This window comes from Acartia tonsa, chromosome 7 (genome assembly GCF_053477335.1).
Source record: "Acartia tonsa isolate MP-2025a chromosome 7, ASM5347733v1, whole genome shotgun sequence".
In the NCBI taxonomy this organism is placed as follows: domain Eukaryota; kingdom Metazoa; phylum Arthropoda; class Copepoda; order Calanoida; family Acartiidae; genus Acartia; species Acartia tonsa.
The window spans coordinates 6,097,481-6,169,569 of record NC_137266.1 but is presented as its reverse complement, the minus strand read 5'-3'; the positions used below and the strand labels follow the sequence as shown (position 1 = coordinate 6,169,569).

At 31.4% G+C, this 72,089-nt stretch overlaps 1 protein-coding gene across 1 annotated transcript; it reads right to left on the bottom strand.

The window, feature by feature from the left end:
• Positions 1-13,832: 13,832 nt before the first annotated feature.
• LOC145324741 (protein amalgam-like) lies at positions 13,833-49,201 on the bottom strand. The gene is made up of 14 exons (XM_080167348.1): positions 49,127-49,201; positions 45,408-45,448; positions 44,841-44,943; positions 32,869-32,927; positions 31,943-32,090; positions 24,994-25,115; positions 23,333-23,468; positions 22,221-22,312; positions 19,812-19,935; positions 19,074-19,142; positions 18,598-18,734; positions 18,204-18,293; positions 17,365-17,485; positions 13,833-14,296 (listed from the first exon to the last, which is right to left on the bottom strand). Exons 1-14 carry the CDS (start codon positions 49,179-49,181, stop codon positions 14,148-14,150), a joined length of 1,446 nt encoding a protein of 481 aa, XP_080023474.1. The 5' UTR covers positions 49,182-49,201; the 3' UTR covers positions 13,833-14,147.
• Between the last annotated feature and the right edge of the window lie 22,888 nt (positions 49,202-72,089).

The window sequence follows — 72,089 nt, the reverse complement described above, 5'->3', positions numbered from 1 at the left end:
CCCTATCTCTTCAAACGCCTCATAGTCCTAACCTTGCTCTCAAATAGTTTCACAGGTTTTGGTAAATCCGATTTTGCCATAACTACAATTATTCGATTTTGGTAAAAATACCTGCCTTAGGCGGTTCGGGTACGGTAAGGAAAAAAAAGAAAAAAAATTTATGAAGTAAAATTTTTCCAAGATACAACCGGTAAGTTGCACCATTGTGTGTGCGAATGGGGCGTTTGTCCATATTTAGGTATGGAGACCGCTCTTCTATGAGTACTACTAAAACCTAATTTTTAATGCAATACACATAGACATTCTCATCGTCGGTTCGTTTGTTTAGAATGCTTAACCCTCTATTCCCACAAGTATAATACGAATTTGGTTGAGCTGGTGGAAGCTCAACAAAAGACCCACGCGAAGTATTATGTTGCTTTAACCTAAGAATAAATGGTTGGTTTTGATATTCGATCAGAATTATATAAGTATATTAAGTATTAAGGAAGGAAAATGTTTTTATAAAGTGTATTTATATCACAAGTGCATAAGTTAAGTATGAAAATATTTACAGGACAAGTGTTAAAATTATAAGTAGAGTAGGACAGAAATGTGCCCTAAGTCCCAAGCAGTGAATTGTGCTAAGTGTTAGAGTTCTAACATAAGGCCTGAGCTCAATTCATGCTAAGTACTAAGGGGCCTAAATTTAAACTACAATGCATGCCAAACAACTAAGTCATTACCTTTTAAAGCCAGAAAGAGAAGTTGATGGTAGGAGAGTTAGTAAATAACTGAATAAATTCAAGAGGTACATGCTATAACATTAGCTCTGGACCAGGATTTTAGTGTTTGTCTGTGCAATTAAATATCTGTGTGTTAATATGTGACGTAAATCAGGCATGGTTGTAGGCATACATATTTGAACTGGTTGTTTATATGATTACATTAACTATAAACATAATATCTTTAATAAACATATACTATTAGCAAATCACATACAGATTACCATGAATAGGCTAGCGTTACCCATATATGGTGTCATATAGGTAAGGATAGGCCTATGAATGCATAAATGGATACAAATAATGCCTTGGGCCTAGCTAAAGTAATTGTGTCTTGCCCCTGAGTGCTACTAGTTAATTGCAGGGCACGTGTCAATCAAAGGTTCATAATATGATCTATAAAGTGTTGACTTTATATCAAGCATAGATAGATAGTTGTGGATGCGAAGCATTTCTGTAAAAGTCTCATATGTACGTTCAAAGAATTTGAAAATTGAGGATCGCATCTCCAATGGTATTGTTCGTGAGATCAATAGGATAAGAATGGGGTATTCGTTGGCCCATAAACAGGCGCAACTCATTCCAGTGCACAGTTAGGACTTATCATAGCTTACAAGATGGTTTTAGGGTATTTTCTCTCCAATCTTACTTTTTAGATTACAGAGCTCTTTGATTCTATGGACCGCTATTTGTATTATATCAAGAAACATTTGCAAAGTAGGTCTAGAATGGCGTTCATAAACTGAGTGGATATTGTTATTCTTTTTTTCTCACTATACTTTTCCTTCTCTCTTTCTTTCTCATATTCTTTTCTATTTATTTCCAATTATTTGTTTAAAAGAAAGTTTAGCACAGTACTGGGTTGCTGATTTTTTAGACATTTTAAAAATATTAGTATAACAGTTGAATTTTTGCTTAAAAGTATTAAATTTAACTAAATCAACAGTCTGCTCCCCTAGCATCTAAGGGTCTTTATTTGAAAGGGGAGAGGGAAGGCAGAAAAATATGCTTAAATTTTCAGTAACCAAATAAACGCAAAAATAAGAAAGGTTAATTCCATACGGTTAGCTATGTGAATATATGTAAAGTAAATATTTTACTCTAGTAGCTGCGCCCCTAGGATCTAAAGGCTCTTTATTCAAAGGGGCTAGGAAACCAAAATCTGAAAATAAAATAACGTAGAACCATCACAGGATCTATGTAAGGCTTACTTAAAATAGAGAGCCCAATCAATTCAGTAGTAATTGAAATATTAAGCTTCAAGCTTATAACCCATCAGGGAAAAGGAATGTGATTCTGACAAACAATACTAAATGAAAATTTCCCCTCAACCCCCTTCCCCCTTTTCTCCCCTTGCCTACTTCACAACTGAAATACCTATGCATGTTAGTTGTTATGTAACTGAACCAATTTTTAACTTTCATGTAAATATTCCAAAAGTTAGTAATAGTTTCTGCTAGCTGTTCTACTCTTCTCAATATTTAGGTATTCTCAGGGATCTTAAGGGATAAGACAAGGAATTCTAAATTATTATTAGCAAAATTACCCCTTTTAAAATTGATTTTATTGGTTTAAGAATTTGACACTGCTGGATAACACTAATGATGATCTACTAAAGGCACTTTTTGACCACAGTAAATCCATGTAAAGGTTTACCTGGCACCAGAAGTACCTAGAGCGTCCGGCTGACTTTAGCCGGCAAAAAATCACTTTTAGGTTATGCTAACCATACTTTCAAGAAATTTTAATTTTTATATCTACTACACATCTTTTTTTTATTACTCTTTCACCATTTTGAAAAAAATTGTAATATTATACCACCGATTTCTCGCCATTGGAGGTGACCTGCAACGTTTTTTTATATTGCAACTGATAGTATGTTATAACTCACTTGAATTAAAAAAGTAAAATAGAAACTAATAGAAGTCATTATCAAAGATGCATCTATTTTATTTTTTCAAGTTTTCTACTGTAAACGTCATTCAGTGCCATGGTGGTATAATTAAATATTCCTAAATTCTATTTATGGTCCTATCTGTTAAATTAGTATTTGTTGATTTAGGAATAAGGGAATGTTCCTCAGCAAAACTGAATTGAAAGAAATTCTAAATAAAATTGCTTTTCTGAAAATTGGAACCATTGATTGACAAATTATTAACCTTGGCAATAAATGAAAAAGAACAGATTGTTATTGGCAAATAATCAAACTTAAACCTTAATCTTTGATCTTGAATTAAATTTAAATCAATGTTTATGGAAAGGAAGTACTGTAAAATGACTTTTTAATTTGAAATGATAATTATTTTAACATAAGTAAAACTATTTTGATGAGCAGTAACAATTAGATAGTATTTGATTGCTTGTATGGTTTAAAAAGTGATGAATTGATTGAAATTGATGTGTACTTCTTTTAAAACTTATCTTTATTGAATGAAAAACTAAACTATGTACTACAAAGAATTGTAAAATAACGACGAATTTTAATGTTTTATTGTCAAATATGATTTGTAAATATGTTTTTACATACTTGCAGAATAACTTTGATAATAACTATGCACTTTTAGTTTTCAAGGAATTTCTCACTTTCTATTCAAACTTTACAAACTTGAAAAAGAAAATTGGCTTTGCCTCTCTTTTGTGTTCCCTTTTATATCCCTCAACCAATATTTGTGATATTTTTTTTCTTTTTAAATATCTTAGGTACCAACGGTTACGACGCCCCTAGAGGCCTCTATGGGTACTTGAAAAAAAGGAGGGAAGGGTGGTAAGCTGTCCCCCTATTTTAAATTTAGTTTATTAAAAGGAAAGAAAAATAATTTTCAGGAGGCAATTTTATTTTCTAGAGGGATTTCTCATGGGAGGGTATAGGTAACCTTTCCCAAATAGTTATAAAACTTCAATGGACCTAAAAGAATCTTTGTGGTAGCAGCCGGAGTTTGTCAGCTGCTGCCCGAGTCCGGGTATTACGGCTGTGTGAACAGACGTGGACAAGTGTAGTTATAGAGAAGCTGTGCTACTTAAGGAGATCAACGTAGTAGTTACTGTTAGCGAGATCCTTCGTTACTTACAAACAGCAATCCTATTTGCTTCCTTAATAAGTTTTCAAATGTACTTGACAAAGAAATTTTAAGAACAACGTTTATTCTATAGCTTCAAACTATTGAAATACAAAAAGCTTTAACTTTTTTTTATAAATTAATCTATGTATATGTGTCAATTTTGTTTTAAGTATAAGACATGAGACTAACTTTTCTTACAACAGAAACTGTCCTTTTTGGGGATAATCCAAAATAGAAGATATTATACTTAAAAATTAGATATATTTAATATTTATCTCTCTTTACATTATACTTCAACTAATTGATTTTAAACTTGTTAAATTCCAGTAATGTATGTTTTTTGGCTAAGGCATTCTGTAAGTCTGATATGCTCTTAGTGTCAAGGATTTATACCTATTAGTTTTACGCGGTTTAATTGAGATTTAAACATTAACTCAACTCCAGCAAGAAGCAGATTTTAAGAGAATAACATTAATCCTTGAAATTTTCTAACTTTTAAGTAATTTATCCACGGTCCCAATACTCCCGTATTAAACTATATTATAACAATGTCAAAACTTTACTAAAGCAGCGTAGCTACTCTATAATGTCATTTATACTGAAAACAGGACAAGAGGAAAAGATACATAGGATTAACTCAGGGATCTTTAGGAATAGAAGATTGAATAATAAAAAGATTATCCTTTCTGTAGATTATTTCTTGTAAAGATTGTACACTACTAGCTTGAAACAAACAAATCACAATTATTGAAAGTACTTTATACTATATTCTTGGGTACCAGTGTAAATTACAGTCCATTGTGCCATTCCTTCCTGAGACAAATTATTTTCTGCTCAACTTTCAAACAAGATATGTTAATTCTAAGACTGACTAAGAAAACCAGACTGACATTATTTTATTTTTTTATTTTTAGCTGCGCTAATATTGGATATTATCCTACTTTTAATATCTTTAGTAAATGCTTTTTACAACCCCCCAAAACTTTTCTCAGCTTTTTAGGGGATTAACACACATGAATTCTACCTATATGTTATCTTATATTTAACCAATGATATCTTTAAGCTTGTTCTCAAATTATTAAAAATGTTCTACTAATAAAAATAATCAAGTTTTATGATGGTTTATACTTATTTATGTATGCTAGCATGCTGTGAAGGTTTTCATGAATTAATATCGGTGCTTTCACTCAAAGTGTTTGTTTAGCACTAAACCCTAAGAGTAGATACCCTCAATTAAAAAGAATAAGGTGGGGAGGAAGTTTTAGTACTTAACTAGACACTTTTAGGGAATATGACTCAACATTATACGACTTTTAAAATGTATTTTTTTTATATAAGGAAATAAAACTAAGAATACCTGGATTTAATACATGTTTTAAGAACCTTGAAATTGATCTTTTTTTCATACAAAAAATAATATCCCATCCTTCCTCTTTAACTAAATTCTTAATTTTTCTATTATAAAAATGTAAATTATTCTGTGTGGTAATCCTTTCTTTTTAAAGTTAGCAGACAACGGTTGAAAAGTTGATAAGTTTATTGGATTTTGATAGACACATCCCCTTTTTATTACAAGCGCAGCAACATTATAATAAGGTATGTGTGTGCTTGAGTATATCTGTTTGACCGTCAAAAAACTCACTTGAAGTTAAATATGTAAATGAAAAAAATCTCCCAAAAATAGCTATACTAAAAGCCAACCAATATGAGGCTTAAAATACATTTTTTTATCAGGCAGTTAGAGAGATCTTTAAATACACACGTGTAAATACTTTGACTTTATTATTATTTTAATAATAGAGATATATTTGTTATGCACAATTTTTTACTTGTTTTACCAATTAGCAATAATTGGAAGGAAATCAAACTTCTGGAGAAACTATGCTAACCCATAATTTTAACTTAGAAGTGTAGCTTTTATATAAAACACTGTAAATATGTCTGGGAGTTAAAGTTTCCCTGATTTAATTATATGATGATTGCCTGTCTGTCTATACAGAAAGATAATACTATTTTTTGTGATAATACCCTCCCAAAGGAAAAAGCTCCCAGAAAAAATACACAATAACAACAACAACAAAAAAGAGGTCGAGAAATTATTTTCAAGTTTGTTGATCTTGAGGGTCAACAAAACTGGTATTAATTTGCCCTTCATAACAGTGACCATAGAGACCCTAATAATTTAAATTTTAATAGTAATATGTTTTTTTTCATATTTCTTAAAAGTTTACTACGTTTTATTTTATTATGATAAATGATTTCAATAAAACAAGACAATACACAGTGAGGCTTTTTTAAAAAAAATAAGTAAGATTCGTACTGTTATCAAATTATCAATTACCAATTATTGAAGATCATTAAACTTTTTTGAAAATATTTGTGTCTGGAAACTTAAGATAAAATTTATGTTGATTGGCTTCAGCTTATACCAACAACGAAATCAATTCAAAAAATTATCACGAAAACTATACATTATTTTAGCAGTAAATTTACGACCTCTCCATTTGCAATATTATTTTAGACTTATTTCGCTAGTTGGTTATACCTTATTCCTGAATTGGCTTACCCAAAAAAGTATTATGTACTAAAATAATCGCAGGGATGGAATGAAACATTTAATACCTACTAAACTATACTGTTACCTTTATATCAATAATTCTCAATCATACCCCTAAAATCTTCGGGTACTCTTATAAATTTTGATTAATTTTCAATTCCAGACTTTTCAAACAACAATCATAATCTAAATAAGGGTATATTTTATTTATACACAAATTTTAAAAAAAGCTTTAAATATACCCTTAATATTTTTAAGATAGAATACAAACCACAATGATATTTTTTTATTCAACCTTTTTTAAAAAGTCTAATCAATGATTTGAATTTGTATTATTTCTCATAATATTTATTCTTAATAATTGTGAATGTTTATTTTTAGTTATTGATATTGTAAATGTAAATATATTCTTTGGCAGAAAAAATAACTAAGTGATTATGCCTTTTCAGGGTTCCCAAATTATTTTTTAGCAATAATTTTATATTTCCTTTCAATAACTTTTAAAAGCGAAGCTTTTCTATAATTAGGGCCTGTACGTCTATCCATTTATCCACCCGTACGTCAAGGTTACCTCTTTTCGTCAATTTAGGCATACTAGAAATATTGTCCTATCAATTCCAAACTTTAGATGATTCTTCCTGTTCTAAAAAGCGAAGTAACTCTGAAATCGTTACAAAAAAGTTACAGTCCGTACGTTCATTTAAAAAAATAAAATTAATGTAAATTTTAAAACTTTTTACAGCCCCTTTTTTGGAGCTCTATTGGCCGATAAAATTCTATAGTTCACTCTAATTCTTTCTATCCCAGAGATCCAGAAACAAGGTAAAACCAACAAGCGAAATAAATCTAAAATAATAAATGGGGGCAGATTTTTCTATATGTTGCCCCCCAATGACAGCTGAAAATCACGTTTAGGTTTCGTGTTTTTTTCTCCAAATTTATTTCGTTGTTGGTAATAGCTGTCAGAGATCTTAATGGACAGACAAATTACATAAAATTGGGCAAATTCGAAAAATGCAACATTGATAATTAGAAAGTGTACATTTTTTCGCATTTAATTAGTATGAAAAATCAGCTATAAATGATAAAAATTGAAGATTAAGCTTTGCTTGGGGAAATAAAGGACGTATTATTGAGTCTGCTTCGCCATCTAGTGTAGTAAATCTATTATACTTGGATTATTACTTTATATGTTGGCCACCGTGTTTTCAACACATACATACATCACTTAATCCTTCATCCATCAAACATGAAGAGAAAAAAAACTTAGACAAGGGAATATTTCTCTATCTATCTATCAATTAGTTTCTTTAGTTTTCATATTCCTTCTTTTATTTTTCTTATATTAGTAGCGTAGATACACTACGATTAAAGAACTGATGGTATTTCCATAACACTTCGCACAATGGTATTATAGCACGTTTAATGAATTCTCTATCTATATATCAATTATTTTCTTTATTTTTCTAATTTTCTGATTTTATCAGCGCATGTGCTCTATAATAAAAGCATTGATGTACGCACATTATATTTAATAGATTAACAAAACTTTTTTTAATTGAAAGATTTAAAAACATAAATCAATCTAAATTATTTTAGCTATTTAACTATATTAGCTTTAGTCTCCTTTATATTGAAACTATAATGTTAGTAGTTTTTTATAAATTACTATTTTATGAATTCCACTGATTCTATTTATTGGTAATTTTTTTAGTATTTATGTTAAAGCTGCTACAAAAACTTCATTATATTCAGTGTAAATGTTTAAGAATACATGTTCGTCATATATTAAAAATAAGATTTTCATTTAATAACATCTTATAAGAAGAAACTAATTTGGAATACACCAGAACAAAGGCTATTTATATAGCTACATCTAAATTTATCTTTGCTCGTTCTAACCGTTTACGGTATAGTTTATACTAAAGTATAACTCCCATTACATATTGCCAGTTCCTTATATTTAGTCTGAATAACATACATCATATAAAGTTATGCTGCATTATTTTCAACTATAGCTTATTATTCTTTTAGATCTATTACATGTTTGTACTACTAGTGTAGCAACTCTATATAATGATCAAAATAGTTAGTATGTAAAATACTAGCGGCTTCGGAGGGCTTCGTCCTATGAGGTAAAGGGAAGTCAACCCTCCATTATACCACCCAAGGTCCAGCAGGTATATTCCCTGAAGAGTATAATTCGATCGGTTCAGTGGTTACCGAAATCTTAAGGGACAGACGGACGGACAGACAGACATCAAGCTACTTTGTATTATAGATTAACTCATTAGAGATGATTTTAAAATTTTCCAATTTGTATTCTTTTTATTCCAGTCTTTGTTACAGTTTTAGGGATTTTAAGGGGTAAGTATTTTCAAAATTATTTGTTGAATATCCAACATAATGATTAACAAAATTACCCCTTATTAATACCAAATTATTGGTTCAAAGTTTAGCCCCTACTAGTAAAAACCACCCAATCAAGATAAACACAAATACTCAAAGTTGTTAAGTCTACAATGAGAGATTTTCTTAATAAAACTTTAAGTACCAGTATAATTTACAATGCCCCCCCCCCCCCAAACCCGGTTAATAGCTTAAATAATGTATCTGTAATTGGAGATTATTTTAGCGCTTTTTCTGCTTCACTAGTTATTAACATTTACTCCCTTTATTTCTATAATACTTAATGATTTAAAGCTTTTAGCTGATTTCTTGTAATTACATGCAAAAAAATAAAACATTTGGGTTTTCAATTTAGCAATATTAAGATGAACAAATGTATATCTGGCAACTTAATAGATTTTATACATAGATACATATTATTAAGTATAAAAAGTTTTAAAAAGTTTAAAAATAAATATCACATGAAAATCTTTAGTTATATTACCATATTTAAAAGTCAGTTAGTTATATTCCACCACTATATTCTCACACAGCAAATGAAGTTGAATAACCGGAGAAAGGAGGGTCGAGACCCCCCCCCCCCCCAACTATCTCCTACTGTTAAGGGTTAATTTATATAAATATTCTATTTTTAAAAAAGTAACAGGTTATTCTGAATCGCTTTAAATATATTCGAATAAAAAATCACCCAAATGCTAGGTGCAAAGCCCCCAATATAAATTATAAACTTATTTTTTCTATCTATATATAAAGCCAAATGAAATGAAATGAAACAAGGATGACAACATCCATAAAAGCGAAGCACTGAAACGGTAGGAAAACGGACATTAACACTTGTATAGTTTCAGAACTGAATAATCATAATATAAATGTATAAGAGTCAAAGCAAAATTGTAAGTAAATTTGTTGAAAAACTGTTTGATTCAGGATAATGTTTATGGACATACTTACATTTTTAGGACTTGATTATAGAGTTGCTTCGCTTACTACATTCTACTTTGTTGTCCCAGAAATCAATATACCAAAAATCAGATCAATCAGATGATTAGATCACATAAAATTTTGTTGTTAAAAAAGTAAAAAAATCAACATGTTTAAAATGGACGTATGGACATTTTGGTGATGCTTATAGAGTTGCTACGGTTTCTAAATCGTACTTAACTATTAAAGGAATCACCATGCAAAATTTAAAATCGATGGGACAATTCTAAATTAATGAAAAAAGCTATCCGATACGGACGTACGGACGGACCAACCCTAATTATAGAAAAGCTTCGCTTTTAAAAATAGTAATTTAGAAAAATAACAGTAGCTTTAGAAGAGCCACTTACTATGAAATGAAAGAATAGTGATTTAGATAAATTTATTTACTTATAGATAGATAAATATATATAAAGATAATATTATCATTGAAAAGAACCACTAACCATGATATGATAGAATATTAATATACATTTATGTTATTGCACATTACACTATGGGTTAGCATTTAGTACTTGGTACATTTCTTTATATTAAATATCATTTAAGATAAAAAGAGAGATAGACGTTTAGATTTTGATGATCATTGAACAATTATTCTGTAACTAACTTTGTCTGTTAGTTTACTTGATATAAAAAATGTATGAAGGATGTGAGAATTTTTTAAGTTGCTTTTAAAGATAGATCCTTTTTGTTGAGGATTCCTTTAAAAATAAGCATTAATAATCTACTCTCTTTTTGCCTCTAATTCGTCATTCTGTTTGCATATATAAAAATTTATGATTTTTCTCGTATTCATTCAAACCCGTGGTTAGGAACCGGTTCTCATCCATACGAAAAAACTATGTCTAAAAATGTACAATCATAAGATTAAAACCAGTTTTTTTATCCTCGAGGTTCCGAAGGCGGAAAGCTGTTTATAATACGATGCGAGAAATAACTATTTCTCTGCTGTTTCTTAAATTTTTTGGGAAGGCTTCCAAATCCATTAAATACTTATTGTGTAATGTGCCTTTTTGCATTTTTTGTGTCTATTTAATGTTACTATTAATATCAGAGCGTCGTCTAACAAATTTGATGAATAGAAATACTACAATTTAAACTATTAAAAAATCAAACGCTTTATTTAGTTCAAAGTAACATAAATTATAGAATATTTTGTTTGCAAACGGTTATTCAAAAATACCTATCTTATTATCAAAGTTTACTTTCATTAGTAGTACTAGCGGCTTCGCAAATTTTTGCGAAAAAATGGCAAATTCGCAAAATTTGTAAAAAAAAATCTTTCTTTTTTAAATTGCGGGGGATTTTTTTGTTTTTTTGGGGGGTTGAGGGTGTCTCATCCCCTAAAACATTAGCCTAAAACCACCACAGGACCAGTAGGTATATTACCTGAAGAGTAGAATCCAATCGGTTCATTGGTTACCAAGATCTTAAGGGATGGATGGACAGACATCATTCTACTTTGTATAATAGATAGTAGTTTTATATTTGGATAAAATTGTTTTTGTACTTAATCTGCCCCATAGTGTATTGATGGCATGCATGTAATAAATAAAGCATGTCTAATCAGTTCATACACAAAAAATATAGTTGCACTAATTGTAAAGAAATTATTATCATATACGCAATTTTACTCAAGTTGAATTGATAATGGTTTTTAAAGTCTTTTGCATAGTGTCTTGATTGTTGTAAGTTTGATGTATTAGTAATTCTTATTCCAAAACATTGAATATTCGCTTTTTTTAACAACTCAAATCATGGGGTTATACACTCCCTCTTGGTACTAGGTTATCACCCATCAAAAACCTCACATAAAATCTAATAAAAGGATTTTTACACCTCACTTAAAACCGAGAGGGGTCTCAAGTTAAAAACTACACCTCCAAGTACAAATCATCCTGCAATGAAATGGTATTAGGCAAACCAATCTTGTCCTAAACACACTCTAAAGGTAGTTAATATAAAAATAAGAAAACGGTATTATTTCTAAATGTATTTTACCAGAATGTATTAAGGAATTAATAAATAAAATGAACAATAATCATATAAATTAGTAAGATTAAAAACTACATATTTGGAAAGGGCTAAATATATCTTATAAACAAAAAATTATAACAAGGTGAATTTTAAATTTGTTAACTTTTTTACAACAAAACTAAGTGTCATTTAATTTCATTGTTAAATGGTTTGAATTTTAAAGTATCATGCACGTTGACACAATAAAAATTAGGACAATCTACTTTTGGAACAGTTTTCTCTGTTATACTATTTGTTTATAGAAAACACTTTTCCCTCTCCTTTTTACATATTACAATATCACATAGAATAAACATTAAAAAATGCGCCTGTCGTCGGCTGAATAACTTTTTTGTCTGCAAACTTTAGTTCTGTAGTTTTACAAATGTGATACAACAATAGAATTGAGACATATATTTGATTATTTTTATTAATTTAAATCATATAATTTTTTTGTAGCATGTAACTTAAAATGAATATTTGAGTAAGTTAAATAGCAGAAAATAATTTTGTATTAAAATACTTCAAAACTTGCTAAAAGCTGTCTCAATTTCTAAACGTACCATATTGCAAAATATTTCTTTTAAGTTTCTTGGATTTTGCATATAGGAACAACGATGACAACATTCATAAGTGGCATCGCAACAATGAAAATGTATATTTGCTTTATGTGTTTTTTTAACAATAATTTTAATATTATTTAATCTTTTTTTTCATTAAGTATATGACAAGATTGACTGTATTTATAGAGTAGCTCTACTGCTAAAACATACATATCATATTGAGTACTAGACCTAGCTTTTAAATATTTTTACCGGGTAAATGTTTGCTAATAGTAATTTCATTTAAACTAGCCACTATGTTTACTTTTACTGAAGGTGGGGGCCGGGGGAGGGTGGGGATGCTCATGAAATGTAAATTTTAAACATTTCTGATACTTTTTATTTGTCGCACAGCAACTCTAAAACTCTGGGGTATCTATATGCGTCCCTACATAGATAAATGTAAGTTTAAAATTACTTATCTATAATACAAAGTAGAACGATGTCTGTCCGTCTGTCTTTCTATCTGTCCGTCTGAAGCTTAAGATCTCGGTAACCGCTGAACCGAATGGGCTCTACTCTTCAGTGAATATACCTACTGGTCCTGTGGTGGTTTTAAGATATTTTTTTTTTTATTGTAGAAGATTTCCTTGGTCCTTTTTTTTTTTTTTGCAGGAGATTTCCTTGGTCCTTTTACGAATTTCACCTTAATTTTTTTTTATCACCTCTTAGGGCAAAGCCCCTAGAGGCTATGGGCGAATCCACTAGTTATCATAAAATGTAATATTATTCATTAATCTATAATACCAGCTAAGATTTTACAATTATTCATCTATCTTAACATGTTAATTAGTTTGTTATTGCTAGGCTGTTTATGGATATATTTGTCCTTATTTGAATAAAATTAATTGATTATTATAATAAATAAAGGTTCTAGGACAAACGCAGGAGTCCCAAACGTCGGAGTGGACATTTAATTAAGTATTTCTATACAGATTAGGTTAGGTTAAGATATGAATGTACAAATAAGCCTCCCGCAGGGGTTAGGCATTTAAAAACCCTTAAAATGGTCTAAAATAGGTTTGGTTAGGTTAAGTATCCACTCCGACGTTTAGGACTTTTGTCCTAGGACCTTATTTAATGCAAGGGAAAAATAGGAGATTTAAAAGTTGTTTATCAACTTATATACAATTAAAAATCAAATGGAATTAAAATTTTTTAATCACATGAAGAATACAACAAAAGCAAACATAACATTAATAAATAAAAGAAAATTTAAATTTTTTAGGTAACAAATTAACAAGAAAATAAGTTCAAAAGAAGCACAGCTATGCTTTAAAAAATAACAAAATAAAATAATGTTTAACAGCCTTGTGTAGCCTTAAGACCTTTTTAAGATTAAATATTTAATAAACAATCATAATTATGTACATTTAATAAAGTAATATTTATAAGCTACAAATATGACAAAAAGGCAACATTTTAGTTTTACGTGAAAAAATTTTTGGAATGGCTTTAAATTATCAAAATCAAACAGTAAAACTATAATTTCTCTTCAGTTTTACATTTTTTCTTGATTTAATCCATATCTCAACCAATACATAGGAAATAAGAAAGAATTTATAGATAGGACAATAAACAATAAATTAATCTTCATAATAATTTAAAGTTCTCCTTAGTAAAGTCAAATCATTATGAGTATTGATGTATTTTTCGAATTTTCCAATGTTAACCAAAAAAAACTATGTTTAATATTTGGTGGGAAGATTCAATTAATGATTATTGTCCTCTACCTTCCAGGGGAAAAAAAGACAAACTAACGAATGAAAAAGCAGGTGAGAGTTTGATAGGACATTACTCCTGTTAAAACCAGAGCTGTTAGGGTGAGGGGCTGAGGGAGAGTTGCAGTAGAACTTGTTAGCTGGTGCTTGGTGAACAGAGGAAAGTCCAGGGTGTAGTGTTTTCCTGAAAATGGAGATAAATATGAAAGATATAAGGAAACAAATAACAGGATGTATGTCCTTTGTAGATTAAAATCTTGCTGTACCGACATGTTTCTACTTATTTCTTAGAGAGTAACCCTTGTAATAAATAAACCTTTCACTGCTTTTTCTTTTTAAACTAATATTTAAAGAGAAGGGTAACTCACCCCCCCCCCCCCCCCCATCCTCATATTCCTTCAAATGCCTTTTATGGCCTTTAGAGGAGGACCCGCTATAAAATAAGGAAATTAGAATAAAATTTGATACTTTAATGAGTCAAATACTATAAAAATATATAAGCTGTATAGAATAGATGTTCAGATCAATGCACAAGGAAGCATAGTTACAGATAGATAGATAGATATATAGATAGATAGGTAGCCACCTCTTACATATGTAAGACAAAATGTGACATATGTTATCAAAGTTTTTGAAAGTTAGTGACCTAGAAAAAAACTCTTATGAAAATATTCTATACATTCTAAATATATACATATATTTCAGTATAAAATAACTTCTTAAAAGGGTAATCCACAAAAGAAACATATTTTTGTTGTAGAAATTAAGGATGCGGGTCTATCTGCCTGTGGGTATATATGTGTTTATGTCACAAGTATTTCGCTGACCGATTTTCCTTGGGGCCTCAATGGGCATAACAGCTAGCGTATCCTTGTTTAAAAGTAACAGGATCTGTGTCTGTCTGTATGTCTGTGTGTACCGAAGGATCTCACTAACCACTGAACATATATGGTTCTCCTTGAAAGTGTAGCTTGTAACCACAACCCTTTCAGAGGAATTACCCCCAGAAAAAATGACCCTGGCCCCAATGTTTGTTTTACTTTTTAAAAACTAAGTATGAGTGATTGACTTCCACTCCCCTTTCCCCCTTCCAACACTTCAAGTGAAGCTGCTAGTAAAAAAAAAAAGTAAGTGGAACGTCCTTCTGAAGTTTATCATCTTCTTGAAAGTTGCCTGAAGGCAAGTCTGTCTGTGTGTTTTTACAAACAGGGTTTATATTTCATTTGAGCAATTCTTATTAAAAAAATACCTTTACAATACTGTACAGTGGTTATTTAAATTTAACGACAAATTTTGACGACTGCAGGAATTGGCCTAGTGGATGGGAGTAATTTAGGCCATGTATAGAAAACTTAATTGTTGATGTTAAACTTACCAACATTACCTACTGTGAGACTATAAATGATATTAAATGATGTTTAAGGATTAAAAAAACTTTGGTTCATTATTTAGTTTTGAATTGATTTTGCAATAAGCAACACTGAAAGAACATATCTATATAAACTATATCAACAAACGGTATTACAAATTTATTGACACCCTGTGTTTATCAAATTTTATAAATATTTATGCTAAAAACCAACCCCCAGAAGTTCTGAATTAATTTTGGTTGTAAATACCAACTAAGAGAATATGTAGAGATAAATATAGACCCTTAAAATAAAGTAAAAGGGTCGCTGTCTGAGTGTCGGTTTGTCTGTGCTTATTATAGTTCCTGGGAAGGTTTATGACTGTTTTGGGGGAGGGTATCAACACCCTTCAAAAAAAACGCCCATAGAAAAAAATTTTCTCCCTTAAAAAAATTTGTCTAAAACTTTTCTTTTTTAAAACTTCAATTAATAATCACCTCCCACCCAACATCAATGGCCCCTAGAGACCTCTAGGGGTGTGTAGCCGCTAGTCTTATAGAAGTATATATAAAAAAAATATCTAAAAAATTAATGAAAATCATATTTATAAAAAAAACACAGTTATTCCTATAATGTATATGAGTTTCCCTGACTAAAATACTACCCTTATTTTTACATGGTTTAATTCAAAGTTTAGAATTTTAAGGTAACTTGTAACTAGCTTTATCAAAAGTTTGGAGAAAGATATGTTTAGATAAACCTTGTGAATATAAAGGATCATGAATTAAAGTTCAGAAAGAAATAGAATATTCTATTCTGAATTATACATCCTTTTAAGAAAGTAACAAGATGTTTAGATGTTTGTTTGTCTGTACCGAAGGATCTCGCTAACCTCTGAATCGGGTTCTCCTTAACATTGTAGCTTCTCATAGGTCCCGGGAAAGTTTTAAATATTTTGGGAGTGGGTAACACAACCATCTCAAATGAAATCGCATCTAGAAAACAATTACCCCCCCCCCCTCCACACAAATCGAAAAAATTGTTAAAAAAATAAAATAAAACTGGGATCGTGAGGGGGGGGGGGGCGAGTTGTTCCCTTATGATCATCCCTCCCACCTCCTCAGGGGCTCCTAGAGGCGTAGCCGCAAGTGTTAGATATCAAGATAGTCCTTATAATTGGCTTTCTTAAAATAGAAAGACAATGTTGTTAATTAAAGTCTAACATAATAAACAAATTTAGATTTCTTCAGGAAGGTAATTTTGATATCACAATAAAATTTTTTTATACAGACAATATTATTTTAAAACAATATTTTTATGTTTAACTAAATTATCGTACTATAATCATTTTTTAAGAATGTACATTCCTATTTCTTGGGTTAATAAGTTTAGAAGTTAGTTAATACCTGTTTATGTATGTTTAAGATGGTTGTAAGATAGAACTAAATTACAACTTTCAAACATATCTTTTTTATGTTTAGATTCAGTAGAAGTTATGGATTAAGTTCGTTATACGAAGGCAGGAATTTTTAAGGGATCTTCCAGGGAATAACAAAGAACAAATAATGCATATAAAATTTTCAGCGCTGTTGCCTTCAAAGATTTTGGTCTATGTTCCATTAATTTGGTCGCAAGATTGTCAAAGTTAATATAAATGATAATCTTCTACTGGTAGATTGAAAATTGCTTACCTAGGCATTGAGGAGTTTTGGAATGTTGATTTTACTGGTACCCAAGGTTTTATATGCATGCTCTTGCAATTGTAAGCCGATAAACTTGATTGGTTGATATAAACTTTTAACGAACAAATAATTTACAAATGAGGTACTTTTGTCTATTATCAATGGGTATGTACACAAATTTAAAGTTCACTTTCTTATCCTTCAAGATTTCTGTAGCATACCTGACGTTTTGAAGTAGAAAGGATCTGAAAGCTGACTCCATCCCTGGTGGTTCATGGCTCGAATCCTAACCTCGTATTCTGCGTCGCCTTGCAGCCCTGTCAGGTCCATTTTGAATTCATCCTAAAGTTTTAAACTTGATGTGGGTTGTAGGTAGGTGAATTGGTAATGCTAAAAGATAAATTTGTTGTTAAATTTACTGTTCTTACATAAATTTTAAACTTGGACAAAAAAGACTTGATGTATTACAACTACTGTATAACGGTAGTTGTACGTCATTGCGTCGATTCGCCAGAGTAAGTTGGGGAAACTAATGATGTTTTCTAATTTGTTGACAAAGGGAGGAGTAGGTTGCGCTAAGAATCCGTAAAAGTGTGAGTTTTTAGGCGTAGAAATAGTAGTAGAACGATAACATTCATTAAATATGTTTATTTCTTATTGAAAAGAACTATAGAATTTTTTTTTGCGCAACCTACTACTCCCTTTATGTATATAAGAAACAACGTTATAGCTAAAATGTTGTTCACTTTAATATTACTTTACTAATTATGGACATAATCATCCGTGGATTGTTGTTAAAAAATATTATAGAAAATTTAAAACCTTTGTATCATTCGATTTATTATTGCTTAGAAGTTGCACCATATTTTCATGTATTTTTATAATAAAGTCATACTTACAGCTGGCTAAAATTATAATACCCCCCCTTCATCCACCCCCTTTACCTCAACTCCTCCCCTCTTACTGGTTGAACGAACTGACTAATGAATAAGATCCATGTTAGCAACCTAAATTGACGACTGTCAATATATCCACGTTTATTCTATACTCATTTATGTACCTTATCTTTTCCATGTAGTGAAGCAGTATCAGAAATCAGAGCCAAGTTGTGCCAGGTTCCCTCGTTCTCCAGAACAGGCATCCCGGATGCCTTATAAAAATAAATTTAGTTTTATTTTAATAATTACAAACGATATACATCATTTTTTGAGATTTATACAATATATTTTGATATTTCTTTTTATTATCAAATATTTTAAGTCATTTTTACCAAGTGTAAAGTAATTTTTTCTAAAAAAATAAAAGATTTATACACCAAAAAAATCAACAAATTTGATGAGTAAAAATATGAGTTTTGGTAAATTGTAACTGTCAAGTTATATGTGCCTTGCTTTTAGGGATGCTGTCATCCTTGTTTTATTGACTGACAGTTTTTTTTATAAATGTAAATATACCTTATTTCTAAGCCTGTACAGGATGCTCTGATTCATGATTGGTAGATTTGAGGGAGTCCAAACTGTCCAGATCAAGGTATATTCACTGCTGGAATAACTGTGTCCTGTGCTTATCACTACAGGCTTACCTGGTTGCCCTAGATACACATAAATATATATAGATAGACAGGTAAATAGATAGTTATATTTACAGGGGGTTAGATTTATAGTCATTAGATGGTTATACATCAAGTCAACCTTTCAGAGTCGTTGGAACTCGATAACCACTGAACCGAGATGGTTACGCCTCACAGTACATCTTTTTATAAGTCCAGAAAAGGTTTGTAACTGTTTTGTGTAAGATGTACTCTTAGAGAAGTGATTCCTAAAGAAATTCGATACATATGAAAGTATGAGATTGACTGACTCACCAATCCATTCCATTCTTCAAAAGCAAAAATACAGACAAATTAATAGATAGATAGATAAAAACTCACCTTTTAATTCAAGTGTTTGTGTTGATTTTCCTATAGAGTTGATTGCCTCACAAGTGTAATTACCATAATCTGTTTCACATTTACCATTTAACTTTCAACATTTAAGAAAATATTTTTGAATTATTATTTGTTTCATTTTACAATGTTTTTATGTTATGACAACCTATATTTGGTATTTAGATAACTTCAATTATATTATGTTTACATAGTAAGACTTTTTCTCTAAACCAAAAGATCTGAGAAGGCTAATAATGTTATGATTTCCATGGATAGTTTTAGGCTGTTTTTCTTACCCACTCCCTTTCACTAGAGGATAGGGGCGAACTAACGTGTATATTAGAAATATTAAAATCAAAAACAAATCTTTTCTCTGGAGTAAATTTAAGAAATGAAGGTGTTTTCTAATATATGTAATGTAATTAATACTAAAGAACGTGACCTAACTTTTTTTTAACCCAAAGTTCAAAGTTTTGATTAAAAGGGGTTGTTGCGTTTAAGTACCTTAAAACTAAAAATTTTTTTTAAAAACTCAAATTACTTAAAAAATTAGAGGTCTACAAAAAAAAACGATTGTATATCTAAATTGTATGGATCATTTTACATCTACTACTTACTAAAAACACCAATTAGCTATTTCTAAAAAAAAACACAAAAGTTAATAAACCTTCTTTTGACATTAGGCCCATTTAAAGGTATTTAGGTATCATTTTTTATCATTGAAAATTAACTGGCAAATGCCTGTTTCGTCCAGTGATGTAATTGATAGTATATGCTCTCCATCCCCCTCAAAATCAGCTCCCGCATTTTCTATTGCAGCGTAATTTTCTGTCTTTAGGTAGTTGCCATCTTTGGTCCATGATACCTGAAATAAACAGAAAAGTATAACCTCAGTAATCAACCAGATGCTACGCCCATCCAAGGCACTTCAAGGGAATACGAAAGGGGGGTTGGGACGTTGACCCTGCAGCTTTAATTTTAGGTTTTTGGGGAGGAAAACCTATTTAATGGGTTGAGGTACCCTCCTCAAACATGTTTGAACCTTTCCTGGACCTAAAAGAAGCTTCATTGTTAGGAATAACAATATCAGTTAAGTGGTTAACCATATTTTCAGCATAACAGACATCCTATAACTTTTATTTAGGGATTAAAGAAATGAAGTATTACATTCAGTTTGACTTAATAAAGGCATTTGATAAGTTGATAATATGTTTTTTTATATATTAAAATTATAGTTGTTTCCTTTAAAAACAGCGAAAAACCCAGAGTGTCCCTTGGATTAATTTTGGCTCATTAAATCAGCGATTATCTCTTTGCTCTCTGGTAATGGTTATATCTCTAATTATAATGGCATTACCCATAGTCAGAGATAGATATTCTAGTGAAAAAATGTGTATTTATTTAATGATTTCGGGAATAGTGACTTTCGTGGCAACGCCCCTTTAGGGGCGATTCGTCGTAGTTTTAAAATGGCTTTTGATAGGTTATTTTATTTTAGGTTAGGTTATGTGATTGTCCTACAGGTTTAGGCAATTGGCCCCGCAGGGTTAGAACCCCCCGCAGGGGCTTAAAATAGGAGAAAAGCTAGTGTGAAAAAAGAAACGAAGAATTGCCCCTTAAGGAGCGATACCACGAAAGAAACTATACCCATGATTTTTTTCATCTTATGTAAAAAACTTAACCTAATAAATAGCTTCTCGGCCATTGAAATATGTACTTCTTATTGGTTATGATATAATTGAAATAAATGCTATCATCTTGTCCTATAGTTATTCAATATTTAGCAGTAAACAATTCATCAAAGTATATTTTTATTTCTTTCTTTCTGTGATAATCTGCAATCAAATCAGCACTATGAACAAAGTTTATAAAATCATCTTATAACATGAGACTTTAACTTTTATCTTTTTAAATTTTTTGTTAATATTAGTTTTTTTTTATTAAAATAAATTTTATTTTAGAAAAATATGCTTATGACTTTTAAGGTACACATAAAACAAGCTTGAAACTATTTAAATAGAAAAAATAATATATCTTTTATTTATAGGAATATCTTTGTCTATACAAGGGCATTGACTAGAAAATAATTACTATGATGGCTTTTTCATTACATTATAACTTGATAAAAGTTGGACATACACACAAATTAATATGCTTATAATGTAGCAATTATTTTAATAGCAAAGTTCACATTATATAATTCTAATGTGTAGGATATGTTTTGAATTGCGAAGCTACTCTATATGTTTTATGTTAATCTGTTTATATGTCCTGTTATCTGTAATGATAAGGGGTTGCCTGGTTATAACTTCACCTTCCTTCCAAATACCCTACCCTTGCTCTTTTTTTCCACTCCCTTTATTGCAACACATAAACATTTTTTCTGAATTTTGTACAGAAATCAAAAACCAATTTCAATATTTTAAATCTTTGGCTGTAAAATTTGTCTAATTATAGACATTTTGTTTTATTTTTATACCTTGTAATACATGTATACAAGAAAATAAATTTAAAAAAAACTTTATTTGTCAATTTTCTTTTACTTTTGTATGAACATACTATCAGAAACCATTGTGATTAATAAAAAGATAATATGATGCAAGTAGCAGGGATACAGAGGGATAGGTTAATGGAAATTAAACTAGTATACACAACTATTTTGTACTCCACCTTAAAAGCTAAACATTTTTAGCAATGAAGTTACTCTACAACTAACAGAAAAAAGTTGCAAAAAAACGTCCAAATCACTATAGAGGGAAAGCTTATTGAGACAAAAAAAAGTCGTGTTTTAAGTTTTTAATATGGCAAATACAAAACAACCTTTTGTATTAGTAAATGAATATTAAATAGATAATATTATATAATAATCTGTACTTATATCTTATTGTCCATACATACAGATAAACTTATGTTAATAAACAATGTATAAAAAATACAATTATCTATATAACCAACTTTAGGGGAATAAGTGATTTTTATTCATTTGTGAAAGATTAAAATATTACTTTTTAAACATAAAATAAGACTGTCACTTGAATTCTTCTCACCGCAACCTAGTTCATTACTACTGTACTACGACGCCCCTTGAAATATTACCAACTATCTTAAATAGCGAATACTTAAATTTTTCTAGATATAAACCCGGCTCACCTGTGAAGGGGGATTAGAATCAACAGAACACGCCAATGTGAAAATATTTTTCTCGTCCGTGTATTTTCTTTCCAACTTTACTACTGGCTTATCTGAAATGATATATAATTATAGAGTAGTTGCGAACAGATGAAGAATAAATAGTAGATAATGAAAAATATTTCAGAAATCCTCTATAGAAATATAGTCCCTTTCATGACAACGCTTCTATATAGGCGTTTCGTCGTATTTTTAAAGTAGGTTAGGATAGGTGATTGTCCCACCGGGTTAGGCAATGGGCCCCAAAGGGTTAGAGCCCCCTACAATGGCTAGAAAATTGAAAAAATCTACTGTGAAAATACGACAAAACGCCCCTTAAGAGGCGTTGAAACGAAAGGGACTTTACCCAAAAAAAAATTCTCTTAAAAGATCGCTAGCTACTGTAATTGTATTTTATTCTTACAAATTTTATTGGTTTGCTATTATTTTGTAACATATGTACTTATTCAAAGTGCAAAAATCTAGTTATTTTTGGTTTATAATTCCCAATGAAATGTCAATTGCTTCTATTGAAAAACATAATTGATACTTAAATGCATAAAAATTGCATAACCAAAATTATTATTCATGTCTCTTTCAGGGTTACAACGTAATACCAATAAACACCCAACATATAACCAGCTTTTTATTCTTATCTAGATCTATCTGTCCGCAACAACATTTAACATAAAATATCCTAGGCTTTTATTAAGTTGAATAGTACTTACATAAGATATGTAAATTGATTGTATCAGAGCTATACCCGAGTTCACTACTAGCTATTCATCCGTATCGTCCGCCATTTTGTTAAAAAATGTATTAAGCTTTTATTAAATTGCATAATACTTACATAAGATATGTACATTGATTGTGTCAGAGCTGTACCCCAGGTCACTACTAGCCGTACATCTGAATGGTCCACCATTTTGTTAAAAAATATATTAGGCTTTTAGTAAATTGAATAATACTTACATAAGATATGTACATTGATTGTGCCAGAGCTGTACCCTAGTTCACTACTAGCCGTACATCTGAACCGTCCGCCATTTTGTTCAAAAATGTATTAGGCTTTTAGTAAATTGAATAATACTTACATAAGATATGTACATTGATTGTGTCAGAGCTGTACCCTAGTTCACTACTAGCCGTACATCTGTACTGTCCGCCATCTTGTTTTCTGACTTCAGGGAGAATTATAGATCCTCCTTGTATACCTTCTGTTTGAATACCCTACAAATAATGTCAATTTTATGAAATTAAATCTAGAGGGGCTATTTAATAAAACATTTTTTGTAATAATATAATAAGGTAAATTATAATTTTTCATTGGTTAAAACATCATTAATACACATACTTCAAATGTATGTTTGTCTATTTTATCATCTTTCTACCTAAATCAATTTTTATTCATTTAAATTTTCGTAGTTTCACATTTTACTTTTATCTTGGAGATTTTATAAATTACAAAAATAATTCTTTTTTCTTAATAATCAATGTATTTTCTTGAAAATAAATTAAGAAGCACTTTTATAGTTTTTAAAAAATTTTTAGAACATAGACTTATATTAAATGAACATTTTGACAATGAGATAATTAATTTACTGATTTTATTTTCGGAATACTTTTCTTTTTTCCTTAGTTAATATTATTTTCAGCTTAAAAGATTAAGGATTAGTTTAATTCTTTTTAAGTAAAATATTAAGATTTTTGTTTTTCATTAATTATTATATAAATCAAGGACTCTTAGTTGGTTAATAAAAAACATCTTGGTTTTATTATGCTTGTATAATCTTTCTCAAGTGTTTATGACTCTAATATTTATAAAAGATGCTTCAAAATTTAATATATTTTTATTTGGAGGTAAGGAGTAGCAGGTTTTGACCTTAAACTCCTCGTCCCCCTCCTACAGTGCCAGAAAGCCTTAAATTTTTCTGAGCTTCCCTTTTAAAAATAACCCTAGCTATGTATGAAATCTTATAAGACATACATACACAAAAGCAATCACCATTTGGTTAAGAATTAAGAATTTTTTAGTATTAAACATTATTTTAAAGTCAAAGTGCACAAAATGTAATATTTGTTCCAAAAGAATTGCTTCTTGTCAATTTTTGTATCATTAATATGTAATAAAAACCTTAATAAAATGATGTAGCAGCTACAGTACTAAAAATATGTAAGTTTTAATATAATGTGTAATAATATGAAAAATGTATCATTCCTTATAACTATTCATACACCTGTCATAGGGATAAGTATTCAAGTATTTAAAAAAACAATTTCAAGCTGGATTTTATATTGATTTAAAATTAATAAAACAGTAAACTGTAATACAGTCACAAGAAAAATAGAAAAAAAATAATTGATTAATTGTCAAGAACTGTCAAGAAAAAGTTTTATACAAAACATATTTGTTTCCCTTATATAAAGCAGGTGTTACTCTCTCATACACTTACAATTAGTTCATATTATCATGCTAATAACATTAACATTATACAATATCTATCTATCTTTCAATCTATCTTTATATATATATCTATTTATATATCAATCTATATATCTATTTATCTATCTATCTATCTATCTATCTATCTATCTATCTATCTATATATATATATCTATATATCTATCTATCTATCTATCTATCTATCTATATATCTATCTATCTATCCATCCATCTATCTATCTATCTATATATTTTGCTATCAATCTATCTATCTATCTCTTTTTCTATCCATCTATCTATTTGTTTATCTACCTGTTTACTCCATGATACTGTAGGTTTAGGATATCCTCTGCCCAGGCAGGACAGCTCCAGCCTGGAGTTCTCTGTAAGGTTCACAATCTTCTGCCCACCCAGAATTTCAGCTATGGGGGGAACTGAAAATTTTGATTATTAGAATTATTGCCCAACTTGTAATGTAGTTTGCAATTAGTTTTGTACCTATTATAATTTAGATTTAAATTCCTGTTCTGTACATATATTTGCTTTTTTACTACATGTTTTCTAATTAACGAAAGTAAAACAAGGATGACAATATCCAAAAGTAACAATGGCTAAAAATAACTAAAGAACTATTTCTAAATACAGATGACCTCAAAAAAACTTGAATAAGTACTAGAATTTTCATACTTCTTAGATTACAGTCAAGCCAGAAAACCAAAAAAAATACAGACAAACAAACATTTTTGACTATACAGTAGCTATGATACCGAAAGAGGAAAATACTTGTATTTTTTTGTTCATAAATCATTTGTTTAATTTACGCTATCATTAAGTTTTATTATGATGAAAACATAATCAAAGTTACAAGAATAAACAATAGTAATAGTTGTTTAGGTAGCAAGTAAAAAATAGATAAATTTCCCCCCCCCCCCCCTTCCTCCCAACCCCAAAAAATATAAGTAAGAAATCCGCTATACCCTTCTAGATTGAAAAACGCCATGGGTTGTGCCTCAATCACAAATATGACAAAAATTATTAGTGCATTTCATACAGTTTACATAAAAAAGATATATCATTATCCATCTGGATTATTAATTAGATGTAGACAAATGTAAACTGAAGGAAGAGAGGTAGCCTAATTAAATCAACCAATTAAAGGAAAGTTTTGTGACATCATTTAAAGTTGTTATCAAGAATGTTTGGACAACTTTAACCACATAGTTGCACTGGGTTCTTACACAGGCATAAGGTTCAAATATATTTATAGAAAAAAAAGAATGCCTTAAAATTTGTGCTTTTCCCCAAATCCAGATTTTTATATAATTTAGTTTTTTTTCATATCTCCGATTCTTAGATTCTGTAAAGACAACTTATATTTCCCATAAGCTTTATCAAAGACTTAAATATTATGTTAGCAAATGAATTTAGATATATTTTGCTTTATAATTTAGTTTGTTACTTATTTTTTCCATATAAAAAAGTTAGAACTTTTTTATTTCTTAATCATGTTATACTTCAATAGAGCCTTAAATTCATAAAAAATAATAATCATTAAAAATGAAGCAATGCTTGTTTGTCTTAAAACAATTAAATTCAACTGTTATTTAATTGTTACCATGTAAACTTTAAGTTACACAACTGTGGATGGGAAATGTCCTTGTTATAAGTTAGATGCATGGATTAGAACCAAAACTAACTCTCCAGGATTAGTTTTAGGTTTCCAACTAGATAGATGGATTAACAAATATATAGATAGATAGATGGATTAGTTCCAGATGGACTAAATATGGTTTGTTGTTTTTTCAAAATCCTAAAAAAAATTTGTCCCTCATTGTACTTAACATTAACATATCAAAGAAAAAAATAAAAGCAAAAAAGGGTCAGAAGCTTATCATATGGCTAAAATGTGCAGATTTGCCCCAAAATGGTTTTTACAATGATATTTGCTAACTAAAATTTTGGTAGTATTTTCAGAAATAAATTTTAGTTTACAAGTATATAGTGCTTAATGCCCTGTGTGAAAATTTTCAAGAGTTTAAGTGTTGTATTAAATATAGTTTTCTATACTTTGGATTTAATTGCATTAATGTTGTCAAACTAATTTTATAACATAAGATCTTTTATATATCTATATCAGTATAATTATTCCTATTATATAAAGTAGTAAGGTTTTTCATCAATTGGGATCTCCAATTTAGGTAAGCTTTACAGGGGTCTTGTGATGGTTTTAGGCTTCTTTATTTTCAGGTTTACGTTTTGGAATTGTGATTTCTATTTATTAGCCCATTTCTTCCCCATCGAATGGATGCTAGGGGTGTAACCTTTGCTCAAAGTATAAATAGCTATATTTACATACCTCTTATTTTTTATATGGATTATTAGATAAACAAATTTATTTTTCAAATGACTATCAGAGCAATATCTTAACGATAACAATCTCCTAATGAAATAACTAATGGTGTTATAACCAACTTTTAAAGGTGATTATTCCAGTCATTTACAAGATCCTACTGGGCCTTCATCAACACATACAGCCTTACACACTTTTATTAAATCTTCTTTGGGTTGTACAAATATTCAGAGCCCAGACTTTTCCACCAATAATTGTATAAAATCTACAGAGTGGATTTGGATCACTTTATCCCTAAATTTCTTACATCTGCTGTGCAATAACTATTAATAATAATTAGTATAGCACTGTGTTTGTTCATTACAGATATCACACAAACCAAATATACTCAATATAGTAATCTACACATAATTTATAATCAGGGAAAAAGAAAACAAATCTTAAAATAAATCAAATCACTATCCTTATAATAAAGTGACAGGATGTCTGTCTGTTTGTTTATCTGTACCGAAGGATCTCGCTAACCGCTGAACTGATCGGGTTCTCCAGGGGTATCCTGTCATAGGTCATAGGAAAGGTTTATAACTATTTTGGGGGAGGGTACCACTACCCTCCCAAGAGAAATCACAAAAATCGAATTTTTTATTTTAAGTATAGAGACTCCTACGCAACATAGCTAGGTATCGTAGAAACTTGAACGCAACAAAAAACAAAACATTTAAAGTGCCACTAGAGGCTTCTAGGGGGTGTATCCGCTAGTAAAATAATATTACAGTGCCCATAATTAGTAGTATTTTAGATACAAATAAAGTAATATAAATAATAGAACGTGTAAGTGTAAAGATCTTTTTCATCAATATTTTGAGGTTCAAGATTTTAAAACTACTAATTAAAAATACTTAATTTTCCAGGGATCTAGAGGGATAAGACAATATAAGATAAATTTATATACATCCCCAATTCCCAAATGATGATACACAAAATTACCACGTCTGTAGACTAAAACTAGTGATTGAAACCTTTAAACACTCAACTTAATGAACGAACTAATTAAAATTCACTGAAGTCCCCAAAGTTGTTAAGCTAATAAATCAGAAAATTTATTATTAACTTTGGGAACTAGTAATAAACTGCACATAGTCACTCTCTCTCTGAAATTTTCATATGGTAATTTAAACTAATTTTATTTAGTAGAATTATAAAATTATGCTTGTATTATCTATGTACTTCTGCATGACAAAATTTGCCATATTTTTTATACATACATATATGCAGAACATAATTAACCCATTAATGACAATAGGGTCTTAAACGACGCACAAATTCAAACCTATACTATCACTCTATTTTTTTATGATGTCCTTTTTAAATGTTTGTAAATAACTGAATAGAGCTTCAAGTTTTGGCCTCTACATTGCTTGGGCTCTCACTTAATTCGATTACCAGATGAAATCATATTTTCATGGCAGAGGTGGAAAAAATAGGAAAATATTTCCACACCAGGTCTAACTTTTTTCTATTAAAGAATTAAAACATACTTATTCATAATTAATTATAGCATTTATTATATATTTTTAGTTTCTGCTAAGTTTTCTTTAATTTTAGTTAGTTTACATACTTTTTTTTGATAATTTGTTGTGCGTCGTATTCGACGCATTCGGACTAATCATTTTAGCCATTGCGTCCTTTTTGACCTTATAGGACTAATCATGTTTAGATTTTACTGTATAATCTCCTTAAATCTGCTAGTTGCTTCGCCCCTAACCTCTAGGGCGGGTGGGGGATGTCAGGAAAATAGCATAAAACCATCCCAAGATATTTATAAAGCTTCCCTGATAAGTAAAACCAATTCAGACCTTCAATTTCTATAATCTTTGGCTTGAGACAAAAAACCTTACTACTTTATAGTATGGAATACAATACAAGCAGCGGCTACGCCCCTAGAGGCATCTAGGGGACCTTAGGTTGCGGGAGGAGTCAATTCCCCTCTTTCAATTACAATTTTTTAAAGAAAATTTTTTTTAAAAAGTATTTTTAATTTATTTTCTAGGGGTGATTTCTCTTGGGATAGTGATGGTACCCTCCTTCAAAATAGTTATAAACCTTACTAGGACCTAGTAGAAGCTACCATGTAACGGAGCACCATATAGGTTCAGTGGTTAGCAAGGTCCTTTGGTACACACACAAAGACATACAATAACCTGTTACTTTATTTTAAGGACATAAAAATAGTAGCGCAGATAATCTACAGCTAGGGTCTGTCTGTACGTCCACCTGTCTGTATTTCCATAATTGCATCCAAATAAATAATAGCTACCTTACAACTAGGGAATGTATGTATGTCTGTCTATATATCAAAATTACAGCCAATTAAAGACTTTAAATATGTTTATACTTTTGTAATTTTTATTGCAGCCTAGCTGTTACGGGATTCATAAAAATAGCGCAGATACTCTACAATTATGGTCTGTCTGTATATACATCCGTCTGTATATATACAATTGCATCCAAATTATTAACAACTACTCTACAACTAAGAAATGTATTTGTTAGGGATCTAAAGTAATAAGTCAATGGCCGATAAAATGATGTACTTACTCAGGGCTATTATACCATAAAATCTTTCTGTAGATTACATTAAGTGGTTGAAACATTTGGGACACTTAACTTAATAAACCAACCAATCAAAATACAAAACAATTCCCCAAAGTTGGCAAGACAACAAATAAGAAAAAGTTATTATAAAACTTTGGGGACTAACAGGGGCTGGGGGGGGGGGAGGGTTTGTCATGTATTGGGTTGTTCAATATAATTGTCGACAAAATCATATTTCTTAGCTAAAGCATTGTAATAGAGTGAAAGGATATCTCTCTGTGTATCTGCTTAACTGATATGCTTCTTTTTTTATTTTGTAGCTTCTCATAGGTCCTGGTAAGGTTTATGATTATTTTTGGGGAGGTTACCTCCACCCTCCAAAGAGAAATAGCTCCTTAAAAAAGACCCCCCAACACAAGAAAAATAATAAATAGAATAAACTAAATGAAATTAATTCTTTTTAAATCCAAAATAAAAAACATTGTTGTTGAATTCAATGACCTCTCCCCATCTCAAGTGCCCCTAAAGGCCTCTAGGGGCGTAGCCACTGGTATCAACTAATTATAATCTGAATTGTTTTATACAGACGAATGGACGTACAGACAGACACTGATTGTAGAGTATCTGTGTGATGTATCCTTATAATAAAGTAACAGGATATACATTCTACATGTGTCTGTGTGTACTAAGGGATCTCACTAACCACTGAACCGATATGGTTCTCCTTTACATGGTAGCTTCTCATAGAACCTGGTAAGGTTTATAATTATTTTGGGGAAAAGTACCACCACCCTCCAAAGAGAAATCGCCCCCTAAAAAAGACCGACCAAAGAGAAATCGCCAACACAAGAAAAAATAGAATTAACTTAATTAAATTAATTCTCTTTAAATCTAAAATAAAAATATTGTTGTTGAATTCAATGACCTCTCCCCATCTCAAGTGCCCCTAAAAGCCTCTAGGGGCGTAGCCATTAGTAGCAAATAATTATATTCTGAATTGTTTTATACAGACGAATGGACGTACAGACAGACACTGATTGTAAAGTATCTGTGTTATGTACATCCTTATAATAAAGTAACAGGATATACATTCTATATATATGTGTCTGTGTGTACTAAGGAATCTCACTAACCACAGAACCGATATGGTTCTCCTTTACATGGTAGCTTCTCATAGGACCTGGTAAGGTTTATAACTATTTTGGGGGAGAATACCACAACCACCCTAGGAGAAATCACCCCTAGAAAATAATAAACCCCTCTCAAAATTTTTCTCTAAAAACTGTATTTAAAAGAGGGGGTTTGACTCCCCCCCAACCCAAGGGTCCCTTAATGCCTCTAGGGGCGTAGCCGCTGCTAGTATAGTGTTCCATACTATAAAGTAGTAAGGTTTTTGTCTGAAGCTAAAGATTATAGAAATTTCGGGTCTAAATTAGTTTTACTTATCAGGAAAGCTTTATAAATATCTTAGGATGGTTTTATGCTATTTCTCTGACATTCCCCACCCACCCTAGAGCTTAGGAGAGAAGCAACTAATAGATTATACAGTAAAAGCCTAAGATGATTAGTCCGATATGGTACATAATAGACGCATGGGAAAAATGATTAGTCCGAATGCGTCGGAAACGACGCAAAAAAAAAAACTTCTTTGGTATGCCACAAATCAAAAAATCTAAAAATACAAATGTCTTACAATCCTTTAAGGAAGCTGTGTTTAAAATTTCAAGCGATTCTGACGACAGGGGGGAAGTTCGGCACTAATGGGTTAAGATTCATTATTTTATTATGTCAATATAATAACTTATTATAAGGTACATAATTTTATATGACAAAAAAAGTATGTTTTTATATAAATTAGGTCATTTAAGGTAATAATAATTTTAGCAAGGATGAAAACATTCAGAATAACGAAGTCAACCACAGACCAAAGGGACCAAAAATAACTATATTTCAATAATAATATTACACTGAACAAAAAATTCTGATGTATTTAATAAAAAATGCGGGTTAATATTTATATGTAAATTATACCAACTTTGTCGCAGGAATCAATATTTTAAATTTAAAATTAATACGATGATTATTTATTTTCGGTTCTTTACTTTAATGATATTTTTGGAATCTTTGTATAGTGCCTATAATGAATGACGTCATACTGACCTACCATTGGTCATTTAAAATGTATACTGGGCTGCCATTGGTAATTTAGTCTGTGTATTGGCCTTCTATTGGTCAATTGTATTGTATTCTTCTTATTGGCTAAGCTCTGCTTTCATGGCTATTTTAATCCTTATTTTCGACTCATTATCTACTCACCTAAAATTTCCAAAGTATGATTGACATGAACTGGAAAAGATTTGAGGTTTAGTTTACAGGAGACGACCCCCCTGTCATGTATGGTTATATTCTCCAGTCTGAGTATCCGTCCGCTATCCAGTATCTCAATCCTGTCTTCTGTTAATACCTGAATTAAACAAGAATGATATTTGTGAAGAAAGTCGTTCAAAAACTTAGCATGTGACGTCATAAAAATGAGGAATTATCCATCTCTTTTTTAGGACTTTTCTTGCCTACTCCTCTTCTCCTCATCCCTCATTTTTATGACGTTAGAATTTTTTTTTGAACGACTTTCTCCCCTCACAATTAATTCATATCTCCATCTATATATTAGTTCCCCATAATAACAACTATAATAGTTTCATTATTATAAGCCAACGAACGAGGGAGCATATTTTTGATGGTTTTGTTATCATAATAATGTATAGTCAAATTAAAATTTTTTGTGCATCATCATTAAACAACTTTTACCATTTCCTTATAAACATACTTTTACATTACTAATTAGTTTCTTGACCCCGATCATTTAGGGCCTTTTGGATTCGATTAGGTAGTAAAGGGGCAGTTAAATGGCCTAACACCGTGCAAAGACTTTAATTAAAACGTTAAAATCGCATAAAATCATCCTAGGAGCAATGTGATTTTTTTTCTAGAATTAACTCAATCGTATCTGTGTTTTTTAGATTTTATGAGTTATAATGTTATAAGAACTAGTTTAAATTAAGAGTGGAGAAGATTATTTGTGTTGTTAGGTTAGGTTAGGTTATATTTTGTACTGGGTAGTTCCAGAGATCATATTTTCTGTGAGAGAATTCATACACTTTAGAACAGATGTTTAGACATTGTACTTTATTTGAAGAGTAGCTGTACTATTTTTATTAAAATATATAAATATTTTGGTATACCTTTACATTACCAGCGGAAACCAGCTCCCCTGCCCAATGCCAGGTTATAACTGCATCTCCTAAAACAAAGAAATTGATTTGTTAATTGAAATTTTTTAGAAAAAAAAGAAGACATAGCTCTGTTGTCGGGTTTAATTTTGTCTAAATTCAAATAATATTCAGGGTTCGTGATGAATAAGAATGTAAACAATAAAATTATGTACTTCCCAATTTTTGAAAATTATCCTGTCTGTAGATTAAAGTATTAATTAAATAGTTTGAAAATTGATAGTTTGAACCAACCAATCAAGACTCAATAAAGTACTAAATTTTTAAAGCTAACGAATGAAAGAATTTAAAAAAAACTTTGGCACCTAGTATTATTCAAAGTTTATTGTCATTTCCCTCCCTGCGTAATACTAAAGACTATTATAAAAAGAACCTTCTGTAACTTCAATTTTGATAAATATTAAAGTACAGCGAATAATTTGATCTTTTCTCTGTAAATTTGGGATATATTGACAAAAGTTGTGAAATAAACGGTTATATGCGTTTTTTTTGTCAAATTAGTAGATCAAATTCAGATATAGCACTATGGGTCCAGTGGTTATCGATATCTTTTTAGACAGACAGACGGACAAACAAGATATCTATGTTTATTATAAACAAGTACATAATCAAAGCAGGTCACACTATTCAAATACCTTCCCTAATTTTCATAATAATCAAAATTAACAACAAACTTTTAAATATTTGGAGTCTGTCTGTAAGTTAATGGTGCATTTACACAAACTAAATGTCAAGCAATAAAACCAACCCCCTCTTTAAAAAAAAAATTATTTCAAATAATTGTATATGGAATATTTTTTCTTTTCCTGACCCCTGCGGTGCCTGACACTGCTGGGCTATCTAATACTTAATATAACCCATCCCAATATGACCTAAGGTAAAAAACGAACAAAAGAAAAACTCCCCTTAATTTTAGATTTTGTTTCAAAATAATGATGGAAAGAGTTTCAGTGCTTAACAAGGCACTTTGATGGAAAACGCTATTTTATCTTTGTCAAGATAATAAAGTGTAAATATTGAGTAGAGCTTTATATTGTTTTCACAGGTAGATTCCCGTGGTTGTGGCAAGAGGTAGGGGGGTAGTGTTAAATATAAATAAATTTAAAAATCTAGCAAAAAATATGAAAGTTACAGTTATATAAAAGGACTTAACTTTTTTTAACAATATATTCAACAATAAAAAAGTAAATACAAATGTCAGTAAATGAACAAAAAGGCACTTACATTGTATATACAAATACAAAAAGCATAGCACTATAAAGAACAAGTTTATACCACTGATGGATCAATTGATGAATAAAGTACTTATTCTACATTTAACAGTTTCCCAGATTTATTTTGTACATATTTTGTGACGATATCCATACCCCTTCATATACAGTTTCCAAAATGATTATTTAATACTTATATTTGCGGGAACTTTTGTTTAATGAAATCTTCCAATTTTTAACATTTACAAAACAGCCTACTTCATTGCATCAAGATCCATGACAGATCTATAAAGGAAATAAATGTCTATATATGACCTCAAGTTTTCCAAGCGATAAATGTTTAAAACTCATAGTGCTCCAATAATCTTTAATAAAATCTCATTGACCAGATAGATAAGACCCATTATTTTACTGTATGAAGAATAAATTCATTATTTTTATTTCATGTTGCTATTTGAATTATATTGAGGTATTAAATTTCTATCCATAAAACAGAAAATTTAAATTTATAATATTGTTTCGGTACAACGGCATTTGGCTGGCCGTTTACCAGATCTTTGCGTACAGACGTACGAAACCTGCTACTTCCCACAAGAGACAAAACCAGCATAGTTACTAATACAATTTATTGTATGAAAACGGTCATGCTGAAATAGAAAATAACAAAATTAATAATCAAATATTAAAATGTTAAATACATGATAAAATAAATCTTGTAAAAGAGAATAAATCTTTTCTTATTTGGAACAATCGTCTTTTTTAATAAAGTAAATATTCATTATGAGAGAAATCTCGTTATCCGTGGCTTCAACATCATCGGACAATTTGAAACGGGCTACAACTGTACGGCCACCGCCTCGTACGTCTTGAACTCTGCCGAGGCAATACTTCTTAACCAAGTTGGTGCACCCGTCGACAAGAACGACATCTCCAACGCTCAGCGGAACTTGATTGCGCCTCCACTTTACCGTGCGCAATAGCTCAGGCAGCAGCTGCTGCTTGTAGACTTCATGGAACTGTCTAGTCAGCTCCTCCAGATGGCTTAAACGGCGTGTAATTTGATCTCTGCAACCGGTCTCGAACGAGCAAATCCCGTCGTTAGCTCTGCCACCCAACAAATCAGCAGGAGAAATGATTCTCCATGTATTAACATCATTCCCTTGTGTAGCATAGCTCAAGGGTTTAGAGTTTAAAACTCTAGCAGTTTCAGCAGTCAGCAGCTCAACACTTCCTACATACGAATGAGCGCCAGTCGGTACAAGGTGCCACTCAAAACTCACATCAGATTTCTTCATAACTTCATCAAGTATTCTTTTCGAGCCAAGAAAGTTGGTGCCGTGATCAGTAGTCACGACTCTGGGCATGTTGTAGAATGCTTGAAGCTTTCTGAGGCCAATAATGACAGACTCAGTACTGTAATCCAGCAGAACATCAATAAACACTGCTTGTGTAAAACGACAACAAACAATTAGCAACCAAACCTTGTACTTGGCTGGATTCTTCCTGGTGCGGACTCCAGGCCTTGTAACTTCCATCGGGCCAGCAAGGTCAAGGTGAACATGGAAGAAAGGAACTGAAGATTCTAACCTGTCAGGCAGGACGTCTGCCATAGTTGGGGCTGAACGACGTGCATACTCTAGACATCAACTGGAACATGACTTGACAACTTTCATGGCTTCCTGGCGGCCATGTGATATCCAAGCATACCTGCGACTCTGTACCAAAGTCTTTCTATGACCGGCATGGCCAAGTTCATCGTGGGCCTGCTGTAGGAATAGTCTGGCCAAGTTATTGTGACGATCAATCAAAATAAGGCCAGGGGAATCCTTGAACAGCTTTCTCTTCCCCTCGGCTGCTGCCTCCAAGGCCTCATCTCCACGGGAACGCATCTTGAGGACTCTGAATTTACGAACAGGATAATAGCCATTATTACCAACGATAGGCCAGTACACTTCAGTCTCGTGATAATAAGGTTGAAGACTATCATATTTACCTTCAGCCTCCATAACCATCTCCTTCTCCTGGTTGTATGATGCCAGGAATAAATCACACACCACATCTAGGTAGGTAATTGAAAAAGTGTGATTGCTATAAAACTTGGAATCAACTAGCGGCTCTTGTCCAGCTGGAACCGAAACTCCCGTCGGCTCTTGTTCAGCTGGAACCGCAACATTCATCGGCTCTTGCATGGCCGGAACTCGTTTCTTAACAAGCAACAACTTAAAACAGTTGGCAGCTCTGATCACCGCCTGCATAGTTTTACGTGCCTGCCTGTAGGTACGTCGTGCTAAAGTTCTCCAGAAATCAGTATCAACTACCTGGACGGCCATACACTTCAATCGGACCATGCGCTGATTCATCTCAGCCTCTGGGATGGGGTGATTTACTTCACCCGCCGTCTTTACAGGCCACTGGTCCTGCTCCAGGCGCAGCCATTCAGGCCCATCCTGATACCTGGATCCTGGTGAAACATCTTGAATGGTACAGGCACCTCTGGTGGCAAGATCTGCAATGTTCTGATCTGTAGGAAGCCAGCGCCAAACCTCTGGGCTGGTCAGCTGTTGGATCTCACTCACACGATGACTGTTAAATATATTTAACATCACTGATTCAGACACTATTTGCGATATAGCGCAAGTGCTGTCGCTAAAAAACATCTTGCCTGCTACTGCAAAGGGCAGGGCTCGGACAATTGCATCCGCCAATCTTGCCATTAATAGACATGATAACAACTCAAGTCTTGGAATAGACTCAATCTTAACAGGAGCCACACGACTCTTGCCACTACATAAAATCACTTCGAAGCCTCTGGCCGTTGGCCAACGTAGGTAGATGATGTCTGCGTAGGCTGAACTTGAAGCATCAGAAAACCCAATGATGGTTGGGAGCCCCAGTGGCTTATCAGGAACTAAAGAACGTTGAAATGGCACTTCTGCAAGCTTAGCCCTGTCGGCCAAACTGTCAACAAAATCATCTCTCAGCTTGGCAGGCACATGCTCATCCCATGATACGCCACTAATGCAAACCTCCCGAAGTATAAGCTTGGACTTCAGGAGTAGTGGGCACATAAGGCCAAGGGGGTCATATAACTGCTGTACGACCCGCCAAATCTCTCTCTTCGTTACACATTCTGGCATGGCTCTCCATAAATCTAACAGATCAAGGTCCTCCAGCAATTTTCGGCCCTTTATCTTGGCGCCATGGTTCACCCGAGCAGGTAAAGTAAGAACATCTTCTCTGGGGGCCCATTGTATGCCCAGTACCTTAACAGGATCAACATCATCTCCAGAATAAATAACTGATTTAAAGCTGAAGTTGCCAGGTTCAATCATTTCCTTCAGCTCTTCGACCATTTTGACGGCTTCTGGCTTGCTATTATGACCGCCAGTATGGTCATCAATGTAGGTACACTGCTCCAGCTTGATAGCTGGAGCATCCTGATGCAGTACAAACTTGGAACCGGTAGGTTGTTGCTCACTTCTCCACAGGTCCTGCTTCGCAACTACCTCTGCTCCCTTGACATATTCAGATCCATAAACATCATGAACATCTTGGCGGCTGCGCCCTCCAAAAATCTGTGCTGTCAATCTCAGGGCTGTGACGGCGAAATCGCCTGCCAATTTCTCCCCGAAGTTAACTTTTTTGGTCAAGTAAACTTCGGGGTTGGCATGTTCATCCTCTGCAAACCACACTCTCTTCAGCTGCGAATCTTCATACGTGGCCGCCAAAGAATTGTAAAATTTACAGACATCACACACGCAGGCACACTTGTAACTTCTGAACCGGATAAGATTGTGAAACAAAGTGTAGGTAGGTGGTGGGCCGTCCATCATAATATGGTTTAAACTTGTACCATTGCAGGTCAAGCTAGAATTTGCGCAGATTCTCAAGGGGGTAGAAATACTATCCTTGAAGGCCGTCACTAATGAATTAAAGTAGATTGGCCCTTCATATAAGTCTTGTGGCGTGGCTTTGACGTACACCCCACGGGAAACCGCCTCCTTGAACACCTTCATGAACACGTCATATTCGCCGTTTTTTACCATGCGTCGGCGATCACGAAGCGCTATATTATACGCCTGCCGCGAATTGTTCGGCAGCGTATGTGTTGGCAGCCGATATGGATAAGCTGCCGTCCACTCTTTCTTCACAAGATCCAATGTTAAACCTTCTTTTATCAGATCCTGTTTTCGCTGATCAACGGCTGACTTGCCTGACGCAAGTGCCAGGCAATGCCTGCAGCCCGTGCATCCACTGCACAGCCGCGGCGGCTGCACGCCTAACGCCTCCGACGATAGGAAGTCCATAGCTGCAACTTCCAACTTAGTAACTTTACAAACAACTGGCTTGCTAACAGGCTTTCCATCGGCTGAAACAACAAGGAAACCTGTACCAAAAATGCTGCGGTATAATCTTGACTCGCCGATGAGTTTATCCGCCGCTGGGAACGTCGTGGGCGTGACATGCCCAAGGAGAATATCAAGTGGTCCATTGACCAATGAAAAATCTTGTGGCCTCATATCAAACAGAGCAGCTGCGGCAACTGGGTCCATGCTGCGCAGCCCATCTGTATGTCCAATTGTGTGCACAACAGCTGCTTCCATAACATGCTTGTTCTTGTTACGGTCAACCAGGCAGAGTTTAACTTTTGGGCATGACTGAACTTTTCCATCAGCCATTGAAATGGTAGCTACACGTCCAGTAGAGGGCAACTGCAACTTCTTGGCAATAGACTGTGTAACCATGGTGAGGTTGGCACCTGTGTCCCACATCCCAGACACAGGCACCTTCCTCTTGTAGACATCCAGGGCGTCCAACTTCTAAAGCATCAACATATAATTATTCTCACCCAAAAACGGCGCTTCATACACAGCTGAAACCTGGGCGACGGACTCATGGAGGAGGGAGTTGTGTTTCTGTCCACAATTGTTGATCCTGCAGCCTCCAAGCTTCTAAGCACGCGGACACTCTGAGGCGCGGTGCCCTTTATTAAGACATAAAAGGCACCCGCCGATTTTCATCACAATATCTTTCCGTTCTGGAACAGACATGGTTGTAAACTTCGAACATTTAAACAAAAAATGATCTCCACTGCAGCCGTCTGACGGACAGGACTGCTTCTTCTTGAACTTGCTAGGTGTACCAGGTTTACCTACGGCGGCCGCGGCTGCGGCAGGATTACCTTTCTTCTTGGACGGCGTGTCCAAGCCGTGACTGGTACGCATCAATAATGCGCCACGCTGCTGTTCTAGTATATCCAGCAGCTTAGGCACGTCGGGAACGTCCATTGACCCGAGTGCAAGGTCGAGCTTATCCTGAAACTCTTTTGGAAGTTTCTTAGATAACATCTCCAACAATAAAACTGTGAGCCATTGGCTTGTAGAAACTGCATCCTTACCATCAGCCTTGGTCATCTGCTCGAGCTGGTTGATGGCACCTGAGAACTCGGCAAGAGCGCTAACAATCTGGCCGCTCTCGGACAATTTACCTTTCTTGTCCCAGCTGTTGAATATACACAACATCTGTCTGGTTCTGGATTTGAATAACTGGTCCAAATATGTCCATTGCGCTGCGTGCGTGGCAATCTGTTGCAACTGCAGCCTCAACGGTTTATCCTTCATAACTCGTTCACAACTTAACACCATCTGCAGGTAGCTGGGCTCATATCCAGTAGTAAGCTTCTGGAAATTCTCCTTAAATTGCGCATAAGAAGATTCTTGCCCATCAAAGCTGGGAAGGAGTTTTTCGTCTAGGCGTGGCATGTACCCATGAGACGAAAACATCGGACTGGCAGCAAACGATTGGGCGCCAAATGACGGCAGCATAGGATCTACCGAGGCACCCGAGACTGGCGTAACAGGCTCTTGCTTAGCCTTTGCCAGCGTCTCCATCAGTTTAGTCATATCACTAATAATTTTAGTTGGTAAAGGTATATAATCACCTTTAATAACTTTCACTATTTGCATACAACGTTGTTGCAAACTGTTTTTGTGAGCTGCAAGATCATCACCAAGAACTAAGACCTCATTGTTTATCGCTCTTAGCTCATCTATGGCACTTAATGTAAGTTTTAACTCGCTATAGTTCTTTCGTGCCATGATAACGTCACTATAAAAATCCTTTAGGTTAATATCATCTTGGATTAACACATCCAGCTGTTGAAGACCGCTCATGGTACGTTCCAGATTTAGGTTCGCATCATGGACAAGGATGCATTCCTTGGCGAGACTAACATTGATGTCTGCGGTGTCTGAAACTACCTGCATCACTCTGTCTAACTCTTCGGTTATCACTTCAACTGCCATAGGCAATCTGCCCGACAATAATTCATACCTAGTCTTTTTAGGTGCCATTTTCACTTTTGTTAACACTGATTACAACTATAGTCACGTGTAGAATTTTATTCACATTCAACACATACGGTAACTGTCACTGGCTTTGACTGGCTGACTGGACTTCTTACCGTTTTCATTAGGCTATATTCATCGAATAAAATCAAACAAATCAAAGTAAATCTGCTGTGTTCATAAAATTACTGCTTTTTTGTTTTTAGGTAATCTTCAGAACGAAATAAAATATAATAATCTTAATATATAGTTGATATTAAATTATTTATGATGCTTGTAATATAAAAAGATATTTTAAAAATGATCAAATGTGTTTCATTTCTATTCTTATCTGTATATATCATATTTCACGAATACTCGCACTAACACAAATGACACAATTCCACAAAAATGTAGGAATAAAGGAATAGGAAATAAAACATTCTTCATTGAAAGCTTACACATTCACTACTCACTCATAACACTTATTCTCATGGCCTCACAATTTTTCGAAATAAACAAATGGTTATTTGAAATTGTTAGACCATGTAATGCAATACATAATAATAATTTCAATAAGTACCCAAACTTTAATTAGGTACCTAATCAATAATAATGATAATAATAATATTCTTAATATTAAATAAACTTAATGCTAAACATATTCTGCATTAATCATCAAATAATTCATTCAAACTTTTTAATAAAAGAAGAATAATTACTCAAAAACTTCTTTTCAAACAAATATTTTTTGCTAAAGAAAAGTGAAAATGCATACGTAAATCTTTCTTCGATCAAATCTTTATGTAAAAGATAGATAAGAAACAATCCTTAAATCTAGATAAACAGAATAATCAAATAAAGTAAAATTATCCTTAATCTAAACATATCATCAAAATAAAATATCCTTATATCTAAGAACATTTAAAAGAACTGTATTAATTTATCAATAAAACATCAAAACGAAAGTAAAATTGCATTTTTGCATATGCGAATTTTAAATTAAGCTCAAAGTAAAAGAAAAGTCTCAAAAAGTGTTTATTTGGCAATTTCTCTTTGGCTGAATAGATAATAAGCTTTTCCGTGTACTTATTCATACAGTCTTTTTAAAATTAAGAGCAATTGGGGCCTCAGTTCAACCTGAACCTCGAAAGCTTGCAGATCAAACCGACGCACTACAATTATAATAATGCCACGTGCGACGAGTCCTGTTTATGGTTATGTTTTGTTTCTTTTTTGTGTAACCGTGAACAGGATTCCTGGCGCGGGGCTCAATTCACGAACATTTCTGAAAAAGATAGAATGAAAAATGTTCCAAAGTTAAAATCTTCAAATAAAGAAGGAATCAAAGAAATTATGAAAGAATCTTTTCAAAATTATCAGATATTTCTTAAGCTTTAGTTTTGCTGTTATGCAAGGTCTTCGGCAGAGATAGAAAATAACAAAATTAATAATCAAATATTAAAATGTTAAATACATGATAAAATAAATCTTGTAAAAGAGAATAAATCTTTTCTTATTTGGAACAATCGTCTTTTTTAATAAAGTAAATATTCATTATGAGAGGTTGCGTGCATTCGAAATTATATTTTAAAATATATAAAATACTAGGGTTACTTTTTTGCTTAAAATTAATCAAAAATTAAATACGAGTTTGAAATTCATAAACAAAATCATTATAGACTACGATTAAAATATTCTGATACAAAAATAAATTAATTACTTGGTCTAATTTAAGTAAAAATGAAAGATTAATTTGCCGTCTTTTAAAATTCACTCCATTCCATTAAAAATGCTTAAAGAAAGAATTCTTACCGAAGTTTTTGTTCCTGTAAAGCCGGGAAGCAATCAAAGGTATTTTTCAGTACGGACAACACCACAATTCTGACTATACATGGTTTTTTATCACGCAGATAATCCGCACATTTTGAAAGAAAGATCAAAGATGGCTACGCTCGCTTTGTTTATGGTCCATGCGCAAGCATTGTTTTGAATGCCGCGTCCAATTATGAACATTTGAATTTCACCGCTTTCCAAAGTGACATTAATGATAAGGAAAACAAAAGGATAAAGGTTCGAGTTCACAAACGCATCACACTATTATACTTCCAATACAAATATAGTAAATAAAAGAAAACTTAGTATTAAGATAATTTGATACGTAATGTGGTCAGATATTGAACTAAAATTTAACAGTTAACTAAACATGTTAACCCTTTCAGGACGATAATTTGAAATAAAAAATATTAAGACCCTAAAATAGTTTTAAAAAAGAAATCACCAGAGAGAAGATAATGGAAGAATAGGGTTGATAGGGTTGATAATCCTAGGCAATAGCGAGATAATTATATCAAGCCCAATTCTAGTATTGTATAAAAGAGTAAGTTTTTTTTATTACAGTAAAAGATAGAGATTGAAGGGGTTGAATAACTGTATGTAACCACGTTCAATTGGGTCTTTGAACATGAGCCAATAGCGTCGCAAATATTAACACAGCCAAGACGCTACAAAAAAGCAGTAATCAATTTCCTCACAGACGAAAATAACACTGGATCCAGTTAGTTGTTTCGGTTATTCATTTATCGCTCAATATTTTTATTGTTGTATCAAATAGCAAATCTGTTTTTAGGTTGGTCCAATTGGATTAAATTGGATATTGAGAGCATTCTCTTATTTACTATAAATATTGACTTTTCTGTGACAGCTAAACATTAGGCAGTTGCCGATTTTATTTTTGTTGAACTCTTATGACCAAATTTTTTTATGGATTTTTATGGAAGGGGACATTGGGCTGTTTAATACATTAGTACCCAAAGTTTTATGATAACGTTTTCCTATTTGTTGGCTTAACAACTTTGGGGACTTTTATTGGTAAAATTGTAAAATACAAAATCATCATTGGGGATGTACATCAATTTATCTGCCATTGTCTTATTCCTTAAGATCCCTGGTTTTAATCTCATATGACAATGATTTTGAAAGGATGTAACCTCAAGAATAGAATCTTTTGAATTTTATATAAGTCTATTTTGAACATTGATTCAAATTTTGTGATTTTGTGAACTTAACATTTTTGCATATACTTTTAGATCTTAACAACAATTATACATTTTATTACTTTCTATTCTACTACCTGATAGGCATCTAGAACCTCTAGAGGCATTCAAGTTATAAAAAAAATTTAATAGTTATTTCTCGTATCGTATTATGAACGGCTTTCCGCGGATATAGAATGTACAATTATAAGATTAAAACTAGTTTTTTTAGCCCCGAGGTGCCGGAGGCACCGGCTAAAAAAACTGGTTTTAATCTTATGATTGTACATTTCTATATTCGTAGAAAACTGGATATAATACGATGCTAGACATAGTTTTTTCGTATGGATGAGAAGCGGTTCCTATCCACCGGATTCGAATGAATTGGGGGGGGGGAGATAATATTTTATAGGTAGAGGGAAGATATACTCCCCAAAAATAGTTAAAAACCTTCCCTGGAGCTATAGGAAGCTTCACTTAAAAGAAGAAACATATCGAGATCCTTCGTCACAGACAAGAAAAACTACTTTGTATATAAGAAGGGAATTTTTTGAGTATCTACAGTGAAAACTCTGCCACTTAAAATGAAAATAAATATACTTATTCGATGCATGACTAGTTAAAGTAGATTTATAGACAGGTTCGACACAATTGATTGACAATTTTACAAGGAAATACTCAAATAATGCATTTAATCACGGACAAGGGATTTAACACTTCAAGAGAAAAAAAATATTCCAAAATGTGAAATTATTTTCTTTATTTTACATAAGCATGCTATACTTAAAATAAAGCAAAATTATAAATAATATTTTATAAAATAGTTTATTACAATTATAATCCTTTGTCCATGAAATTGCTTGTTTGCATTTAAAGTAATGCTTTTCAATTTTAGGTTTTTAGTATAGAATGTACAATATTTGACCTAAAATATCGAAGTATAAATATTTTGGAAAATAATTTAGTGTTTAAATTTTATATTAATATGTTTTTAAGTAAACCACTCTTTTTTTCATGAAACGTTTATTCTGAAGTGAAAAAGATACATTTTAGAAGAAAAAAAATATCTTTTTCCTTAAATTTACAATAATAATACAAGTTTGCACTGGTCTAGTCTTTTATAATACTTATACTAACTTTATAGTATTCGTTTAGAGTAGAGTAGCTTCTCTACTAAAAAAATGAGGGGATTTCATGGGATAAAGTTTGATTACTGTATTTTTATAGTTTGTACCAGCCAAAAAGTCTAGAAAGGGAACAGATTAGGGAACAGGTTTAAAAACTTGTCGGACCAATCTAACTTCCAGTCCAATGTCCCGTCCCTCTCTAAAAAAAGGGGGCTATAAACTTACCTTCATTGACTGTTTTACAAGGAAATTCCACCGTTTCACCCTCCTTCACTCTGAACTGACTTGGCTTAGACACTATACCGCCCCGTGGGGGTATATTTGAACCCTAAATATATCACAATTTGTAAGGGTTGGATGCGTTTTTGTTTTCAGCTTATGACCGAAAGGTCTACAATATTTAGATAAGCTTGATAATTTTATACTGTATTTAAACCCAAATGTAAAAATATAAAAATCTTACAATAAAAAAAAAATATGTCCCTATACTTTTTTCAATATTCGATGTTTATGGTTAATATGAGACAGTTTGACTTCAGCAAAGTGTTTAACTTTGATATAAGATTTTCTCACCATAAATTTCTTTTCCAAACAAATTATTTTTATTACTAAATTTGCATTACTATTTTCTTTTTAGTATTTCTCTCCCTCTCGAGTCTATCTCTACTTAAGTGTATTTTTCTATCCATCCATCAAACTAAACATATATTTATCTATCAATTTATTTTTTCCCTCTTTTTTCACTCTCTCTTTATATATCTATGTAATAATCTATCCATCTACCTCACTGACCTGATATTGAAAATCTTGATGCTTTCTGCTGCTCACACCAACTGAAATTAAATTCAAGTTTAAAGTCTAAATGGTATGGGAAGGGGCAGATTTTCTAGAAATAAAAGTAGTTGAACAGAGCAACCATTTTTCAAAGCATTTAGATTCCCCAATTAATGAATAATGTCTACATAAATTCTTGAAATTTAGTTTGCTATTTTTTTAGAGTGTTGGTCATTTTCCTTGAAAAAGTTTGTTTTAGTTTGGTTAGATTTTAAATGAAATTAAAATTTAAAAATCAAACATTATTTATTAGAAACGTTATTTTATTTTATATTCTTATAATAAAGTAACAAGATCTATTTTATGTTTCTGTCTGAACCGACATGGTTCTCCTTTACAATATAGTTTCTCGTAAGCCCTGGTAAGACTAAAAACTATTTGGAGGGAGAGAAATAGCCCCTTTTTATTTCTCTTTTTAAACTAGAATTGAAAATGAGTGGGGGTACGACTTCACACCCCCCTACCTCATGTGCCCTTAGAGGCCTCTAGATCCGTAACAACTAGTTTATGATAATATCGTCAGGCTCATATACAGAGTAGCAATTGTAAAGAAAGAGAAAATACCATGTTTAATTGTTAGTAATAATTTTAAAAGATATTCTATTGATAACAATTATATAATGAAGTAAAGTTAAAAGGTAAAAAAAGATAAAAATACCAACATAAAAAGAGGAAAAGTAAAAGAATTTGTATGTTTACATCAAAGTAAAACTAAAACTTATCTAACAATCTAAAGATCATTTATATAACATTTAAAATAAATAGAACTGTTGCTGCTAAACCAAAAAGTTGGCCACAAAAATAGTTCTCGCTATCTAAAGCTTGATCAAATTTCTTTCTAGTGTTTCTTTAAAACAACGAAATGCATATGCAATAAGTGTTTTAAAATGAAGCCCAGAGTTTTTAAAACGAGGCACAAGTAAGTGTAATTTAGATATTTGCTAAGTAATTACAACTACATAAGTTAGGGTTTGATATAAAAGGTCTCTTTAGCTTATTTTTTTCTGTAATTTTGATGAAAATCTCTAATTTTAAAGCCCTAACATCAAAAGGCTCTCTAACTCTTAAGATTTATCAACAGCACAAGGACAATTATGTTCATTCCTAGCGTATATAGGGCGAATAAAAAAACTTAAATAATGAATCAAGTAGTAAAATATACACACATGTATTTCTGTTTTCTTAATACACACGTATGGGTTAATAAAAGATGTTTAAAGCTTTTTTTTATAGATCCTATAAAAATGACGATATACTGGCCTCCCTTAGGTCGATTAAAATGTACACTGGCCTACCATTGATAATTTAGTTTATGTATTGGCCTATCATTTGTCACTTGTCTTTTTTTTATAGGCGGCTCTAAGATGTTCCTCTTATGACATTTGAATTTAAAATGATATTTTTAATCCTAATTTTTGTAGATTGTAGAGTATCTATGTTCTTTTGCCTTATATATATCAAGAAAATAACCTAGCCGAGACAAAAAAATGATTCCAAGGGTTGTTTGATATAAAGATATTACAGTATAATTGCATCTGTAGCTAGACTATTAATGTGATGTTATTCTAAAAAGATGGAATACTTTTGGACAAACTCAAGAGAGAAACAATTTTAAATTTATCATTTTTAGCAAAAGACATATTCAAGGTTTAGGATTGAAGTAAACTTTAAGTAACTGTTATTCAAAATGGGCGGAACCCCTACCAAAATAGTTACACCTTTCCGGGACCTTTTAGGGGCTACACTGTGAAGGAAAACCACAGCAGTTGAATGGTTAGTGAGATCTTACAGTACAAACAAACAAACAAAAATACAACCATCCTGTTACTTTATCTTAAGGATAAGCTTCTTTGTTTTTATAAGTTTTTTAATTTACTGGTAAAACTGAACCCTTTTTAAAACCTTGTATTAAAAAAGTTGGTGTTGAGACAAGATAAAAAAAAGGGGTGATACATTATTAATGTCTCTGAGGGTGGGGTTAAGTTTCCTTGAAAAAAAAGACAGAAACTAATTTTTAACATTGAGATATGATAGATGCATACTTGAAATGTTTAACAGTTTAGTAGAATCTAAAACAAAGTAAGATGTTTAATTTTGCAAAGCTTCTCTACCCTAAAACAGATAAAACATGACTTAAAACTCTGTCAAGTTTCCCTGAAAAGTAAAACGTAATAAAGTTTATTGGTACAGACCGACACACAGTCAGACATCTTGAACATTTCTAACAAATTAAATTTAAAAAAAAATTATTTTCTGCAATTTTTTCATGAGAATATTTATCCAGACATTTAGCTGAAACTTACCAAGCGTAAAGTCCATTAAAGATTCAACTTTTACACCATTATACCCCTTTTTATACCTGAGGTGGATTCTTAAAAAAGATTTGGGTTGCTGCTCGCTGGTAAGTCAAAATTGTTTTTATAAAAAATCCTCCAAAATTACATAAAAAATCTACAAAAATGAAATGAAATCTTATATTAATAACTTTTTTATGATTTTATTCAACTTTTGTAGATTTTTTACGCGAATTTGGAGGACTTTTCACAAAAAAAATTAATTAGCTTCACTAATTTTAGTGAGGCAGTAAGCCATAAAGTTTGTTAAGAATCCACCTCTGGTTTACCTTTTTTCTTACTCTTTTTACTACTTTACTCTTGAGGCTGACTAAATTTGTTGCTTTATTCAATTACTTTTTAATTCAGTAGTAAAGCTTCTCTATAATAGACAGAGTAGTAGTAAATTATGTTTATTTCAAACCTTTCAGATGCACAACTAATATATAATTCGAGTCCGTGTGGTTGTTAGCCAAGGTCTAAAGCAAGATTCCTCAGATACTCATTGTGATAGACGGTTGATTTTTTATTAAGATTCCATCTATTAAATGAAAAAGCATCCATCAGATAGATAATCAAAGTTTTTATGTTAAAAACTGCACAAGATAAAATTTATTAAAATAAAAAGCTATTATTTTAATATATTTCATCTTTTAGATTACATATTGCTGGTTGCTATTTCATTGTATATTTTTTATCCTTGTCTTACTTTGCAAAAAATTACAAAAACAAAAAAAAACAGATTTTGCACATTTATAATTCACAAAGCTAAATTGAGAATTAAAATTTTATAATTTGATTCAAATGTTACATAAGTTTTTACTTGCGGAATGTTTTTAAATTATTTATTTCTTTAGGAAATATTTCATTTTCTGTATATGAAACTTTTTTTTATGTGTTGCTATTTTGATTAACAAATGAATTGTCGCTAAACGGATAATTCATGAAAAAGTTAAGACAACCAACCCTTAAATTGTATGTTTTGATTCTCTTTATACTATAATCCTTCTAAGCTTAAAATTATGAGTAGCGCATGGTGATTACACAATTTTAAAGTCTTCGTTTTAACATGGTTGCAGCTTCATAGCAAGTAATCGACCAGAGGATGCATTATAGAGTTTTCCTCAATTGTTTTTTGTCAATTGAATGTTTTATCTTGTAGACATACCATAGAGTTTTAGGAAAAACAATTCAGTAGCTGTGTTGCATAAAACAAATATATAAATCTGCCGTTAAGACGTTTCTTTTAATGAGTAATACAGCTAAAACTATAGTTAAAGCTATGTGTACGGACACCCCAGTTACTAAAACTATAGAGTAGCTGCACTCCCCATAAACAATTACCTGAATGAGCCGTTAAAACGGCAGTAGTAATGACTAAAGACACTAAATCTACCATTTTCACTTCGACTCACTAGAAAGATTTCTTTGTGTGTTTTTATTTATTTCTATACAAATAAGAAAAAAGTTTAAATTTCAATTGAATTTAATATCAAAATTTAAATCTATTATCATTAATTCCTAATTTCTTTATAACTATATAACTTTTTTTATTTTCATAAAAATCAAAATGGTCTCATCTTAACATGAAAAAAAACTTTCCTAGATTTTTGTATATTTTTAGAATTTCTGTTTTTCTACATTATTAGATTTTCTGAAAAAATAAAACATTTTATCATTAAACATATAACACAAGTAAAATAATTTCCAAGACGAAATAAGACACACATCCTAATATGTTAATATATCTATATTAGACATTAAATTAACAGAGATCTTAAGTAATAAGACAATTGTGAATACATTTTTGTATATCTTCAATTATGTTAACTAAAATTACACCCTAAGTAGGCTTAAAAATAGGTTAAAAAGTTTGGAAGCTGCTTAACCTGATTTACAGTAGGAAATGGCATCTGGACTAACATAGTCATGTAGAATCTATAACATTTCAATATAATTTAATTGTACATACATAGATATTTGGAATTTCTTAATTTTCATTTGAAATCGCATATTACACTAAATATGATTTCTGTAAATGAAATCAAATCAATATCACATAAGAATTTCAGAACATAATTGCCTGATATTTTATTGTCAAGGTATTGTTATTCATAGAATATGGAATTGTTAAACTTGCATTTGGCAAACGGATTAGAATTGCATTGCATTAACTTGAAGCGCAGCTATCTCTCAAGCTTAGTTTGACTGCACAAATCATACTTTTTATTCAAAACTATTGCGTTCATAGTATTCAGAAACCGCCATAAACCTTCCATAATTAAAAAAAATATATACATCACTTGCTATATGTGAACCCTCACTAAATAGTAAACCCTCAAAGGTTTGCTGGTGTTTGAAATCTTAACATTTAACTTTTAAAAAGATAATAATTCAATTTGAATATCTACAGTTTTACATAGTTTTATCGAACATAACAGCATTAATAATGAATATAATTCAAACCTTACTTATTTTAGATTAAAGTAGGACAACTGCCATACAAAACCTGGATGTGGTAATATTAGATAAAGAGCACATTAAGCTTTCCACTCCTATACATAGTAACACCATAATCAACAAACAGCTGATTTATTTGTCCAACTGTCTTTCAATACCATATTCAGACATTGTTTTGGATATTGTAATTCTTGTTTAATTGCATAAATTGATACACATATGTATTGTTTCGAGTCACAATAACTGTCTGTTTTAAAATTATAGATGGATTATATCAAATTATTCTATTGACTTCGCCCCTGGCCTCTAGGAAATTCTCTCCAAGAGGAGAGTAGAAGGGAGTTACCACAGATTGAAGGAACTCAAGACCTGCAACAAACCCTAATACCAAAAATTTACAAAATATTATGGAGGTATACAATTAAGATATAACTGTATGAAAATCAGTTTAAATTAATGAAGGCTTCGCCCCCAACCAGAACTTAAATATTAACAAAACATTACAAAACATCACGGGGCCATAATAGATCCTACCAGGGATCGGAAGCCTCACGTAAGCCGCGCATAAGCCTCAGTTTTAAACCTGCTTGTGAGCAGAAAAAAAATTTCAGAAAGAAGGATTGTCTGCTAAAGAGCCGTTTTATACATCCAGCTGAATTTTATTGTGATAAAATTACGATTTCACTGAGGCTTACACGCGGCTTACGTGAGGCTTCCGATCCCTGGATCCTACTTGAAATATGAACATACCTATGAATAGCTACTTTGGTATAAAGGATATATTTACAGTACATTTGAAAACTCTTTGTATTTCTAAAAAAAAAGATAAGTTAATTCTTACTTTAATGCACTTATTGCATGGTACAAAAAAAGAAAAAAAGTCTATAATAAACTTTTTTTATATAATTTTACACAAAAAATTGGCTGACATTGGATTGATGCACAAATCTGTTTTTATTTCAGTGCTGATGCTCTACATACCTGGTGCTTACCTGTGCATTGATAATCATAATCAACAATCATCACCAGATGACATTAATTTTAAAATGAAATGCACCCTAATAACACGTTATGTAGATTATAATTATTGGTAGAAAAGTTTGGACATTGTTAGTTTGTGCTATCAAATCAAAAATCCCTTAAGTTTTTAAGCTATATGAAAGAATGTTGTTTTTATTTTTTAAACTCTGGAAAACATAATAATTTACATATGTCTTCTCCCTTCCTGGGTAAATTCAGAGTTAAGCTGTCCTTTCCTTTAATTATATTAATAGCTAATATCAAAGTGATAATTGATTTGTTAATATTGTTGATTTTAAAATCAACTTGTCTAACTACATTACTGTTTTGTGCTTTTATCAAATTTTATAAACTTTTCTCACTATTGAAATTTAGAAAGTGATCATCCTAGTTTTGTTTGACGTGAAAAAATGCTTCTGCAGCTTGTCATTTTTTATTTAATGAAAATATTTTGAAAGAATACAAGAAAAATTAGATTTGCAAAATATTTTTAAAAAATAACTTGATTTACTCCTTTAAAAATAATATGGACAATTTTTTAACACTTATAAATTATATAATAATAAATATTATTGTAAATATTCAAATATTAAGGAATGATAAGGTACATATGACAAAAGCAAGTTCTAAAGTATATGATTATCAATGTTGAGCCTTATGTCATTTTTTTGATCATTTAACTTTTAACTGCAGCCAAAAGAAAACATTTACTACATGAATTCAAATCTAGACCACATATGTATATATGTAGTTATGAACAGATACACAAAATAGTTAGATGAAAGAATAAATCAGAGAGAAAGAGGACAATAAGTTTTTAAATAATGTTTTCTCATTCGTTGGCTTAACAACTTTGGGGACTTAAATAAATTTTGATTGGTTGATTGATGAAGTTGTACGTTCAAACGTTTCTACCACTAATTCTAATCTACAGAAGTGGTTTTTTTATATCATCAATTTGGATGTACATAAATTTATGTGTCATTGTCTTATCTCTTTTGATCCCTTAGAATAAATGATAATTTGATACTTTCAGCTGGCTAAAATAACGAATACGTATAATGTGTATCGAAAAGTACTGAAGACTTTTGCTATTATTTTATCTCCTACATTATATTCACAACAATTTACCAAAAAATATTATTTAAGTTTCTTCTCATAACAGAGTAAAATTACTTTTTATTTATAAAATATTACTTTATTTTCTCTTTGAATGTCACAAATGATTTGAATAATTTAATCTTTATATTTTGTAATGTTTTTTATTATTGGAAATATGGTAAACTTTTACATTGCTTCGTTAGTTGTGGACATTGTTGTTCTAGTATTATTTGTTTAGTATGCTTTTAAGGATAACACTAAGTTATATCAATATAGAGAAGTTTAGATACAAAAAAGTTAATTCTGAGCAAGTTCACCAATTTGATAATAAAAGAATTTAGCTGTGCAATAATTTATTTATCAATGTTTTACTACCCCAAGTAATTTTGGACATTATTTTATTTAAAAACTTTTCTAGCAGTTTTATAACTCAAAATAGTATGATTAAAAAATATTGTAAGGTTTCGCTTCTCTTTACACAAATATTAAATTTAATTTTAGTTAGAAATTAAATTGCTTTCTTAGTATGATTAAATAAAAAAAACAATTTCTTACACAAAACTGTATGAACAAGCCTAAAATTTTATTTTTGTCGGCAAAATAGGGGAGCATGGTACTTTACTAACAAAAATCAGGTTTCTACCGTATAGTTTTATTTATGGCCGAGTAATTAAAGTGTTTATGTAAATGGATTATAGGAATTAAGAGCAAATTAAAACTTTAATCACATACTTTACTGTCTACCATGATCATACAATCAAGGCAACTATAAATGAGTATTCATAATTTTTTTATGCTTGCGTATTAGTGTTGTTTATAACATTTTTAGCGGCTACGCCCCTAACCAGGTTTGGCAAGTAAAGGCTATGGCAGTTAAAATCACATGTTTTTTTTACGGTTTTAACCACCAACAATAATCCATAGCAAAAGTCCACTTTTTTCTGTTTTCGCCTCCAAAAGGTCCTAAATTACTATTAATTCCTAAGACACCTGTACACATAGAATGCTTTATTTTTTGGAAAAAAATTTAAAAAATAAATGTAACTATTTTTTCCACGATTTAACTGTTTAAAACTGCGCATTTCAATTGTCCGCGGACTTTTCTAGAAAAATTTGGATTTTTCCCAACCCTGTCCCTAACGGTACAAAAAAAAACATCTTTTTGGGATGGGAGGAAGGTGGGTATTTCTTTCATGGATAAGTTCATTGTTAGTTTTCATTTATAACCCCCCCCCCCCCCCACCTGCATCCAAAAGAAGAGCAATATAGGTCTAGTGACTTTTGATAAACATAGTCATGACCCTCATATTTTTTAAAGTAGTATTTTTATGACTTGAGTTTAAATACTTTGGTTAAGAGTGTAATATGTTAGAAGCCAAGCATACTTGAAATTATATTTAGGCCAAATATTAACAACAAAGTTTATTTATACAAATTTCATACATCAAACTATTTATAAGTACTATTTCCTATTGGTAACAAGGAAAAGTATGACCATAAAAAGATTTGTGAAACCGTTCCAGTACCTGTAAGAAGCTTCACTGTATATTTAAGCCATATCTTGTCATGAAGACTGATAAACTACTAATGGTTAATAAATGACAAAGAAAAATTATCTTCTCTATAGATTAAAATTACTGGTTGAAAAGTTTGGACACTGCTGACTTAAGCCAAGTTATCAAGATCCAAAAATACCCAAAATTTGTAAGTCAACCGATAAAAGAACGTATTCATAATACTAAAATAAATTTACAGGCTAATGGCACCTCCCTCCATTAACTGGATAGGTTTTTATAAACCTATGAGAAGCTACACTGTAAATTAAAACAATAACTATTTCTATACTTATAAAATAAAGTATGAGAAGCTACACTATAAATTAAAACAATAACTATTTATATACTTACTAGTGGCTTCGCCCCTAGCCTCTAGGGGCTTTGCCCCAAGAGGTTATTAAAGAAAAAAAAATAATTACCTCTGTAGATGCCTACAAATTTTAAATAATTAAAAAAAAGTACCTGATGAGAAACCTTTACTCCACCACTAATTTTAATTAATTAAAAAAAAATAAGTACCTGATGAGAAGCCCCCACTCCACCACTAATTTTAAATAATTAAAAAAAAGGGGGGAGGATTTTTTTTCATTTTTTTTTGGGGGGGGGGGGTCGAGGGTGTCCCACCCCCCAAGGAAATAGCCTGAAACCACAACAGGACCAGTAGGAATATTCCCTGAAGAATAGAATCCAATCGGTTCAGTGGTTACCGAGATCTTAAGGGACAGACAGACGGACAGACATCAAGCTACTTTTTATTATAGATATAAATTAAAAGTAAAGAGTCTATCTTTAATTGACATTATAAACAATATTGTATAATTAAGTTAACCTATAGAAAAACCAATATCTTTCTTACTATTTATATGAAGTTTCCTCTGAGGTTAATGTGGCCTTTTTGAAAGCCCCTATATGCTTTTTTAGTTCAAACAAATTCATAAAAAATCATACAGTACGACAAACGAACATCATCATTTGAACTTGATAAACAGAATAGTTATTTAAAAGTTTAAACAAAATTGTATGTAAATTTGTTGCAAAATAACAGGATACTGTTTAATGACATAACAACATCTTTAGTATTTGATTAAAGAGATAATATGCTTATAATACCTTGTTGCCCTAGAAATTATTTAAAAATAATAAGAATAAGACTTTCTGGTAAGGATATAGAGTTGCTTCGCTTTCTAAATTGTATTAAACTTTTCTAGGACCCTTCAATCAAAGTTTGAAATTGATAGTTCAATTCTAACATCCCAAAATTAACGATAAATCCCCTAAAAGGCGGTCGAAACGATCATTATAACGATAATACATTGCTCTGTTTATATGTATGTGTGTTTATTCTATTTATTCCAAAACCACAGAGAGTTACAAATATTATAATAAACAACTATCATGTACATTTCTAAGAATAGTGACAGGGTAAACTTTTCAAGGGCAAGAAAAATATTCATGAAATTTTTATTTTGCGTCTAAATCCCTATAATTTCCAGCTGTTTCCAAGATCTTAGTACACACACACACATTTAGCTACTTTAGTTATGTAGGGATCTTAAGAGATAAGACGAGAAAGATTAACATTATTGGTTGAAAAGTGTGCAAACTTTTTAATCCAACGAATATGAGATCGTGATCATACGACCAGTATGATTAACAGTCCAATATCACTTAAACATATTTAGAGACCTTGTATTTTAACAGAATAATTGTCTGAATCCCCAGCCCTTAGTTATGTGTAGATATTATAGCTTATTAGTTTTTCCTTATGATACATTAATATCAATTAGTGTTATTAAAAAGGAAATAATAACAAAAATTCTATGTTATGCATTTTACTTATAATATAAAATCGATTTTAAACTTTGCATAAAGATTTCTACAACAATTAGTGCATTCTTAAAAGTATAGCAACTATTTAGTTATAAATAAGATATTTCACACTTCCGTTTTAAAAATGTTAATAATATAAATTTTGCCACCAAAGTGCGAGTTCATCAGGGACGTCCAAGCTCTTTTTTTTGGGGGGAGGGGATCAAAATGTAGGATTTAGAAGGTTTTTTTGTAGGAATTCTAAAAAAATTTTGGGGGAGCAAAATTAGGGGTTTCATACCTTGTAGAAGGGTAAAAACTTCATGACCCCCCCCCCCCCCATCTGAACATCCATGGACGCAATAATACTATTCTTTTTTTTAATTTGGTGTATAATTCCTGAGACGATTAGTTATTTACATGTAACATATGTATAATTGAAATTAAATGACTATACTTAATTTTAAACAGTAAACAAAATTATAAAAAGCATATGTATTGATTGGAAAATAATAGCTATACTTTCTAGTAGCAATGCTTCTCTATAAGTCGAAAAGTCCGTCTGTACTTTTGAAATATTTTTCTGACATATTATTTCCCTATATAAGTAGACGGCTCTAAGAATTTTTACAGCCAAAAGCATCCACTGCATATTTTACTTGGTGCGATGGTATGTCAAACAGATAAAAATACATCCTAATTCTTTACTTTAGGATAATGGATATGCCAGTATCAAACGTTCAACCATATTTTAATGGTTTTAAAAATGTCCTGTTATTTGTAACACTAGGTGAATAATCAAAATGATATATACTAAAACCTAAAACATAACTTTTACGTTACCCATAATAATACTTTTCTCATTTAATTTTATTTATTTTAGTTAAATTCTTGTTTAACCGTTAGCTATGACGAAAAGATCTACATTATCTTTACTCACTATATAATATTATTTTATTTTTATTTTTTTATTTTTTATTTGAAGCGAAGTAAAAATTCAAAATTCTCCCTCCTTCTCTCACAAGTAACAAAATAAAACTAGAACCAAAAAGCAAGAAGTTAGAGTAACCATATTCCCGTATTTATCCTCTTTAGGCCGGTTTCGCGTATTTTTTTATGCTTTCAAATCACACTACGTGATAAGTTCTAGCTACTCTAGTACATAATTGTGTTATTACGCTACTTTTATCTTTTAAGAACCAATTTTACTACTAAACAACACATAACCCCACCCCTTTATACTAACCATCCACAAAATATGGTTTCTTTCTCTCATAATTTACCCCCAAAATCCCCCCCCCCCTCTTTCTAGATTACCCCATATATTCACCCTCCCCCCTCCTCATAAATTCTCCGTTGAATGTAAAACTAAACTGCGGTAATTTGTTGGGGGATGTAACGGCTCTCCGGGAGGCAAATTGCCGGGGGGAAATCTTCTCCGACAATGTAATAACTTTACTTCAATACAGTTGCCTTTTCTGTGGATTTTCAAACCCCAATCTTTTATAGTTATATTTATTAGTGGTCTATCTATAACTTAAGGGGGTTCGAAGGAGCATTAAATAGGCTAAAACCATCTCAAGGCGTAAACTGTAGAATGCAATAGCTATAACCAATCCTGATCCTCCATGCATATTACTTAAAATAGAGAACTCAATCGGTTCAGTGGTTAGATGGACCTTAACAGACATTCAAAGATCAGGAAATTATATTAGTTTTTATAAGATAAAGCTTCTGCACAAGTATAATTTTAATGCTAGATAAGAATTGCTGAAAATGTTAAAAATCCAGGAATATTTTACTGTACTATACCACCCTTCCTTCCTCTTTCTTCATGGCTACATTAAGGTCTTCCGGCAATGGTTTATAAAATCCAGTTACCAACCCAAAATAAGAAGCGTAGCTACCTTTAAAAAAGGACAATCACTCACACAAATAGTGCAGCAACAACTATCTAGCATTTTTGTAAAACCTAATATAATGTTTTACTTTAATGGCTCATATTTAAGCCAAATGCATTCCCCCAAATCTAACTATGTCTAAAAATTATCTAGGATATAAAGTAAAGAAAATATTATCGTTATTAGAATCATAAAGTTTGTCTCTGAATTAAATTACCACCTTACAGCTTTAAAATAAAAAGACATGATAAAAATTAATATACTATTCTTAAAAATCATCTTCGAGCAATAATTCAATTATGAGCAAACCCATAATTGTCCAAAACCAAATATAATTTGATTATTACAGATAATTTAGTAATTGTTTGGTCAGTTGGCATATTTCTTTATTAAATCAAGTTGGCAACTGTAGGCCAAAACTGTGAGTAATTGAATTATATCTAGATTATCTGCTAGAGACAAGAATGTTAATACCAGGAGAAACTATACTTGGGAGGGTACTTTGGTAGACTTGGCGTAATATTAAAGATATTAGTTTTGTATTAGGGTTGGGAAGTTTGATACATATGGTGTAATGTGGGTAAAAACTATAACTAGATTATTTTCTACTCACAAAAATGTTAATACCAGGAGAAACTTTACTTGGGAGGGCACTTTGGTAGACTTGGCGTAAAATCAAACTTAAGAAAATAATTTGGATATAAGGCAGAGAACTTTGATAGATATGGTGTAATGTGAGTAAAATTATAACTAGATTATTTTCTACAGACAAGAATGTTAATACCAGGAGAAACTATACTTGGGAGTGTACTTTGGTAGACTTGGCGTAATATTAAACTTAAGAAAACAATTTAGATATAAGGCAGAGAACTTTGATAGATATGTGGTAATATGAGTAAAATTATAACTAGTTTAATTTCTACAGACAAGAATGTTCATACCAGGAGAAACTATACTTGGGAGGGTACTTTGGTAGACTTGGCGTAATATTAAACTTAAGAAAACAATTTAGATATAAGGCATGGTACTTAGGTAGACTTGACGTAATGTCAAAATTATAACTACAGTTCAGAAATAAGGTATTGAACTTTGGTATATATAGTTCTGTTTTATAAAAAAACAATGTGTAGAATACGGCAAATTGATAGAAGTATCCACCTTTTACAACCATCATAGCTCTGCCAAATTCAGGTTTAAACCTATTTGAATCCTTTATACTCAAATAACCTTTATGGGCTGTATACCCCTTCTCAAAGTTATAGAAACAGGTTGATACAAGAGGTTAACTCACAAGCAAAATATGAATTTATGAATTTTACATATTTATTCAGACATTACAAATTGTTTCGAGCATGATTGCTCTCTTTATATATATACTAGCGGCTTCACCCCTAGCCTCTAGGGGCTTTATTTCTGAAGGTTCAGGGGAGAATTTTAAAAATTTTGTTTACATATTTTTAGATATTTTTTGTATTTTATAATATTTTATAACATTTTATTACTCTTTATATCATTTTATAAATCTTTATAACATTTTATAACTCTTTATAACTTTTTATATTGATTTATATTATTTAAAACCTTTGAAATTTTTCTTTTTTTATTGTTTTTTTTTTAATTTCTTTGCCATTAGTCTTTTTAGGGCTTCTCCCCACAGGAGAAGGAAGTTTTCACAATCTTTTTGAATTTGATAAAAAAAAATTTAAAAGAAGAAAAGAAATTTAAAAAGAAGAAAAATAATTGAAAATATAATGAAAATATAAAAAAGTATAAAAAAGTATAAAAAAATATAAAAATTAATAAAAATGAATAAAAATATATAAAAATATATAAAAACATAAAAAACATTAAAATTAGAAAAAATATGAAATTTTTTTTTTTGGGGGGGGGAAATTTTCATTTTTGGGGGAGTTGGGGGTGTCCCACCCCCCAAGAAAATAGCTTAAAACCACCACAGGACCAATAGGTATATACCCTGAAGAGTAGAATCCAATCGGTTCAGTGGTTACCGAGATCTTAAGCTTCAGACGGACAGACGGACGGACAGACGGACGGACGGACGGATGGACAGACATCAAGCTACTTTGTATTATAGATGTGCATAAATTGATATATGTTTATACTCTATTTAGAGTGCAAAACAGTTAGGAAGAAACGGATTATTATTTGGAGGTCTGATATAAAATAATCTGATTTAAATGCAAGGTATTGAAGCTTTTATTAATGTACCTAATTATCATAGTAATCGTTATTTCAGTGTCTTATTATATATTTTTTTTCACTACATCACTACATGTCTCATGAGAGGATTTAAGGTTGTTTTATTTCTAAAGAAACAACTTGGGATGCCTTTGGGCTTTTTTCCTTCCCCCTCTATTCCCCTTTTTAATTTATTCAAGGGTCTAAGCCAACGATATAGTTGCAACGCTTTCAACACATTTCTTCTTTGTCACAGAAATCCACATGCAAAGTATGAAATTGGTAAAACTATCCAAATCCGACACTTTTAAAATATTCAGGGATCTAATGGGATAAGACAATTCATAAATTGATGTATATCCCCAATTATGACAAAAAATTATCTTTAGATTAAAATAAGTAGTTGAAACATTTTGATAATGAACCAACCAATCAAAATTTAATTAAAGTCCCAAAGTCATTGGGCCAACCAATTAGAATACATTAATATAAAACTTTGGAGATTGTTGTGATAAACAATCCAATGTCCCCATTCGCCCTGAAAATACCATAGGTTAAAGAAAACTGCATTTACCCTTTTTTTCATTTCCTTGATACCCATATAATGTTATGTTCTCTTGGAAGACAGTGTTTAGGTTGTAAAAACATCTCTTAAACAGGGAAAAGGGATCAGTGAGAAGCACTGGAAAGTGTCATGTGTGACGTCATAAAAATACGTCAAAATCCATCTCTTTTTTAGGCGTTTCCTTACTCACTTCTCATCTCATCACCCCTTTTAAAACGTATTTTATGACGTCACACATTACACTTTTTAGCGCTTCGATCAGTAATAATATCAGACCCCTAGAGAGGGTGGTAATATTAAACTGTAAATCATATTGTTCAAAGGTCTATAAACAATGTGTACCATTCGATAAAAAACTTTTAGGGACTTCACTAAATCCTGTTTGGATTGCCAAAACTAATTGTGTCCAAACTTTTAAACCAATAATTTTGATATTCATTAATTGTCTTATCCCCTTAGACACCTGATCTATCCAACCGAATGGAGTGACCTTAGATGTTGTCATCCTTGTTTTCTTCAACTCATTTGTATATTTATCTCTTATGTAAAAAAGTGTATCATATTATTATCTAAATAAAAGCTTTTTATATTGAATGATTTTTAAAATTCATCTAGGTATAATATTATTCAATTTATTTGTTTTCTTATTCCCTATCGTTGTTATTTGATCCAAGTGGAGAAATATGAATCATCAATTGCTTTACGATTACAAAAACAACCCGAAGATAATTAACCCTTAATCCGGTTCCGGGATCCAGTTTTTTCTATCTCATTTTCTGTGTGTGAAAGATAAGAGCCCAAACTGCTTGACTTTTTAAGTGTGGGTATGAGACATAACTGAAAGTTGAAATTTTTTGAATATCTCCATCCTGGCGGGCACAGGATGCCAGCAAACCTGGCAGAGTCATCCAGGTAAAGAGCAAAAATATTTTTTTTAACTTAAACAAAGCATTTTATATTACCAAAATACTAAAATATCCTCTAGTAGAACAGCCTCATATGAAATACAGGTGTTCAAGTCAATTTTAGGTTCCAGGTATGATCCTGCAGGTTCTGATCCTCCAGGTCTCCAGAAATCTTTAAAAGGCTCCTCTGGCCGCAATTTTTGACTTAGAGACTTCAAATTTTAAACTTAAGCTTATCTCACATGTCTACATAATGTATTAAAATTTCATAAAGATCCGCCGCCGTTTTCCCGCCGACTGCGGCGGCTGGCAGCTGCTAAGTACAGCTGCGGCCGCTGAAATTATATTTTGATATTTCAAATATAAAATTTACATAAAGATAAACATTTTCTGCAAAAAAAATTTTATTCTAGCTTAAAAAAAAAAATTACAGCCGTTTGAAATTTATAAGTAAAAAAGGACCTAAAAAACAAAGGTTGTTAAATAAAAGGGTGAAGGAAGCGAAAATTAACCTTGACTTACTTAAGGTCGGAAATTTATCACAACACAGGGGACTTGCACAAAAATTGTTAGCCTTGTAGCTCTAATAGGAACTGAGATAATAGGGGGGGGGGGCGTTGAACGCCCCCCCCCCCCCCCCTCCGACTGATAAAGGTGTGGCAAGGGGCCTGACTGTAAGGGGTTAAAAAAGAACAGTAAAGTGCAACTAATTAGAAGTCTATAATCTAAAATATTAGTCTGAATTTGCGACAAATTAAAATTGACTGTCTATTATTACCTGGACAACAAGATGCAATTCCTTCACTCAAATGTTCGTTTGTACATTTCTTAGATGCTTTATGCGCTTTCATAGCATCTACTCTTTAACTCACGTTGTCTGACTGATTGTCCTACTGTTTATAATAACTGCTATATAATAAACTAGCGGCTTCGCCCCTAGCCTCTAGGGGCTTTGCCCCAAGAGGTGATAAAAAAAATTAAGGTGAAATTCGTAAAAGGACTAATGAAATCTCCTGCAAAAAAAAAGAAAAAAAAGGACCAAGGAAATCTTCTGCAAAAAAAAGGGGGGGAATTTTTTAATTTAGAAAATAGCCTAAAACCACCACAGGACCAGTAGATATATACTCTGAAGTGTAGAATCCAATCGGTTCAGTGGTTACCGAGATCTTAAGCTTCAGACGGACGGACAAACAGACGGACAGACATCATTCTACTTTGTATTATAGATAGATTTCTGACATTCATTGTAAAGGTTTAAAATAGTTTTTATTCAGCTTTTGAAGTTATTTTTTATTCATTGCTTTCAACTTTTGATTTTTTTTTGTGTGTGGCGAGGTATTTAATATAAATGGGAATTTGATTGTTTTACACATGCATGTATTCCAACAAACCAACTGACCGACCCTTACAATCCCTGATTCCCCAGTCATATTGAAATTTGAAATGTTGGTATGTTTTTATTTGATTTAGATTCTTTATAGTCTGATGGCTTTTTATATGAAGAGCGAAGATTTTCTTTAATAACCTTTGTTTTATGTGAGTTATTTTTCCATTTGTTTCTCGATATCTCTTTCTTATCTCTTTCTCTATCTTCTAGTCTTTTGATTTACTGATGGATCGATTTTAAAAAAGAAAAATCAACAGAAATAAATCATTTTCTCTCCTTCCCTCTCTCTTTCTGTCTCTCTCTTTCTCTCTCTCTCTCTCTCTCTCTCTCTCTCTCTATTTCTCTCTCTCTCTCTCTCTCTCTCTCTCTCTCTCTCTCTCTCTCTCTCTCTCTCTCTCTCTCTCTCTCTCTCTCTCTCTCTCTCTCTCTCTCTCTCTCTCTCTCTCTCTCTCTCTCTCTATCTCTCTCTGTCTCTCTATCTTTCTCTATCTATCTCTATCTCTCATTTCATTTTTATCTTTCTCACTTTCCGTTTTACATACAATTACATCTATTTTCACAACTCAGGTGGATTTTGGTGGATTTTTCACAAAAACAATTTTTTTTAAAAATCCACCTCTGGTTTTTACACCCCTAGAATCTAGAGGCTCTGAATTCGAAGGGAAATCGAGGAGCTAGAAAAATCCCTCAAAACCGTTCTAAGTCTTAAATCTGAAAATTAAATAGCCTTAAACCATCACAGGACCTAAACCATTCAATTCAGAAAGGGAATTGGTTGTCCTTGTCCAAAGCTTGTCTTATGTATATGAATGAAGCAGCTATACATGGTTCCTAAACACATATGATACCCAAAATTAACAGTACAGTTACTGGTTATTTTAGTCCTTTATTGTGTTGTGATTATTGGACTTTAGAAACTTTGTTTAAAGATTGCTAGCAATATGTTTTATGTTTTTCTTTTGATAAATTCAAATTCAATCTCAGCAGTTTCTTTGATAGAGCTGAAAAATATTCTCTTTTAGCTTCTAAAATATTATAGATTTATTTTTCAATTTTTATTTGAATTTGACATGAGCAAAAAAAAGTTATTCAATTGAGGTCATATGCTTTTAGTTTAATTTAAAATTTTGTTTTGTAAAATATAAAAAATAATATCAAATTCCAATTAAGGTTTTAAAATGAATTTCGAAATTCCATGGCTTTTACAATTCAACAAAATAATAATCTTTTTGGAATATTTTAATGTTGATTTTTAAAAATCTAAATTTTATCATTGTTTTGAATATTTGGTTTTAAAAATACACTAGGATCTCATTAATAGGTGAATATTAACTTTATTAACAAGATGCTTATAACTTTAATTACTAGATTACTTTATCATATTCAGGAATGACTCAGCCAGCTTCAATTGTCTTTGAAAAGGTAACATGTGTTTCTTAGTTACTTCAAAGAACTCATAATTACCCCAAAGGCTTTTGTAAATTATCTCTACCTATTAATATGACAATTATATTTTAATATTCTAAAATTTAAAGAAAATTATTAGTTAACTTTAACTTCAAATAAATTATAATTACTCCCGAAGCCCTTTAATTTGTAACTCTCGGCTGTGCCCCTAGCATCTAGGGGCTCCATATTCGAAAGAATGTGGAATGGCACAAAAATATTCTAAAAATGTAAAAGACGAAAACTTCCGGGACCTATAAGAATCTTTCAAATAAAGTAGAACCATTTCGGTTCAGCGGTTAGTGAGATCCTTTACTACAGAAAAAAGCTTACTACTTTATATAATAGGACAACTCTTCTAGTGTTATGGTCTAGGGTAAAGCTTCTATTTAAAATCAAAACACTTTTCAGGTTATAAGGTTCTTGGGCTGAAGTATTTAAATAAACAAATAAAGTCTTTTTATTTGCAATGTACTAAAATTTTTCTTTGAATATATGTCCTCAAGACTAGGTTAAAACAATTTCATGTGGAATAATATAATGCAGTAAAGTTTTTTTTCCTTGATGACCCAAATTGATTAAGGTAAGTCAGGAAATTACAATGAAATAAAATTAATTCAAATAATAAAAGTGTTTAGATCCTGTTTTTACCTAAAAAGGCTATTACATTCATACAATTGATGCATGAATCCAGTGAAAATGTCGCTTTTAAAAGTTAAAATTTTTTGTTAATAGACACTTAATTCCTATGACAATATGATATTCCTTTAATGGACCTCTTGGTCCGCATGGAATTTTAACAATCAAATCAAATCATTTTTATATGGGGCATAAGTATATGGTTATTTAAAAAGAAAAGTTGAAATATTTAAATTTTTGACGGCGGTACAAGGTAGCCGCTGGACTCCAGTCAGCATCAAACTTGGAGACTTGGAGGACTATACCTGGAACAAAAAGTTATGTAGACACTTATATTTCTTATTATTTAATACTATTTTTCGATGTCTCACTAAAGATTTAAATTTTGCTACTACCATATGAGAGTAAGACAATTTTTAAGGTCAAAGAACTGTATTTTGTACCTTTTCTTGTAACTGTATAATATGACCAATTTCTAGATAACTAATATTATAATATAACAGTGCAATTTCTGTATAAGATATACTCAAAATTTTCTGTAAAAGCTTGTAACATTTGTACTAAGAAACATTCTACAAGAAAAAGTGTCTAATCCTCAAAAGTCATTTTAGTAATCCAATTATGTATATGGGTGTGTTCAAAACCCAGAGGATATATATTCTAAGAAACTAGTCATAGAGTATCTGCACTATTTATAATTGCGAGGATAGCCAGGTGAAATATTTTACGAAGCAAAGCTACTTTATAAGTACTAGCCTCTACCCTCTAGGGTAGTTTATACAAGGCCGGGAAAAAATACTAAAACTACCCAAATTCTAAGATCTTTAAACCAAAATTTCAACTACTTTATATGTGGTAATTTCAATATTTTTTTTTAGATTTGAAAACATTAAAGCATTGTTGATAAAAACAAGTCTTTCAATGTCAATTTTGTATTATAAATCTTTTATATTAAATCATGGTAGTTCTCATAAAATCAGACACTTATCTCATATAACAACTGATTTAGTTCATTAATTGCAGATACGGACATACAGACATAATATAACGATCAAGTTTTTTTTTTTTGTAAAATGTTTTTCATAAATTTCATATCTGTTTCTTTGTCTTACTAGCTCTGTAATTGAAAAGGAGGAGAAAATATAAAATAGAAAAGAGAGAGACAGAGAGAGAGAGAGAGAGAGAGAGAGAGAGAGAGAGAGAGAGAGAGAGAGACAGAGACAGAGAGAGAGAGAGAGAGAGAGAGAGAGAGAGAGAGAGAGAGAGAGAGAGACAGAGAGAGAGAGAGAGAGAGAGAGAGAGAGAGAGAGAGAGAGATTAATGTTTTCATTATTTCTTACAATGAGTATTATAAAACTGGCAGCATCGCACTTTGTTTTCTTACAATGAGTATTATAAAACTGGCAGCATCGCACTTTGTCATTATCTTACTTTCTTTCTTTAAACTTTTTCAGTATACAGATTTGATGTAAGATTCCTTTAGCAAAAAAGGTATAATCTCGAGGGCTTTAGAAGGCTATTACGTAATTTATTATGTTTAATACTATGAATTCCTAGCCCGATTAGAAATGATTATTTTATAAATAAAAAAAACATCCATTATAATTGATTATATATAGCATACAAACTACATAGTTCACCCAGTTTATCTCAGGACTCCTCGTACGATTAGGAATGGTTAAAATTGTTTAGTGCTTACAAATTTTAAAAAGCACAAGAAGATTCCCTTATTTGTTTAGTTAATACAATATACAACCTTATAATAAAAACTGAGCCCTGTAATACATTTCTATCTTTAATTTACAATTTTGCTTATAAAATTAGATAACAAAAAGCTGACAGTATTTTTTTTTTTTTAATTAACAAAGCACAGAAAAATAAATTAAATCTTATTTATGTATAATTTTTGAAAAAAAATATTTAAACTAAATTTGATTGTAGTGGATTTTTGTAAACTTAGGCAAATTAGTAGCTGATAAATGGTGTTGACGGAAAAACGAATGGATGGACACAGAAAATATTATAGAATTATTTCCTTTTAGGAGATTTCTATTTGCAAATCTTTTTTTAGTTGTGGTATTGGATAGTCGAACAGTTTACAAAGAAACAGTTTCCTATGTTGTTTAATCATAGTATATCCACGCTCGCACACGTTTCGCCAGGGGGGGATGCTATGTTTTAGCGAACTCTTAGATTAAAGAAGAGTTTCAATTCTAACTTGACAACCTTGTTAGCTGTTTTAGGGAGGTGTTACACGAAGGTGTAGAGGGCTAGGGAGGGGGGTAAAAAATACACCCACCTTCAGTACGACTATGGCCACACTGATAAAAATAAACCTAATTTTACTAGTTTAACCTACAAAAGAAATCAAATAATCAAGACAATGGGATAATTTTTTGTTGGCAAGAAATAAGGATGACAACATCCATAAAAGACAAGCACTGATAAAAGCTATCCGTTACTGACAGACGAACTGACGGACGGACGGTCTGACCTACCCTAATTATAGAAAAGCTTCACTTTTAAAAATAAACCTAATTTTACTAGTTTAACCTACAAAAGAAATCAAATAATCCAGACAATGAGATAATTTGTTGTTGGTAAGAAAAGAAAGAAAATAAAACATGGTATTTTTTCTATGTCAATTGATTAAATCTCTTAGTTTTTATTATACAGTGACTAAAATATCCAGAAGAATAAAAATAATATTAAAAGAAATGACTGAAACTGAACTTTGCATTGTAATATTTTATTTTTCTCATGAAATCGCTTCTGTAGGTTTGGACAACAGATCTATAGTAAAAATGTACATACATATGACTACCTCCCCCTTTTCCAAGGACCTTATTTGTCTGCTATCATATTGTTTTCTGCTACTTGGCTGTGTTAATATTCCCGACACTATTGGTTGAATTTCAAAGTCCTTGGTGTGGGGACATACAGTTTTTAAGCCCATCCTCCTTTAGTGTTATACCCTAATGTTTACATGTAACTAATTAAGCTTTAATGATAGTTTTCAAAGTTACAAACCAACGAATGGCAGAGGTAATTACAAAACTGTAAGGACAAGTCCTCTTTCCTGGAAAATAATATATGATACAAAAATTGTGAAATAAAGTTGTGTTATGATACAAAAATGGTGAAATAAAGTTGTGTAAGAAAGAATGGCTGAAACTTATCCAAATCTAGAATAAGAAATGTACTTGTAAACTTTTTGACAAAAAGGCGAGGACAAATAATATAGATTAACTAGTTTAGATAGATAAATAAATAGATAGATAGATGGATGAATTGATAGATAGACATCCAGCTACCTAGTTAGATAGAAAGATAGATAAATAAGTAATACATACATAGACCTATAAAGTAAATTAGATAGAAAGTTAAATAGATAGATAAAAAGATGTACAAATAGATATATAATTGTAATATATAGATACACTAGGGCTCGGCAGCCTCCTGTCAGACTCTTTAAAGCCTCGGGGAAATCAACCTATTACAATTTTTAAAATCCGCTAAACCTGACCCAAAAATGAAAATCCCCTATTTCTATTTTTTGTAAAGCATCAAAATGGGTCTAAATTTGAGAATTAGTCGCGTTTAACACGCGGCTGCCAAGCCCTAAGATACACGTTTAGACATATAGACAAAATAACAATTTCTAATATTAACTTCTTACACTATACATCATTTTACAAGTGAACAAAAACACCATGCCACAAAACCTGTAGAAAAAGATTAATTTTTACAATTTTGTATCAACAGGGATTTAAGGGATAAGACAAAGAAAATAAATTGATATGAACCACTAATTACAATAACAGTTACACTTGCATAGATTAGATATGGTTGAAAAGTTTCGACACCACTAGTGTGAACCAACCAATCAAAATTTAATAAATTCAGCCAATAAGATGAAAATTGTGTTTATAAAACTTTGGGTACCTGTGTACAATTTACTGACATTGTCACATCCCTCCCTGACTTTTCTTTGTTTTCTTTGCTTTTTTTCTGTCGCAGTTTTTATATCGCTATATAAATGACAAATGGCTGTGATCCTAGCTTTTGGGAACTAATTGATTTTGAATAAAAGAAAGAAATATAAATCATATGTATGAAGCTTTGTTAAAAGCTTTTGAACATGGGTCACCTCCGGGTTCCAGGGACAAATGTAATCCTTTATCACTACTTCACAGGACTACAATCTCTCACCAATGTCTCCTTTCCAGATCAGCGACGCATTAATCCCTGTTTGACAAGTATATCTAACCTTAGAATGGTGGTATTATTTTACACCGATCCTAAACCCAAATACACTTAAGAGATAGTCTTTTGTTTATAAGCCTTATTCCGAAAATGGTACTAAGACATTACTGATAACTTTATACTGTTATTTAGTCTAAGAATTTTTTATTCCTAGGTAACTAACTTTGCCAACACTTTTGGACTGAAAGTATCTACTGTGATTACTAGAGTCATGTGAACATGACTACAATATTCCGTTCTGCTGCCTGTATCCCCGTGAGGCGTGAAGTTCTTTGTTAGGTACCTTTGTCAGGTAAGAAAATCACTAGGCTAGCTCCGAACCAATCTTCCAGAGTATTAGCAAAGTAAAACTACCTTTAAGACGTGAACTTATTCAGAGTTCTAATCCGAAAATGTTAAATTGTCCGAATAGATAACGATCTCCAACTTTCCTGGACTTCAGAAGCTTGGGGAGGATCCGGTTGTTAGTATCGGCCGTCAGATAGCAAGCTATAATCAACCGTTGGTAGCCGAGCCACCACCGTATCTTCCTGTGTTATTCCTATTTAGCCCCGTAGTGACTTGCGACTTATGCTGATACGCGCGCTTATAGGAGTTCTCTTCAGAACAAAACTTGGAGATAACTATCCGTCCGGATGCCTAAGCTTTTAGGCCCCAAGAAGGCCTTACCCTTAATTTTATCTCAATTGACCAACATCAAAATGATATTCTATAATTTATTTAACAAAGTATTATGAATTTATCTAACAAAACTTTTTATTTTTTAGGTATGTTTTAAATGAAAAATCCTAAGTTTGAGCCGCCAGGACCCTCCAGAAAATTCCAAAGCAAGAGAAGGGAGTCTTCCCTTAAATTTTAGAATTTTTGAAAAGAGTCAGTGTGATATAGTAATTCCGTATAACGACTGATTGTTTCTCTCTTCCAGGTTTACTTTTATAGGCCTGAAGCCTAAGGAAAAAAGAGAGACAAAAAGGATGATTTTGATTTTTATGTTGATTTTCATGTTTTATCAGGAATTGGCGACCTAATTTTTAAGATTTTGCATTTAATAGTGTGTGTATATCTCAACTAAATTACAATATTCATTTCATAAATTAGTAAGATCACATTTTATTTTATTTTACATCAAGAATACATTAAACTATTGGTTTCAAATTAGTTTTTCTAGTAATGTTTTTTCAATGTCCTATTTAAATTTTACAAATTTTCATTCTTTTAATTTAGTTTTTTATCACGAAACCTCTAATTTTATGATTCTTGTGTTGTTTTACTAATGTTAATTTATACTGACAATATTTGCTAATAATTTTTTAGCTGTACTATGACCATTCTATTAAAAGGGTTATTGTCTCTAACATTACATTTTAGGGTCTTCGTTTTATAAATCTTATTTCTCCATTTTAATAAATAGGTCTTTATACATGCTTTAAAAATTATATTAAATTGTTCTAAATTTGTCTAATTTTGATAATATTTTTATAGTCTTTTATTTTCATTAGAATAAATACATAATTTAAAGTATGGGTTGGATTTTTCCCCAGTAAAGCTACTCTACAAGTTATTCATAGAATCGGTTTAAGGGAAAAAGACGATCCAAACACAGTAAAAATACCTAACTACTTTTTATTTTAAACTATAATTTAAATACTTTCCTATAACTTATAGATTCAATATTACATGAAATTGGCTCAATGCCCTTAAACCATTTCAAGCTTCCTTATAAATTAAATTGTTTAACTTTAACTTTTAGAACCTAATTCCAAGAATCATATCAGTTGGAAAGTCTAGAAATAGATAACGTGTGTTAAAATCTTTTGAGTATCTGCAAACCAGTCTAATGTCTCCACCTTCAATGGCTTTTGTAATGTAAGCATAGTAATAATCCTTACAATATTATATGCTATTGAGCTAAAGAACAACTGTATAAGTGGACAAAGTGTCTCAAAAAATCAGCATTGTGACGTGTTAAAAATGAGAGATTATCCATCTCATTTTAGGGGTTTTCTTTCCCCTTTCTCTTTCTCATCTTTCTCATTTTTATGACGTCACATGGGTGATTTTTAGACACTTTGTCCAGCTACACAACTGTGGGCAATAAAAACTAATCAAGATATAATATGAATAAAAATAATGAGCTTAATAAAACATTAATATGTAACAAAATAGCAAACCTAATTACAATTATTAGAATATATTATGAGAAAAATTACGAACAAAATAATAGAAATAACAATTTTAGTATGAATTAGTTGCTGCATCCCTAGCCTCTAGGAGCGTCTTAAATTTTAAAGGGGAACATAAAGATAAAGCTCTTTCTATATTAATAACCCAATAGCATTAGAAGTTGTAAGTCCTCAAAAAACAGATTTATCTTAAAAGATTTGTAGCTCAACAATAAAATTTAAAAGCCATGATAAAGAATCAAATGATCATTACAAAAAATAAATGTCATGAAAATTACTGATAAATTGTTGTGATTACTTAATGAACATACGTAAATACATACAGCTACTTAATGTTTTATATGATTTAAAAGTGTTTTAAGTAGGGTTGGGGGAGGTAAGAATAGCCTTAAACTATCCTATTAGAGCTTGTCAAACTAAGACGGAGCTTTTATACTTTATACAAAATTATCTTGATTTATTTTACATAATATTTGTATTCCTAACTTCGATATCTAGGATAATCTAAATATGTAATTTGGAGTCAAATTACGTGCGGTTACAACGAAAAACCAATATCATATTGGGAGAAAAAAAGAAAGGCATTATAAAACAATATTTAAGCTAATTCATATTCTTTTTTTATATACGCAAAAGTGGATTTTAAAAATTTTGGATAGTGAATAAAATCATTCTTATTTTTTAATTTCCAGTGTGAAAGATAAAAAGCCCAAACTGCTTGACTTTTTAAGTATGGGTATGACACATAACTGAGAGCTGGAATTTTTTGAATATCTTCATCCTGGCGGGCACAGGATGCCAGCAAACCTGGCAGGGTCATCCAGGTAAAGAGCAAAAATATTTTTTTGACTAAAACAAAGCATTTTATCA

Coding starts and splice junctions, on each gene's coding strand:
- LOC145324741 (XM_080167348.1), bottom strand. CDS start 49,181: ATGGTAGATTTAGTGTCTTTAGTCATTACTACTGCCGTTTTAACGGCT. Junction 19,143..19,811: donor TACATCACTGGACGAAACAG/GCATTTGCCAGT, acceptor AATGTGAAACAG/ATTATGGTAATTACACTTGT. Junction 17,486..18,203: donor CACTACATGGAAAAGATAAG/GTACATAAATGA, acceptor TTAAAACTTTAG/GATGAATTCAAAATGGACCT.